Source organism: Callithrix jacchus, chromosome 4 (genome assembly GCF_049354715.1).
Source record: "Callithrix jacchus isolate 240 chromosome 4, calJac240_pri, whole genome shotgun sequence".
Lineage (NCBI taxonomy): Eukaryota > Metazoa > Chordata > Mammalia > Primates > Cebidae > Callithrix > Callithrix jacchus.
This window is the reverse complement of record NC_133505.1, coordinates 34,189,305-34,259,086: the sequence shown is the minus strand read 5'-3', so window position 1 is coordinate 34,259,086 and position 69,782 is coordinate 34,189,305. Positions and strand designations below refer to the sequence as shown.

The 69,782-nt window shown below is 45.0% G+C and overlaps 4 protein-coding genes and 3 pseudogenes across 13 annotated transcripts; 2 read left to right on the top strand and 5 right to left on the bottom strand.

The window, feature by feature from the left end:
- Positions 1–3,383: 3,383 nt before the first annotated feature.
- Positions 3,384–11,116, bottom strand: LOC144582061 (mamu class I histocompatibility antigen, alpha chain F-like). 7 transcript variants are annotated; one of them, XM_078368478.1, is made up of 7 exons: positions 11,023–11,116; positions 10,627–10,893; positions 10,106–10,381; positions 9,294–9,569; positions 9,039–9,152; positions 8,580–8,612; positions 3,384–6,367 (listed from the first exon to the last, which is right to left on the bottom strand). In XM_078368478.1, the coding sequence occupies exons 1-7, from the start codon at positions 11,084–11,086 to the stop codon at positions 6,297–6,299; spliced, it is 1,101 nt and encodes a 366-aa protein (XP_078224604.1). In that variant the 5' UTR covers positions 11,087–11,116; the 3' UTR covers positions 3,384–6,296. The 7 variants fall into 7 exon arrangements, with proteins under 7 accessions (XP_078224604.1, XP_078224605.1, XP_078224610.1 ...); XM_078368479.1 differs by having other exon boundaries at positions 10,106–10,318; XM_078368484.1 differs by having other exon boundaries at positions 10,627–10,775.
- A 4,621-nt stretch (positions 11,117–15,737) lies between these two features.
- On the bottom strand, positions 15,738–25,258 carry LOC144582071 (patr class I histocompatibility antigen, A-126 alpha chain-like). Of its 2 annotated transcripts, XR_013533892.1 has the most exons (6): positions 25,023–25,258; positions 24,794–24,907; positions 24,321–24,356; positions 23,853–24,178; positions 22,643–22,678; positions 15,738–21,572 (listed from the first exon to the last, which is right to left on the bottom strand). XR_013533892.1 is itself a non-coding variant. In XM_078368495.1 (4 exons), exons 1-4 carry the CDS (start codon positions 25,024–25,026, stop codon positions 24,105–24,107), a joined length of 228 nt encoding a protein of 75 aa, XP_078224621.1. In that variant the 5' UTR covers positions 25,027–25,258; the 3' UTR covers positions 15,738–24,104. The 2 variants fall into 2 exon arrangements, 1 of the variants encoding a protein (XP_078224621.1); XM_078368495.1 differs by having other exon boundaries at positions 15,738–24,178.
- LOC144582070 (patr class I histocompatibility antigen, B-2 alpha chain-like) lies at positions 22,813–26,884 on the bottom strand. 2 transcript variants are annotated; one of them, XM_078368491.1, is made up of 3 exons: positions 26,793–26,884; positions 25,874–26,554; positions 22,813–25,294 (listed from the first exon to the last, which is right to left on the bottom strand). In XM_078368491.1, exons 2-3 carry the CDS (start codon positions 26,125–26,127, stop codon positions 25,255–25,257), a joined length of 294 nt encoding a protein of 97 aa, XP_078224617.1. In that variant the 5' UTR covers positions 26,128–26,554; positions 26,793–26,884; the 3' UTR covers positions 22,813–25,254. The 2 variants fall into 2 exon arrangements, with proteins under 2 accessions (XP_078224617.1, XP_078224616.1); XM_078368490.1 differs by having other exon boundaries at positions 25,874–26,884.
- On the bottom strand, positions 26,392–26,884 carry LOC144582069 (uncharacterized). The gene has a single exon (XM_078368489.1). It carries the CDS (start codon positions 26,860–26,862, stop codon positions 26,392–26,394), a length of 471 nt encoding a protein of 156 aa, XP_078224615.1. The 5' UTR covers positions 26,863–26,884.
- Positions 26,885–39,224: 12,340 nt separating this feature from the next.
- Positions 39,225–39,932, top strand: LOC144582263 (dihydrofolate reductase-like; annotated as a pseudogene).
- An 8,132-nt stretch (positions 39,933–48,064) lies between these two features.
- On the top strand, positions 48,065–48,818 carry LOC144582067 (uncharacterized; annotated as a pseudogene).
- Positions 48,819–50,015: 1,197 nt separating this feature from the next.
- On the bottom strand, positions 50,016–55,955 carry LOC100399310 (class I histocompatibility antigen, Gogo-B*0102 alpha chain-like; annotated as a pseudogene). The gene is made up of 7 exons (XR_013534987.1): positions 55,894–55,955; positions 52,471–53,371; positions 51,600–51,872; positions 51,368–51,484; positions 50,809–50,925; positions 50,620–50,667; positions 50,016–50,452 (listed from the first exon to the last, which is right to left on the bottom strand). The product of XR_013534987.1 is annotated as a class I histocompatibility antigen, Gogo-B*0102 alpha chain-like (transcript).
- Positions 55,956–69,782: the final 13,827 nt, after the last annotated feature.

The window sequence follows — 69,782 nt, the reverse complement described above, 5'->3', positions numbered from 1 at the left end:
CTGTATTCTTTTGTCCACCTGATCAGAGCTAACTACAGCTTCAACTCTTGGGCTCAAGTGATGTTCCTGCCTCAGCCTCCTAAAGCACTGGGATGCCAGGCACAAACCACTGAACACTGCCGTCTCTTTTACATTAAGTTGTCCGGTTGTGCCTAAACCATTTGTGGAAAAGACTGTTCTTTTCCCATTGCATTACTTAGGCAACTTTGTTGGAAGTCAACTGAAAAAAATGTAAGAATGTCTTTCTAGATTCTCACTGCTGTTCGTTGACCTTTATGTCTCTCAGTTGTACACTATCTGGATTATTATAGTTTTATATTATGTTTCAATTTTTTCAAATTTGTGTTGGTTCTTCTGCATCTTTTGCACTTTCATAAGCATTTTAGAATTATTTTGTCAGTCCCTAGAAAATGTCTGCTGGGATTTTGATAGACATTGTGTTGAGAGACATTCTGATAGACAGATCGATTTGGGGAGAATTGCCATCTTAACAATAGTATTGAGCTTTCCAACCCACGTCTCTCCATTTATTTAGGCCATTCATTTATCTCAGTAATGTTTGTGTTTTTCAGTGTACAAACACTGCCCTCTTCCTAAATTTATTCATATTTCATGACTTTTGTAAATATTGTAAAAAGAAATTTTAGATTTTCATGGCAGTTCTAGAGAAATAGAATTGATTTTTGTGTATTGGTTTTGTATCCTATGGGCTGGCTCTTCTGCACTCTTTTCATAGTGCTAGCAGGCTTTTATCTGCATGTGAATTCTACAGACAGAATCATGTCATCTGTGAATGGAGTTTTTTTTTTCCTTTTTGATCTGAATGACTTTAATATTTAATTTTCATTTTTTCCTTATTGTATCAGCTAGGATCACTAGTACAATGTTAAATAGAAGTGATGAGAGAGGACATCGTTGCTTTGTTCCCCATCTTAGGGGAAAGCATTCTATCTTTCATCATTTTACATGATTTTAGCTGTGGGTTTTTCACAGATGCCCTTTATCAGAGTGAGGAAGATCCCTCCATTCCTATTTTGTTGAAAGCTGTAAACCTGAGCGGTGTTAAGATTTTTGTCAACTGTTTCTTCTGCAGCTAGTGAAATAATTATGTGGCTCCGGTCCTTTATTCTATTAATATGATGCATTTCATTAATTGATTTCCAAACGTTAAGCCAATCTTGCATTCCTGGGATGAATCCCATTGGTCATGGAGTATAATCCTTTTTATATGGTTTCTTATGTTTGCCAATGTCTGTTAAGGATGTTTGCATTTATGTTCATTGGTGATACTGGTCTGTGGGCTATTCTTTTCTTGTGAGTCTTTGTCTGACTTTGATATTAGGGTAGGCCAGTTCCACAAATGATCTGGAAGACTTCCTTCCTCTCCTGTTGTCTGAGAGTGCTTTTGAATGATTGCCTTATTTAAATATTCGATAGAATTTAACAGTGAAAATATCTGGGCTTGGGCATTTCTTTGTGAGAAGGTTCTGAAATTACTGATTTAGTGTAGAGTTTTATTCAGATTTTCTATTTATTCTGGAGTGGCTGTTGGCAATTGGTATCTTTTATGAATTTATCCATTTTACCTAAGTGGCCTAACTTATTGGCATAAAGTTGCTCAAAGTATTTACTAATGCTTTTTAGTGTCTAAAGGATCATTAGTAATATTCTCTGTTTTGGTCACAATTTTGGTAATTTATGTCTCATTTCTCATAATGCCTGTTTTGACTTCGGAAGTGAATAAAACTGTTTTTCATTTTATTTGGATATTCTTTACAGATTTTCCGGCACTACTGACTTTGCAGTAAAATTTAATCAGAAAGGAACTCAAATTTGTGGCCCCTTCTCTAGGAAGGTGTGGTGGGAGATGGTATCTGTGGCCGTGGTGGTCTCAGGGTGCAGATGGTGGGCAGAGGCAGCCTCAGGTTGAAGGGTCTCAAGAAATGCCCTAGTCCACACGGAAAAGAAGATCCATTGTCAGCTGCCAGGGTGGTGGCCTAGGTGGAATCCCTGCTAGGAACCGGATAGGAAGGCCATACAGCTTCACTACACAGCAGCCCTGGGGTGCAGCTGAGTTTCCCGGGGCGAATGGACAGGTAGGATTGGGGTGGCCCAAGTGTAGGTCAGGGGGTCAGGCGAAACTGGACCTCCTCCAGCTTGGGGCTCCCTAGGGTGAGGTCAGGTGCAGAACCTATAGCAGTCTGGGGTTTGATGCTGGGCCTGCGAACCCCGGGGCTTCCTGATGGGCTTTCCAATTAGGAGCTGCCTGCTTAGGGCTGGGAAGGGAAGAACCCTAAGCAGTACATTGAGGGAGTAAATGTTTTGTTTCTTGGAAAGAGTTGCTGATGTTGGTGAAGTCACAGGAGGAGACTGGTGAGGGTTGGGAAAAGCAGGGTGGGAGAATCAATATGGACATTGTCTTTTCTTCTCTTCTTTCTTTCTTTTTTTTCCCTGAGCGAAGTCATGGCTTGAAATCTGGAGAGCACGAGGAGGAAGTATCCCTAAGAGATACAAAGATTTCCCACCCAAACCTGATTTTTCTTTCCCCGCCCCACCCGGGCCCTCCCAGCCAGCCTCCAGGAGCCTCAGGCCCAGTGCCACCATCAGGTGGCGCCAACAGGACATGCAGGCACTTCGCAGTTGTGATTGTTTTCGTCAGCTCGCGGGTCCCTGACAACGGGGGAGCCTGGACGCTGCAGCCAGGTGACCTGGATTCAAACTGCGGCCCTGATCTCACTGGCGCTTTCCCTCCTGGTGCCTCAGTTTCTTCAACTGTGAAATAGTGAGGACATTCCTGCACTTACCTCCAGGGTGGGTTTCTCAACAGCAGCCCTATTAAGAGTTTGGGCCAGAGAATCCCTTGTGGAGGGCGCTGTCCTGGGCATTGTGGGAGGTATGCGAGAAGCACACCACTGACCCCCTCCTGCCAATCCCCAAGTGACAACCGGAAATGCCCCATGCTTTATCGGGTCTCCTTTGGATCTGGGAGCTGCGCTTAGGCATTTTCCCACCTGAAACTTGAGCTCATCTCTGCTTTGGTCCAAATAAGGCCTCTCTTTTTTTAAAAATGTTTTTCTTTAAATATTGTATCTATCTTTTAAACAATCAATTTTCTTCCTTTATCTTTGCGTTCAGTCAATCCTTCCAGACACTTTCTTACTATATTTTGAAAGGTATCCATTCTGATTCTAGTAATTAGCATATCTAACTTGCATGATAACTGCTACTACCCCAGTGGAGCTCTGATTCCTTGAGTACAGGGAATGGAGTGCGTGTTCCTGACTCTGCTCTGGATGACGTAATTCAATTTATTTTACTTTACTTGTCTATGATGTTGCTCTTCACTTGTAAAATACGAATGTGGATGTGGCTTGAGTCACTGGGTGGTTTTATTTCTTTATTCACCTAATATTTGTCGTGTACCTATGCAAGGCAGATACATGGCATGATATCATTTCATGGATCAAACCACAACAAATAGGAAACTATATTAAGGAAGTTATAGCCAGGTGTGGTGGCGTGTGCCTATAGTCCTAGCTACTTGGGTGGCTGAGGCAGAATTGCTTGAGCCCAGGAGTTTGAGGTTGCAGTCAGCTCAGCTATGATCACCATTGCATTTCAGCCTGGGCAACTGAGCAAGATCCTGTCTCTGAAAAAAAGAAAACAGATGTCATAAGGTGTTTACATGTACTCTATGTCTCAGGAGACTCATGTCCTGTAATTTTTCTAAATGGTGGCTCTATGCGTTTTTTTTACAAATGTTTGTCTGGCATTTCTTTTCTATCCTTTTACTTTCAACTTTTCTGTATCTTCTACCAATAGTATGTCTTTTTGAAATAGTCTATTGTTGTTTATTTATTTATTTTTGCCCCTCTGCATTCTTTGCCTTGTAATTGGGGTGGTTGAGTCCATTATGTTTAATGTGGTTGTCACCTGGGTTGGGTTTAAGTCCACCTTGTCATTTGCTGTTTCTAGCATTACATCTTTTTTGGTCCATTATTTTTCTTTTTTTGCCTTTTTCAGATTAATCAAAATCTTTTCATTATTTTACCCTGCTTAAGAAATGTTCTAATTACCCACTGTCTTATCATTCCCTTAATCATCCAAGAAAGAACAATATTAATCTGTAACTTATTGCAACCAATTGGAAACCATAACTTCCCTTTCATATACCTGTGCAGATAGCCCAGGAGAGAATTGGTGCTCTGGATCTGAGACACAGTGGATGGAAGCAGGAGAGTGATTGAATGGTGAAGCTGTAGCTGCAGAGGCATCTGGGCCCCTCACCTGCACTCCTCATAGATGTTTCCTCCACTGAATGCCTGCAATGCCCTCTCCTCCATATGCTCCTGCCAGAGTCTCCTCATCTCCACTGACAGGAGCTCCTCCCATCTACACTCACAGTCTAAAACTATGGCCGTCCTTGATTCTTCTTTCTCAGATCACAGATATAATTTATTAGCAAATGCTATGATGCAGCCACAATCCCATCACTTCTCATTATTTCCACTGCTGACACCCAGGTCAAGGTAACTGACATCTCTATCCTGAAATGCTACATACCTTTCCCACTGTTTTCTCTACTGCCTTGCTTGTCATTCTGTTCTCAGTAGAGCAGCCAGAGAGAAGCTTTTAAAGAATAAGTCCTACCATGTCCCACTTTTCAAAACTGTCCTCTAACTCTCCATCACACTCAGAGCAAAAGAGAAAACCCTGCCCACACCCTCCAGGCCTGTCTGCTGTGGCCACACCTCAGAACTCATCTCAGTTACTCTGTCCAGCCCTTCTGGCCTCTTCCCATTTCCCAGAACACAGACACCTTCCTGCTCTAGTGCATTTGCATGGGAGCCTCCCTGCCTGGAAAGAACTTTTGTAGAAATCCTCATAGATATCCCTCATGTCCTTCAAATCTTTCATCAAGACCTAGAAGCAGCTTCTCTGCTCCTTCATGCAACTCTGCCTGGCTCAGCACACTTTCCCCACCATGTCCATGAGGGTGACCCAGAAGTACTACAAGGTATTCCATTCTGGCCCCAGGCCTTCAGCAGCTGCTCCTACATGAGTGGGCCTGGTGCCCACATCAGCTCCTCAAGCTTCTCCAAAGTGGGCAGCAGTGGCAGCAGCTTTGGGGGTGGCTTGGGCACGGCAAGGGTCTGGGTGGAGGCTGTGGCAGGGCTTGTGGAATGGGGGCATCATAGCCATCATGTTAAACAAGACCCTGCTGAGCGCCCTTAAGCTAGAGGTGAACCCCAACACCCAGGCCGTGTGCACACAGGAGAAGGAGCAGATCAAGAACCTCAACAACAAATTTGTCTCCTTCATCAATAGGGTTCATGTTGTTCCTGGAGCGGTAGAACAAGATGATGGAGACCAAGTGGAGACTCCTAAATCAGCAGAAGATGACTCAGAGGAACATGGACCACATGATTGAGAGCCACATCACCCTTCAGCAGCAGCTGGACATTCTGGGCCAGGAAAAGCTAAAGCTGGAGGTGGAGTTTGGCAACACACGGGGCTGGTGGAAGACTTCAAGAACAAATATGAGGATGAGATCAATAATCATACAAAGATGGAGAATGAATTTCTCCTCCTAAAGAAGGATGTGGATGAAGCTGACATGAACCAGGTAGAGCTGGAGTCTCACCTGGAAGGGCTGACTGATGAGACCAACTTCCTCTGGCCGCTGTGTGAACGGGAGATCCGGGAGCTGCAATCCCCAATCTGACACATCTGTGATGCTGTCCATGGACAATATCCGCTCCCAGGACTTGAATAGCATCATCACTGAGGTCAAGGCCCAGTAAGAGGAGATTGCCAACCACAGCCAGGCTGAGGCTGAGAGCATCAGATCAAGTAGGAGGAGCGGCAAGCTCTGGCTGGGAAGCATGGGATGACCTTTGTCACATGAAGACAGAGATCTCAGAGATGACCTGGAACCTCAGATGGCTTCAGGCTGAGATGGAGGGCCTCAAAAGCCAGTGGGCCCCTGCAGGCCATCATCATGGATGCCAAGAAGCATGAGGAGCTGGCCATTAATGAAGCCAAACTGTCCATGTTGGAGGCCGCCCAACAGTGGGCAAAGCAGGACATGGTGTGGCAGCTGTGCCAGTACCAGGAGCTGAGGAACATAAGCAGGCCATGCACATCGAGATCGCCACCTACAGGAAGCTGCTGCAGGGCAAGGAGAGCTGGCTGGAATCTGGGATATGGAAGGTGAGTATCCATAGGAGCACCACCAGTGGCTACTCAGTTGAGCTGAGCTTGGCCTACAGGGACCTCACAAGTCCTGGCCTCAGCTACAGCCTGGGCTCCAGCTTTGGCTCTGGTGGGGGCTCCAGCTTCTTCAGCTGCACCAGCACGTCCAGGGCTGTGGTTATGAGGAAAATTAAGACCATTAAAACCCATGGTAGGAAGCTGCTGTCCAAGTCCTCGAATGTGCTGTCCAAGTAAACTGCCACAACAGCCCCTCTCAGTCTACCCCTTCCTGTGACTACCCCAGAGCCTGTGGGGGAGGCCACTGTGCAGGGGAGCATCGGGAACAGGAGACCCACCTGAGGCTCAGCCCTCGCCCTCAGCCCACCTGTGGGGAGTTCACTGCCTGGGGTACCCCCACTTGCACATGCCTTCAGCTACAAAATAACTGTGTGTGTGTCTGTGTGTCTGTGTGTGTGTGTGTGCTTCCAAAATAAAGCCACAATTAGCTCTGCCAAATGTGAAAAAAAAATCCTTCTTTGAAGGTCACATTTGAAAGGAGGCCCACACTGACCACATAGTACAACAGCCACCTCCCTGTCCCCACAGCCCACACTCTGGATCACACCCCACAGCACTTGCCACCTTCTAACACCAGCATTGTTCTTCCTTACTCTGCTCATAGTGTATCTTACGTCTGCCTCTTCTCTCTAGAACATATGCACCACAAGGCCAGACATTTCTGTTTTTACTTTAAAGATGTTTTCCAAATCCAAGAACAGTCATTTACTTAGCAGACAACAAATGTCAGTTCAATGAATGATCACCATAGAGCACCTCCCTATTCTCAAGGCAATATCTTTATTAATGCAGCCTCAGGCCAAATGCTGTTTTGTGGCAGCTACAGCACAACATCCTCTCACATCGACATCAGAGCCACCAGCGGTTTTGTCACCAGTGCTGCTTGTGTGTCCCCCCTCCCCTCATCCCTCCTCCCACACCAACCCTCCTGCACACTGCAGCACACAATCATATGTCTCTCTTCAGGAAAGATAATCCTAGGATTGTAAGTCCAATTTCCAACTGCATATAAATCTAAATTAGACTCTGTTTTACAAATCCATGGGTTTGGATTGGAGTTGGCACTAGGATCACTACAACTCAGGGCAGGAAGAAGAGTAGGAGAGAGAGCAGAAGGAGTTCCAACAGAAAGTTACCTACAATGAGAAACTATGGGAGCCCTCTTTGCAAATTTCAGAATCTGGTTTCTGTAAGAATGCTGGTGAAAAGATGGAAAATACAATCCAGAAAGAGCTCTGGAAAGAGGGCAAGCACTGGACAGGTCTGAAAACTCAGTCTCTTGATACCACAAGGACTTCTGTGTGCAGGGACTGCCCTAAATGACATCTGAGTCCCTGTGATCACAAGTCCTGGTGGGACAAGGTTCTACTGAAGGACCAAGGCCATTGGAGCAGCAAAGATGACCCAGGTGAGCAGTGACCACATAAAGCCCACAGTGGCCTGAGCTCCCACTGGCCACAGCCCCATCTACTCTCCTCCCCTGCAACAGAGCAGTAGAAGAAACATATAGACTCTGGAAGGCTCTCAGGTCTTCCATTTATTTTGTCTCTTAAATTTTAGTAATCTCCTCCTTTAATTAACTCATCAACCTCCCATAGCAAGAATTTGAAGAAGTAAATTCATACTCAGATTCTAATTTTAATAGGGAAGCAGGAAATTGCAGCTTAGTACACCATGAAGTTCAGACAGAGATAAAGACATCCACGTCCCATGTCTCTGGAACAGGAAGCATAATTGTGTAGAAACAACATGGGGCAGTGCGGGGAAAAGGGTCATGGAGGACATGGGGGTGGACTGGTCCCCCACGTTCTCACGTTAAACTAACAGGGATGAAGACACATTTGGACACCTTTGCAGAAAGAGAATTCAGGGTACTCAAAGTCACAAAAGGGAGGCATGAACAAATCTTGCTTCTCAGTCCCACACAAGGCGGCTATCTCACACTATAGAGAAAATATTCATAAACAAATTAATATTAGTCACAGTGAGAGGTGACACTTTGAACCGCCCATCGCATACTCAGGACATCCAAGTCAAAGAAACCCCATAGCAAACCCGCATTCCCTCTGTTCCCCACAATACCCCACTTACATCGGGGCCCCTGCCCCCAAGTGTCACCTTTATAAGTTATGAGAGACACACTAAAGCCCTGGGCAGTGTCAATGACTGGGATAGAACACAAACAGGACCTGGTCAGAGCCCACAGGAGATGCGGCTAGAGGAGGAACTGTGGGCTGGGACAGCTTCTCCTTGAGCTCAACCACAGTATCCCAATGATCTCAGGGTTCAGCCCCCTTTATACTTACTTGCAGCCTGAGAGTATCTCTCTCTGTTTCCATCTGTGGGAAGAAAATGTCCTGTGAGAGGCCAGAAAGGAGGGTTATAAGGTCCTAGAGCAACCCCATAGTCTTTGATCCCAGAGAAGTTCTCAGAAATGTATAACTGCAGATCCAGGGCAGTATCAGAAAATAAGAAGGAAGCAGGTGTGGGTCCTGGACCAACTGTCCTCCTAAGGTCTGTCCTCAGCAGGGACCTTCCCCTGTGGTTTGTGACTGTTGGCAATAAGGTCCCCACCACCACAGTCTTCAAAGGGAAGAATCTGTTGTTCGTTTTGCTTTAAAAACGAGTAAGTGTTGTCACACGGGTACCCAGCTGGGTAGGCCCATGTGTGTGGATGGTGCTTCCCAGTAAGGAGACAGAGCACACTTCTACCTGAGGCTCAAAATCCCCACTAGGACAAGAAAGCTCAGACCCCCACTCCTCACCCCTTCCCAACCAGATCTTCTTGCTCCACATCACAGCTCCAGTGACCACAGCTCCAAGGACAACCAGGCCAGCAACGATGCCCACGATGAGGATGGTGGGCTGGGAAGATGGCTCTGGGAAAGGAGGGGAAGGTGAGGGGCCCTGATCCCCAGGCCTCAGCCCTGACCCTGCTGAAGGGCTCCAGAAGGGCTCCTGCTTCTCTTGAGAAAAGACATCACCTCTCATCCTCCCCTTTATTCCATCTCACTCCTTACCCCATCTCAGGGTGAGGGGCTCTGGCAGCCCCTCGTGCTGCACATGGCAGGTGTATCGCTCCTCCTCCCCAGAAAGCACCACCACAGCTGCCCACTTCTGGAAGGTTCCATCCCCTGCAGGCCTGGTCTCCACAAGCTCTGTGTCCTGGGTCTGATCCTCTCCATCCCTCTGCCAGGTCAGCATGATCTCCACAGGGTAGAAGCCCAAGGCCCAGCACCTCAGGGTGGCCTCATGGTCAGAGATGGGGTGATGGGCAACGTGTGCCTTTGGAGGATCTGAGAAGAGTCAGAAAATTCAGACCCTTTGCCCTCCTCATGGGACACCAAGCAGTGCTCATGTGACCATCCTGAGAATAGACAGGACACCTCGGATAATCTCTTATTCCTTGCAAAGTTCGAGTCTCTGATGGGGCATAGGGACTTCTGGCCCTGACCTAAGTGGAGGCCTAGGGACTTAGAAGAGCTGGAATCAGAGCACCACACACATTGTGTGTGAGGCAGAGAAGAAGGCCTGAGAGCGAAAGTCACAGAGCCCAAGGTTGTTGCAGGGGTCAAAGGGGACCGCTGATCAGTGTTCCAGGGACTGTCCTTCCTTCCATTCCCTCAAAGACTTCATCCCTTAATTGTCCCAGCAAGCAAAGCGGATACTCAGAGTCAATCTCTGGTACAGGATCCGGAAACCAGGAGGATTCTTCCCACTCAGGGAGGGAGGGCGATATTCTAGCATTGGTCCCATTTTCCTCCCCTACTTGTGCGAGGCCAGCCCGGCAGATCTACAGGAGATGGTGAAGGCGCCCCGTGGCCCCTGGTACCCGTGCGCTGCAGCGTCTCCTTCCCGTTCTCCAGGTATCTATGGAGCCACTCCACGCATGCGCCCTTCAGGTAGGTGCTGAACTCCTCTGCATATTTCTCTGCCTCCCACTTGCGCTGGGTGATCTGAGCTGCTGTGTCCGCCGCGGTCCAGGAGCGCAGGTCCTCGTTCAGGGAGATGTAGTCCTTGCCGTCGTAGGCGTGCTGGTGATACCCTCGAAGGAAGCGTCCATCCGGTCCCACATCGCAGCCATTCATTCCCTGGAGCGTGTGAGACCCTGGCCCCGCCCCCATGGTCAGCCCCGCCCACCGAATCCTACCCACTCCCCGACCAACCCGCGGGGATTTTGGCCTAAACTGAAAATGAAACCAGGTAAAGGCGCCTGGAGTTCTCTCGGGTGGAGGATCTGGGCAGGTCCTGCAGTCTCAGGGCGGATCTCAGACCGGAGACTCAGGGAGACCCAGGCCCTCCGTGGGAGATGGGGAGGAGTCGTGACCTGTTCCCCCAGCCTGAGTCCCTCACCGGTCTCGCTCTGGTTGTAGTAGCGGAGCAGGATCCGCAGGTTTACTCTGTCAGTTTGTGCGCTCTCCTTGACCTCCCGGTCCCAATACTCCGGTCTCTCCTGCTCCACCCACGGCGCCCGCGGCTCCATCATCGGACTCTGGGCGTCGCTGTCAAACCGCATGAACTGCGTGTCGTCCACGTAGCCCACTGCGATGTACCTGTATCTGGACTCCCCGCGGCCAGGCCGGGACACGGCGGTGCTCAAATACCTCAAGGAGTGGGAGCCTGGGGACGAGGAGGGGCTGAGACCCTCCCGACCCTCCTCCCAGCCTGGCTCCCTGGGTCCTGCGCCCCTGCCGGGCGGCCTCTCGATCCTCCCCGCAGAGGTCATTTCCCTCCCGACCCCGCACTCACCCGCCTGGGTCTCGGCCAGGGCCAGGGCCCCAGAAAGCAGCAGGAGGAGGGTTCGTGGTGCCATAACCCCATCCTCGGTATTTGGGGAGAATCTGAGTCCCCGTGGGTGCGTGGGGACTTTAGAATCGGGACCACGGCGACGCTGATTGGCTTCTCTAGAAACCCGACACCCAATGGGAGTAGGAACTGGGTACACGTCGTGAGTATCCGCGTCTTGCGTATCCGAAAGAAGGACTCGACACGAGTTGGGAAGGAAAAACGCTGTGGAGATGGGGAATCCCCAAACGCTGAGCCTCCCCACCCCAGACCTGAGCCATTGAGAGCCACGCCTGGGGCGCTGGGACTTCACCCGAACCTCTTCCTGCTGTGCAGGATGTGTCTCAGGGGCTCCCTGAGCCTTCGCCCCAAGGCTGAGAAACCAGGGAGAAAGCCTTCGCATGGAAGCCAATCTCTCTCCCTTCACTTTTCATCCTGGAATCCCTGTCTCTGGACTGAACTTTCTGCCTCCCTCTATAGCTGGACTCCCCTGGAATCTTTTGGAAGAAAACTCACTATAGGAAGCTTGGCGCCAGAGATTGAGCTTGGACTGGAAATGGAGGTGTAGAGACAGTTTCTTCTTCTTTAAATGTGGCAAAGTTGTGCCTGAGCGCATGAGGCAGAATAGAGAACAGTTTCCTTTATATTAGCTGCAATGAACAGTAGAATCTTGGTAAGCTTTGAATGACACGGAATCTTATGTGTAAAATTGTTACTTTGGTCCCTTGATACATAAACGTGTCTAAATAAACTACAACTGATGACTCACAGAGCTCCTAAGTTTTGCTTTCCCAGACTGTGTATCTGTGACTCTTGGCTGTAGTTTAAAATAACCTTCATTCCACAGCCCTGAGTGTGAGTCCAGGACATCTCAGTACAAAGTAGCTCACTGTGTTATGTATGTTGCAACCAGGAGCCAGTACAGACTTCATTCACCTCACAGTCGCAAGTGTTCAGTGCAGTCACAAGGCCCCTCACCAGTGCTCATGCACTGCCTGTTTTTAGGAAGTGTCCACATCTAAGTGTTGTGCATATTTTATTGGAACACTTAGTATGTTTTTAATACCTGAAACAAAAGCATAAAAAGCAGTTAGTTTTGAGGCAGTCCCACATAGGGTGTTAAAGGCCAAATGTAAGGAACACCCTGCTAAGCTCTGTAGACAGATGTATTAAAAATCTATAAAACTATGTGTTTAAACCTAAGAATTCTGTTGCTTTTTAATTATTTCCCTCTGTTCCTTTTACTCGCCTCCTACTCCTGCAGCCCTTCCCTCCATCCCTCTCATCCCTCTTTTCCCTCAGGCCTTCCTCTCCCTTTAGTCCCCACCACCCTGTCACTCCTGAATTGTGTCTCTAGCACTGTCCTATTACCTGCTACATGACTGTTCTCTCCACAATGGTCCTACTACTGTGAGTCAGGGTGTGTCATTTCTTCACCTAAAACACTACAATGACTCCACCTCGATCTTGTGAAGCTTCTAGCATGTCAGGCATGTGAGCATATGAGGGCATACCTGGTTCAGCTTAGAAACTAAATTAATTTTTATTGACTAATTGAATGAAATATGATTGTATTAAAATTTAATTGCATCAGAGAAAATTATAAAATGAAAAATACTGGGAAAAGAGAGTATTCTGTTTTATGCATGTAGTGTGGCATATAAATTCATAAATTCATTCCGTGTGTCTATTGAGCCTGTGTATGAATTTTATATGACTGCATAACAAATTGCCATAACATTGGCTTTAAACAATGCCCTTTTATTGTATTTATTTATTTATGTTTAGAGACAGAGTCTCCCTCTGTCATCCAGGGTGAAGTGCGGTTGCCGGATCATGGCTCACTGCAGCCTCAAACTCCTGGCCTCTAGGGTCCCCCTTACCTCAGTCTCCAGAGTAGCTAAGACTACAGGGAAGTGCCACCATGCCCATCTAAATTCTTTTTAAAAAATTCTTTTTCATAAAGAAGTTGTCCCTGTAGGGCTGAGGGCCCCACAGGGTCATGGGGTGGCCCTTATGCTGTGCTGAGGTGCAGGATCTGAGAAACAAAGAGACAGGTTGCAGAAGTACAAGGAAAATGCAGCTGGGCTCGGGGGGCCATGCCACCTATGAGTGGGGTCAGACGAGGCCCCGAATGTCCAGAAGCGTATTTATTGTGTATAGATTAAGGGGCGGAAGTGAGTGAAATCATCTTTAAGTATAGTGGTAGGGTCCTGAGTAATAAAACAAGGGGCCCGCCCCTGTTAGGTCACTGAGGCATGGAGGTGGGCTGTGCGCAGGGAAGAGGGTGCAGTGTGCAATATCCCTATCTATGGCCAAGCTACTTCTAATATTTATAGGAGGATGATTTAAGTCACACAGCAGTGACAGAGCTGTCAGGGTTACTGCCACCTGCTGGTAGCTTCCAATGAGTTCTGTAGGAAGATGCTCTTTGAGCAGCACAGTAACAAGAGCTGATAAAGTTCAGTCACCAAGGTGCGATTGCTGGTCTGAGGGCAACCTTCCACAAGAACTGGAGCAAGGTCCTACAACCCCTTTATCAGGAGGAGTGGCTCTTGCCCCAAGTCTGCCATACAGCGGGTATGCACGCTTTACGATACTGCACGCTGCCACCTGGGCTATGCGTTCTTGTCCTGATATAACTGTTTTCCCTTAAATCATGCTCTGCACTGTGTCTGCTCCCGAAATTCCTCTGACTATAAGCTGCTGGTTCCCTAATTCATGCTGTGTACTGTATCTACTCTAGATATTCCTCCAATTATGAACTAAGATACAGTTTTATATATATATATGGAAATAACTGAGTGGTAAGATATTCTTTAGGCACTCATTCTATGAACTAACATATAGATTATATATAAAGGATTATACAAAGAGAAATAACTAAGTAGTAACACTATAAACTGAGGTATTCTCCAAGGCCTAATTCTACAAACTAATATGTGATTATATAAAAATTATATAAAAGGAAATAACTGAGTAATAACACCACAGACTGAGATATTCTTCAGGCCTTAATAGTGCCAGGATTCTGCTTAGCTCTCCTTCCTATATGGGGGGTTGCTCACCTCTCCCAAATTGCCCAGGCTAGTCTCAAACTCCTGGTTGCAAGTCATCATCCTCCAATATTCCCATAAACCTTAGGATTACAGGGGTGAGCTACACACCTGACCAAACAACACTTATTTATCTATTTACAGTTCCTTAGTTAGAATTCTGGGCATGATTGGAGGGTTCTCTCTTTAGGGCTTCTCAAAGCTGTGTTTTCATTTTGAGGGCCCCCTTCAGGCTTATTCAGAGGCAACAGAATTGAGTTTCTGGCAGTTGTAGGACTGAGGTTCCTGTTCCTTGCTTGCTGTCAAGGTAGAGAGAGGCTTTTCTCAATTCCCAGTGCCCACCAGCATTCTTTGCCACACAGTGGAGGAAACCCCTCATGCTGAATCCCTCTTGCACTGTAAATCTGTGTGCTTAGGAAGAACCCAGTCCTATCAATGGTTCACCAGATGAGGATGGCCCGACCCAGGATAGTCCCTGTCTTAAAGTCAACTGATTTAGGACCTCAATTATATATGTAAAAATCCCCTCAAGACAGCACCTACACTATTGTTTGTTCAATAACTGAGGCAGGTGAATGGGCAGCGGCACACGTCTATCATGGGGGGCATGAGATAATCCATCTAGCATGGCCTGGGTCTTTCTTTTGACTTTAATTGGGACACAGTTGGAAATTGAAGTTCAAATAAAACAATCATTGTGAATGATAATAAAATACATTATATTTAGCCATGGAAATTCTTCTTACCTCTTAAAGCCAAATGACATGTTTAATATTCTATAATTTATGTAGGCCAGAAGTGGTGGCTCATACCTGCAATCCCAGCACTTTCAGAAGCAGAGTCAGGCAGAGAGCCTTATTTCACGAGTTCAAGATCAGCCTAGGCAGCATGGCAAAACCTTTGTCTCTACCAAAAATATAAAAATTTTAGCCAGGCATGGTGGTGCATGCTTGTACTCCCAGCTACTCAGACAGATCTTCCCAGCTGAGCTGGGAAGATCACTTGAGCCCAGAAGGTCGAGACTGCAGTGAGCTGTCATCCTGCTACAGCACTCCTGCCTGAGTGGCAGAGGAAGACAGTCTCAATAATAATGATGATGATAATAAATTTAGAGCAAATGAAAATTTAAGTGAAATAATTCATCCTCTCTTGTGAAGCTGTATTAGTTATTTACTGTTGTATAACAAATTACTGAAAACTTAACAGCTCCCACATTTTCCAATACTCAGGAACCTAGGAGAGGTTTCCCTGAGTGCTTCTGGCTCAGGGCCTCTCACAAGGCTGCAGTCCAGCTGTCAGCCAAGGGCTGCATCATCTGAGGGTTCAACTGGAGCTGGGAATCCACATGAAACATGGCTCAGTCAAATGGCCATTGCAGAAGGCCTTGTTCCTTGTTTTCCGGTCCCAGGAGGCCTCAGTTCTTAGCCACATGGATCTTCCTGCAGGGCTGCTTATGACACAGCATCTGGCTTCTCCCAGAGACAGAGAGACAGAAGGGGAAAGCCACTGTGAGTTTTATATTCCACACTCAGAGTCAGAAACTCTTATGTCAGCATTACTCTATCTGTTAGAAGCTGTATCAGTCTGTTCTCACACTACTATAAAGAAATAACTGAGACTGGGTAATTTATAAAGGAAAGAAATTTAATTGACTCACAGTTCTGCATGAGGAAGCAGCCTCAGGAAACTTACATTTATGGCAGAAGGGGAAGCAAACATGTCCTTCTTCACATGGTTTCAGGAGAGAGAAATGCAGAGCAAAATGAGGAAAAGCCCCTTATAAAACCATCAGATCTCATGAGAAATCACTATTATGAGAACAGCATGGTGAACCATCCCATGATTCAGTCACCTCCCACAGGTTATCTCCCCAGCACATGGGAATTACAATTCACATGACAATTCAAGATGAGATTTGAGTGGGGACACAGAGCCAGACCATATCAGAAGTGCATCATTAAGTCCAAGCCCCACTCACAGGGAGGGAATTAAGCAGCATCTCTGGAAGGGAGGAGTATCAAATAATTTGTATACATGTTAAAAGCAAAATTAAATTATTGTCTCAAGATTTTATAAATCAAAAGATTCTCTCATTTGATTATTTTTCTTTAATGCTTTAAGCTTCTTATTTTATTTTATTTTATTTAAAGTTTCAGGGTATGTGCACAGGATATGCAGGTTTGTTACATAAGTAAACATGTGTCATGGTAGTTTGCTGCCCCTATCAACTCAGCACCTAGGTATTAAACCTAGCATGAATGAGCTATTTTTCCTAATGCTCTCTTCACCACTGCCCTCCCTCAACAGACCCCAGTATGTCTTGTTCCCTGCCCTGTGCCCATGTGTTCTCATTGCTGAACTCCCACTTATAAGTGAGAACATATGGTGTTTGGTTTTCTGTTTCTGCATTAGTTTGGTGAGGATAATGGCTTCCAGCTTCATCTATGTCCCTGCAAAGGACATGATCTTATTACTTTTCATGGCTGCATAATATTCTATGGTGTCTATGCACAATATGTTCTTTATCCAGTTTATCATTGATGACTTTTTGGATTGATTCCATGTCTTTGCTATCATAAATACTGCTGCAATGAACATACACATGCATGTGTTTTTGTAGCAGAATGATTTATATTCCTTTGGATATATATTCTGTAATGGGATTCCTGGGTCAAATAATATTTCAGTTCTAGACCTTTGAGGAATCTCTATGCTATCTTCCACAGTGGTTGAACTAATTTACATTCCCACCAACAGTATAAAATCGTTCCTATTTCCCCTCAACCTTGCCAGCACCTATTGTTTCTTGACTTTTTTTATAATGACCTTTCTGACTGGCATGAGCTGGTATCTTACTGTGGTTTTGATTTGCGTTTCTCTAATGATCCGTGATGTTGAGCTTTTTTTATATGCTTTTTGGTCACATGTATGTCTTCTTTTGAGAAGTGTGTGTTCATGTCCTTTGTCCACTTTTTAATGTTTTTTTTTTTTTTTTTTCCTGTAAATTTGCTTAAGTTCCTTGTAGATACTGGATATTAGACCTCTGTCAGATGGACAGATTGCAAAATTTTCTCCCATTCTGTAGGTTGTCTGTTCACTCTGATGATCGTTTTTTTGGCTGTGCAGAAGCTCTGTAGTTTAATTAGGTCCCATTTGGCAATCTTCACTTTAGTTCTGGTTGCTTTTGGTAATTTCATCATACAAATCTTTGCCCATGCCTGTATCCTGAATGGTATTGCCTAGGTTTTCTTCCAGGGTTTTAATCGTTTTTGGATGTACATTTAAGTTTTTAATCCCCATTGAGTTTATTTTTGTATAAGGTGTAAGGAAGGGATCCAGTTTCTGTTTTCTGCATACAAATAGCCAGTTCTCCCAGCATCACTTGTTAAATAGGGAATCCTTTCCCCATTGCTTTTCTCAGATTTGTTGAAGATCAGATGGTTGTAGATGTGCAATTTTGTTTCTGAGTTCTCCATTCTCTTCCATTGGTCTATGCGTCTGTTTTCATATCAGTACCATGCTGTTTTGGTTACTGTAGCCTTGTGGTCTAGTTTGAAGTCTGGTAGCCTGATGCCTTCAGCTTTGTTCTTTTCACTTAGGATTGTCCTGGTTACACGAGCTCTTTTTTGATTCCATATACATTTTAAAACAGTTTCTTCTAATTCTCTGAGAAGCTTCTCTTTTTACATTAATGATTAAAAGTTTGAGACATCATGGAGCCTTGGGTACTCAGGGGAAAACAGTTTGAGATAGAAATTAAAGCTGCAACAGTTTCTCTGAGTTTTTCTTATACATGCTTTTAATAACAATGTTCTCTTCAATGAGTTGACACAGTTGAGAACATAGAGTAACCAGATCAAATAGTCCCAAGAGTTCAGTGCCATAAAAATAATGGTTTGAAAATCAGTCTTTGTTTCATCTAAGATGTCTCAAATTCATTGGAGGTATGCCCAGAGTGAAAATTTTGTTACTGAAATAACATCTTCAAAAAATATTAATCTACACTTTAAAAAGGCTACTCTGTCTATGGAATAGCTGTTCTTTTGTTTATTTACTTCTCTAATGAAGTTGCTTTCACTTAAAAAAATGCTGAAAATGAAAAGATTGCTTTTCATTTACAAAATATGACTCTTATACCTGGGTCAACACATGTAGCTTAGCATAATGTCAATAACTTTGGTTCCATGCAGTAGCCTGAAGTAGATTAGCTCTTTTGGCAATTTGTATCTTTCTATAAACTTATCTGTTTTATCTAAGTGTTCTAACTAACTGGCATAAAGTTGTTCAATGTGTTTACTTATATTTATTTCTATTGAATTCTAAAGAGTCAGTAATATCCCGTTTTGTTCACAATTTTGGTGATTTATATTTCATTTCTCATATCCTTGTTTTGACTTTGAAATTGAATAAAACTATTTATCATTTTATTTGGATATTCTTTATAGATTTACCTGCATTGCTGACCTTGTAGTAAAATTTAATTAGAAAGGAACTCAAATTTGGAGCTCCCTCTCCAGGGGGTCTGATGAGAAATGGTGTCTGTGACATTGGTGACCTGAGGGTACAGAGGGTGGATAGAGGCAGCCTCAGGCTGAAAGGTCTCAAGAAACCCCCTAATTCACATGAAGAAGAAGATCCACTGTTGGCTGCCAGGGCAGTGGCCTGGGTGGAATCCCTGCTGGGAATGGGGAAGGACTTGCAACCTCACCACACAGCAGCCCTAGGGTGGAAATGAGTTTCCAGCGGTGAATGAACCAGGCAGGAGCAGGGGTGGCCCAAGTGCAGGTCATGGGACTGGGTGGGCTCAGGGAGTCATGGGAGGGCAGTCCTCCCCAGCATGGGTCTCCCCAGGATTAGGTCAGGTGCAGATTTGTAGCAGCCATCTGATGTGATGCTGGGCCTGTGAGCCCCAGGGCTTCCTGATGGGCTGACTTGATCTGACTCACGTGATACTGCTATTACCCCAGTAGAGCTCTGATTCCTTGAGGACAGAGAATGGAATGTGTGTTCCTGATTCTGCTCTGGATGACCTAATTCAATTTTACTTTACTTGTCTGGGATGTTGCTTTTCATCTGTAAAATGTAATTGTGGATGCGGCTTGAATTAATGGGGGTGGGTTATTTCTTCATTAGCCTAATATTTGTTGTGTACCTACTGCAGGTCAAATACGTGACAAGATATTGTTTCATGGATAACACCATGAATAAGAAACTACATCAAGGACGTTATAGCCAAGTGTGGTGGTGAGTGCGTATAGTCCTAGCTACTTAAGAGGCAGAGGCAGAACAATTGTTTGAGCCCAGGAGTTTGAGGTTGCAGTCAGCTCAGCTATGATCACCATTGCATTTCAGCCTGGGCAACTGAGCAAGAGTCTGTCTCTGAAAAAAAGAAAACAGATGTCGTAAGGTGTCTACATGTACTCTACGTCTCAGGACGTAGAGTGTCTCTAAGCAGTTTTTTATGAATGTTTGCCTGGCATTTCTTTTCTAACTTTTTACTTTCAATTTTCTGGATCTTCTACCAATAGTATCTTTTGTAAATAACCTTTGTTTACTTATTAATTTATTTTTACCCCTCTGCACTATTTGTCTTGTAATCATAGTGTTTGGGTCCATTATGTTTAATGTCATTGTTACCCTGTTTGGGTTTAAGTCCACCTTGTCATTCGCTCTTTTTCCGTATTGCCTCATTGTTGCTCCATTATTTTTTCTTTCTTAGCCTTCTTTAAATTAATCAAAAACTTTTCACTGTTGCAGTCTTCTGAATAAGCGTTCTAGGTACACATTGTCTTATCCCTTACTTATCCGAGAAAGCACAATATTAATCTGAGACTTATAACCAACTGGAAACCATAACTTCCCTGAATTTCATCTGCCTGTGCGGACAGCCCAGGGGAGAATCAGTGCTCTGGCTCTGAGACACAGTGGGTGGAAGCAGGAGAGTGATTGGATGATGAAGCTGTAGCTGCAGAGGCATCCAGGCCCCTCACCTGCACTCCTCGTACATGTCTCCTCCACTGAATGCCTGCGATGCCCTCTCCTCCATATGCTCCTGCCAGTCTCCCCATCTCCACTGACAGCAGCTCCACCCTTCTACAGTCATAGTCTGAAACTATGGCTGTCCTGGATTCTTGTTTCTCATAATACAGGTACTATCCATAAGCAAATGCTGTGATGCATCCAGATCCCGTTACTTCCCACTATTTCCACTGTTCACACCCCAGTCAAGTTAATGCACATCTGTATCCTGGAAAACTACATGCCTTTCCCACTGGATTCTCTACTGCCTCGTTTGCCCCAACTTTTAAATTCTGTTCTCAGTAGGGTGGCCAGAGAGAAGCTTTTAAAGAATAAATCCTACTACATTCCACTTTTCGAAACTGTAATTTAACTCCCCTTCTCACTCAGAGAAAAAGTCAAAACCTTGGCCACACCTTACCTGCTGTGGCCACACCTCTGACTTCATCTCAGTTACTCTCTGTCCAGCCCTTCTGGCCTCTTCCCACTTCCCAAAATACAGACACCTTCCTGCCCTAGTGCATTTGCACAGGAGCCTCCCTCCCTGGAAAGAACTTTCTAGATCCTCATAGATAGCTCCTCATGTCCTTCAAATCATTCTTTGAACCTAGAAGCAACTTCTCTGCTCCTTCTTGCATATCTGCCTGGCTCAGCACACTTGCCCCCACCATGTTCATCAGGGTGACCCAGAAGTACTACAAGGTATTCCACTCTGGCCCCAGGCCTTCAGCAGCTGCTCCTACATGAGTGGGCCTGGCACCCACATCAGCTACTTGAGCTTCTCCTAACTGGGCAACAGTGGTGGCAGCTCTTCGGGTAGTTGGGCACAGCAAGGGACTGGGTGGAGGCTGTGGTGGGGCTCATGGTATGGGGGGCATCAAAGCCATCATGGTCGACCAGAGCCTGCTGAGCCCCCTTAAGCTAGAGGTAGACCTCAACATCCAGGCCATGTGCACACAGGAGAAGGAGCAGATCAAGACTCTCAAAACAAATGTGCCTCCTTCATCAACAGGGTACAGTTCCTGGAGCAATAGAATAAGATGCTGGAGATGAAGTGAAGCCTCCTAAAGCAGCAGAAGATGACTTGGAGGAACATGGACCACATGATCAAGAGCTACATCAACCTTTGGCAGCAGCTGGACATTCTGGGCCAGGAAAAGCTAAAGCTGGAGGCAAGTTTGGCAACACACAGGGGCTGGTGGAAAACTTCAAAAACTAGTATGAGGATGAGATATTCATATAGAGATGGAGGATGAATTTGTCCTCATCAAGAAGGACGTGGGTGAAGCTGACATGAACCAGGTAGAGCTGGAGTCTTGCCTGGAAGGGCTGACAGATGAGATCAGCTTCCTCTGGCAGCTGTGTGAACAGGAGATCCTGGAACTGCAGTCCCCGATCTCAGACACATCTGTGGTGCTGTCCATGGACAATATCCACTCCCTGGACATGGACAACATCATCACTGAGGTCCAGGCCCAGTAAGAGATCACCAACGGAAGGTGGGCTGTTGCTGAGAGCCTGCACCAGATCAAGTAGGAGGAACGGCATGCTCTGGCTGGGAAGCACCAGACACACAGAGACGGAGATCTGAGATGACCTGGAACCTCAGCTGGCTCCAGGCTGAGACTGAGAGCCTCAAAAGCCAGTGGGCCCCCTGTAGGGTATCATCTAGGCTGCTGGGAAGTGTGGGGAGCGGGCCATTAAGGAAGCCAAGCTGTCCGTGCTGGAGGCCGTTCAGCAGTGGGTGAAGCAGGACATGGCACAGCAGCTGTGCCACCACCAGCAGCTGATGAACATAAAGCAGGCTCTTTACATCGAGATTGCCACCTACAGGAAGCTGCTGCAGGGCAAGGAGAGCTGGCTGGAATCTGGGCTATGGAACATGAGCATCCATAGGAACACCACCAGTGGCTACTCATTTAAGGTGAGCTTGGCCTACAGGGGCCTCACAAGCCCTGGCCTCAGCTATAGCCTGGGCTCCAGCTTTGGCTCTGGTGGGGGCTCCAGCTCCTTCAGCTGCACCAGCACCTCCAGAGCCATGGTTATGAGGAAAATTGAGACTGTGGTAGAAAGCTGGTGTCCACATTCTTGAATGTACTGCCCAAGTGAACTGGCATAGCAGACCCTCCCAGCCTACCCTCTCCTGTAACTGCCCCACAGCCGGCGGGGGAAGCTGCTGTGCAGGGGAGCATAGGGAACAGGAAACGCACCTGAGGCTCAGCCCTCGCCCTAAGCCCACCCATGGCAGCCTGGAGTACTCCCAGTGGCACATGCCTTCAGCTACAAGATAATTGTTTTCCTGTTTTTTTTTTTTTTTTTCAAAATAAAGCCACAATTAGCTCTGCCAACTGTCAAAAAATAAAATAAAATATTTCCTCGAAGGTCACATTTGCAACAAGGCTTACGTTGGCCACATAGTACAACAGCCACCTCCCTGTCCCCACGGCCCACACTCTGGATCACCCCCAAAGCACTTGCCACCTTCTAACACAGGCATTTTCCTTCCTTACTCTGCTCATAGTGTATCTTGCGTCTGCCTCTTCTCTCTGGAACACATGCACCACAAGGACAGAAATTATTCTGTTTTTAATTTAAAGATATTTTCCAAATGCAAAAACATTCATTTACTTAGCAGAAAACAAATGTCACTTCAATGAAAGATGACCGTAGAGCACCTCCGTATCGGAAAGGCAATATCTTTATTAATGCAGCCTCAGGCCAAATGCTGTTTCGTGGCAGCTACAGCACGACATCATCTCATGCCAACATCATTGCCACCAGTGCTGCTTGTGTGCCCCCCTCCCCTCATCCCTCCTCCCACACCAACCCTCCTGCACACTGCAGCACACAATCATATGTCTCTCTTCAGGAAAGATAATCCTAGAATTTTAAGTCAAATTTTCCAACTGCGTATAAATCTAAATTAGACTGTTTACAAATCCACGGGTTTGGATTGGAGCCCGCACTAGGATCACTACAACTCAGGGCAGGAAGAAGAGTAGGAGAGAGAGCAGAAGAGGCGTTCCAACAGAAAGTTACCTATGACGAGAAATTACCAAATCCCTCCTCTTTGCAAATTCCAGAATCTTATTCCTTTAAGAGGGCTCGGGAAAGGATGAAAAATACAATCCAGGAAAGAGTCCTGGAAAGCAGGCAAGAACTAGGCAGATCTGAAAATCATTCTCTTGATAGCACAAGAACTTCTGTGTGCAGGGACTGCCCTAAATGACATCTCAGTCCCTGTGATCACAGGTCCTGATGGGACAAGGTTCTATTGAAGGACCAAGGCCACTGGAGCAGCAAAGATGACCCAGCCAAGTAGTGACCACATAAAGCCCACAGTGGCCACAACACCATCTACTCTCCTCCCCTGCAAAAGATCAGCAGAAGAAGCACATACACTCTGGAAGGTTCTCAGGTCTTCTATTCATTTTGTCCCTTAAATTTTAGTTATCTTCTGCTTTAATTAACTCATCAACCTCCCATGGCAAGAATTTGAAGAAATTTATATCCAGATTCTAATTTTAATAGGGAAGCAAGAATTTGCAGCTCAGTGCACCATGAAGTTGAGAAACGAAAAGACATCCAAGCCCCAGATCTCTGGAGCAGGGAAGATAACAGTAGAAAAACGGGGCAGTGCAGTGAAGGGGGTCACGATGGACATGGGGTGGGCAATTCTCCCCACCTCGTCACATTATGCTAACAGGGGTGAAGACATACCTGAACACACTTCTCTTTACAGAAAGATAAGTCAGGGGTCTTGAAGTCACAAAGGGGAGGTGTGAACAAATCTTGCCTCTCAGTTCCACACAAGGCAGTTGTCTCACACCATAGAGAAAACATTCATGAACAAACTCATATTAGTCACAGTAGGAGGTGACAAACAGCCCATCGCATGCTCAAGGTATTCAAGTCAAAGAAACCCCATAGCACAGCTACGTCCCCTCTGCTCCCCCTAACACCCTGCTTACATCAGGGCTCCTGTGTCAGGGTGTCACCTTTACAAGCCATGAGAGACACACCAGAACTCTGGGCACTATCATTGCCTGGGGTAAAACAAAAATAGAACGCTGTCAGAGCCCACAGGAGATGTGGCCAGAGGAGGAACTGTGGGCTGGGTGAGCTCCCCCATGGGCTCCCGACCACAACATCCCAAGGATCTCAGGGATGAGTGTCCTTCGTACTTACTATCAGCAGGCTGATAGTAGCTCACTCGGCTTCTATCTGTGGGAAGAAAATGTTCTATGACAGGCCAGAAGGGAGTCGGGACCATAAGGTCCCAGAGCAACTCCCTTAGTCTTTGATCCCTGAGAAGTTGCCAGAAAAGCATAACTGCAGCTCCGGGACAGGATCAGGAAATATAAAGAAAGCGGGAGTGGGTCTTGTATCAACTGGCCTCCTGAGGTCTGTCCTCAGCAGGGATCTTCCCCTGTGATTTGTGACTGCTGGGATCAGGTCCCCACCACAGTCACTGAAGTGAAGAATCTGTCATTCATTTTCACAAGTGCTTTACAGATAATTGTTGCCACACGGCACCAGGCTGGGTCGGCCCATGTGTGGATGGTGCTTACCAGTAGCAAAGCAAGGCACATTTCTAACTAGGACATAAAGTCCTCAGTGAGAAAAGAAAACTCAGACCCCATCCCTTAACCCTTTCCTACCTGAGCTCTTCCTCCACATCACAGCAGTGACCACAGCTCCAGTGACCACAGCTCCAAAGACAACCAGGTCAACAATTATGCACACAATGAGGATGGTGGCCTGGGAAGATGGCTCTGGGAAAGGAGGGGAAGGTGAGGGACCCTGACTCCAGGCCTCAGCCCCAACCCTGCTGAAGGGCTCTAGAAGGGCTCCTGCTTTCCCGAAGAAAAGATGTGACCCCCTTGTTACCCATCTCAGGGTGAGGGATTCCAGCAGCCCCTTCTGCTGCACATGGTACGTGTATCGCTGCTTTTCCCCAGAAAGCACCACCACAGCTGCCCACTTCTGGAAGGTTCCACCCCCTGCAGTCCTGGTCTCCAAAAGCTCTGTGTCCTGGGTCTGGTCCTCATCCCACTGCCAGGTCAGTGTGAACTCCGCAGGGTAGAAGCCCAGGGCCCAGCACCTCAGGGTGGCCTCATGGTCAGAGATGGGGTGGTGGGTCACATGTGTCTTGGGAGCGTCTGAAAGGAAGAGTCAGAAAATTCAGGCACTTTGCACTCCTCATGGGACACCCCAGCAGCACCCATGTGACAATCCTGAGAATGAACAGGACACCTGGTGTGGGCAAGGGAGCACCAGCCTGGACACAGGCACCTGGAATAATCTCCTATTCATTAGAAAGTTCTAGTCTCTGAGTGGGAACAGCGACTTCTGGTCCTGACCTAAGTGAAGGCCGAGGGAATCAAAAGAGCTGGAGTCAGAGCCCCACAAACATTGAGTGTGAGGCAGAGAAGGCCTGAGAGGAAAAGTCCTGGTGCCCAAGGCTGCTGTGGGGTCAAAGGGAACTCCTGATCAGTATTCCAGGGATTGTCTTCCCCTCCACTCCCTCAGAGACTTCATCCCTTAATTGCCCCAGAGAGCAGAGCGGACCCTCAGAGACACTCTCTGGTACAGAATCCGGAAACTCAGGAGGATTCTTCCCACTCAGGATTAGAGGAGGGCGATATTCTAGCGTTGGTCCCATTTTCCTCCCCTCCTGGCGGGAAGCCAGCCAGGGAGATCTACAGGAGATGGGGAAGGTGCCCCATGGCCCTGGATACCTGCGCCGCAGCGTCTCCTTCCAGTTCTTCAGGTATCTGAGGAGCCACTCCACACACTTGCCCTCCAGGTAGTCCCTGACCTGCTCTGAGTATTTGTTCGCCTCCCACTTGCGGTGAGTGATCTGAGCCGCCATGTACGCGGCGGCCCAGGAGCGCAGGTCCTCATTCAGGGCGTTGTAATTCTCGAGGTGATAGACGAACTGTTCATACCCTCGGAGGAGGGGCCTGTCTGACCCCAGGTCGCAGCCAATCATCCTTTGGAAGGTGTGAGACGCTGGCCCTGCCCCCGCAGTCAGCTCCGCCTACCGAACCCCGGCCCCGCCCCCGTCCCGCCAACCCTTGGGGACCTTGGCCAAAACTAAAAATGAAACCGGGTTAAGGCGCCTGGGGGCGCTCCCGGGTCGAGGGTCTGAGCGGGTCCCGCAGCCTCAGGGTGGATCTCGGACCCGTTGACTCGGGAGGACCCGGACCATCCGTAGGCGATGGGGAGGGGTCGTGATCTGCGCCCCGGGCCGGGGTCACTCACAGGCTTCGCTCTGGTTGTAGTAGCCGAGCAGGGTCCGCAGGTTCACTCGGAAAGTCTGTGCTGCGCTTTGATGTCCCGTCTCCTCCTCCCAATACTCCCGTCCCTCCTGCTCCACCCACGGTGCCCGAGGCTCCATTCTGGGATTCGCGGCGTCGCTGTGGAACCGCAGGAACTGCGTGTCGTCCACGTAGCCCACGGAGATGAAGCGGGGCTCCCCGCAGCCGAGCAGGACACGGAGGTGCTGAAATGCCTCAGGGAGTGGGAGCCTCGGGGCGAGGAGGGGCTGAGACCCGCCGACCCTCCTCCCTCCCGGCTCCCCGAGTCCTACGCCCTGGCAGGCTGGCCCCTCGCTCCTCCCCGCAGAGGCCGTTTCCTTCCCGACGCCGCACTCACCCGCCCAGGTCTTGGTCAGAGCCAGGACCCCGAGAGCAGCAGGAGGAGGATTGGGGAGCCCTGACCCCATCCTCGACACGTGAAGAGAATCTGAGTCCGAGGGAGTCCGCGGGGACTTTTGAACCGGGACCACAGCGACACTGATTGGCTTCTCTAGAAACCCGGCACCCAATGAAAGTGGGAACTGGGGACGCGTCATGAGTATCCAGGAAGAAGGACGTGACTTACATGGCGAGAGGGAGAAGTGAAACTGCAGGGATGTGGGGAATCCCCAATGCTGCACCTACCCAATGCAGACACCCGCTAAGAGCTATGCCTGGGGCCCTGGCACTTTTCCCAGACCCCGCTCCTCCTGCACCAAACGCTCTGTCTCAATATCTCCCTGAGTCTTTGACCAGCGGCTAAGAAACCAAGGAGAAATCCTGGGCATGGACCTAGTCACACCCCCTTCACTTTTCATCCTGGAATCCCTGTCCCTGAACTGGACTTTCTGCCTCCCACCCCACATCTGGACTCCCCTGGGCTTTTTAAAAAGAAAACTCACCCCAGGGAGCTTGGTGCCAGTGAGCTTGTCCTGGGAATGGAGGTATAGAGACAGGTTTTTTGTTTTTGTTTTTTTAATCTGGAAAAGTTGTGCCTGAGCGCCTGAGATAGAATAGAGACCAGTTTCCTTTGTATTAGCTTCAGTGAATAGTAGAATTTTGGTAACCCCTGAATAATCAGGAATCTTATCTGTAAAAAATGTTACTTTGGCCCCTTGGTATATAAACGTGTCTAAATGCATTACAACTGACAACTCACAGAGCTCCTAAGTTTTGCTTTCCCAGACTATGTATCTGTGACTCTTGTAGTTTAAAATTACCTTCATTCCATAGCCCTGAGTTTCTGTGTGAGTCCAGGACACCTCCTCAATACACAGTAGCTCACTGTGTTGTGTATGTTGCAACCAGGAGCCAGTACAGACTTCATTCACCTCACAGTTGAAATGTTCAATGCGGTAACAATGCTCCTCACCAGCGATCATGCACTGCCTTTTTTTTTTAACAAAGTATCCACATCTAACTGGTGTACATATTTTATTAAAACAATTAGTGTAAATTAGTTCAACCATTGTGGAAGACAGTGTGGCGATTCCTCAAGGCCTTAGAAATAGAAATTCCATTTGACCCAGCAATCCCATTACTGCGTATATACCCAAAAGACTATAAATCGTTCTACTATAAGGACACATGTACACGAATGTTCATTGCAACACTGTTTACAATAGCAAAGACCTGGAATCAACCCAAATGCCCATTGATAATAGACTGGATTGGAAAAATGTGGCACATATACACCATGGAATATTATGCAGCAATCAGAAATGATGAGTTTGTGTCGTTTGTAGGGACATGGATGAATCTGGAGAACATCATCCTCAGCAAACTGACACAAGAACAGAAAATGAAACACCACATACTCTCACTCATAGGCGGGTGATGAAAAATGAGAACACATGGACACAGAAAGGGGAGTACTAAACACTGGGGTCTATTGGGGGGGAAAGGGGAGGGCCAGTGGGAGGGGGAGGTGGGGAGGGATAGCCTGGGGAGAAATGCCAAATGTGGGTGAAGGGGAAAAGGGAAGCAAAGCACACTGCCATGAGTGTACCTACGCAACTGTCTTGCATGCTCTGCTCATGTACCCCAAAACCTAAAATCCAATAAAAAATTAAAAATAAATAAAAATAAGTAAATAAATAAAACTACTAGAAGAAGAAGAAAAAAAAAACCAATTAGTACTTTTTTAAACTTAAATAAAACATAAAAAGTGGGCCGGGCGCGGTAGCTCAAGCCTGTAATCCCAGCACTTTGGGAGGCCAAGACGGGTGGATCACGAGGTCGAGAGATGGAGACCATCCTGGTCAACATGCTGAAACCCCGTCTCTACTAAAAATACAAAAAATTAGCTGGGCATGGTGGTGCGTGCCTGTAATCCCAGCTAGTCTTGAGGCTGAGGCAGGAGAATTGCCTGAACCCAGGAGGCGGAGGTTGCGGTGAGCCGAGGTCGCGCCATTGCACTCCAGCCTGGGTAACAAGAGCAAATCTCCGTCTCAAAAAAAAAGCAATTTGTTTTTAGGCATTTCCACCTACAATGTTAAAGGCAAAATGTAAGGAACACCATCCTAGGCTTTATAGATGGATATACTAAAAATCTGTAAAACAATGTGTTTAAATGTAACAATTCTGCTGCTTTTGAATTATTTCCCTCTGCTCCTCCTCACCTCGTGCTTCTCCAGCCCTTCCCTCTCATTCCTCTCAACCTCATGCCTTCCTCTCCCTTTAGTCCCCACCACTGTGTCACTCCTGAATTGTGGCTCTAGCACTGTCCCCTTACCTGCTACCTGACTGTTCTCTCCATAGTGGTCCTTCTACTGTGAGAGTGTCATTTCTCCACCTAAAACACTTCAGTGGCTCTACCTCAGTCTTGTGAAGTTTCTAGAATGTCAGGCAGGTGAGCATTATGAGGGCATACCTAGTTCAGTTTAGGGACTAAATTTTTGTTGGCTGGTTGAATGAAATGTGATTGTATTAAAATTTAATTGTATCACAGAACATTATAAAATGAAAAATACCAGAAAAAGGAAATATTTAACTTTAAGCATATAAGGTGCATTTCGATTCATAAACTCATTCCATGTGTCTGTTGAGCCTGTGTATGAATTTTATATGACTGCATAACAAAAAAACCACAAACATTGACTTTAAGCAACACACATTTATCGAGTTTATCTATTTATTTTTAGAGACAGAGTCTCCCTCTGTCATCCAGAGTGAAGTGCAATTGCATGATCATTGTTCCCTGCAGCCTGAAACTTCTGACCTCAAGGGGCCCCCCACCTCAGTCTCCAGACTAGCTAGGACTACAGGGAAGTGCCACCATGCCCAACTAAATTTAAAATATATATATATATATTTTTTTTTTTTTTTTTGTAGCGGGGAGGGTGTCCCAAAATGCCCAGGCTAGCCTCAAACTCCTGGTTGCAAGTCATCCTCCTCCCTCATTCCTACAAACGTTAGGATTACAGATGTGAGCTACCACACCTGACCAAACAACACTTATTTATCTAACTGCACTTTCTTAGTCAGAAATCTGGGCATGATTGGAGGTTCCTCTCTTTAGGGCTTCCTAAAGCTGTGTTTTCATTTTGAGGGCCTCCTTCAGGCTTATTCAGAGGTGACAGAATTGAGTTTCTGGCAGTTGTAGGACTGAGGTTCCTGTTCCTTGCCGCTGTCAAGGTAGAGACAGGCTTCTCTCAATTCCGGTGCCCACCAGCGTTCTTTGCCATGCAGTAGAGGAAACCCTTCACACTGAATCCCTCTCACACTGTAAATCTCTATGCTCAGGAAGAACCCAGTCCTTTCAAGGGCTCGCCGATGAGGATGGCCCAACCCAGGATAGTCCCTGTCTTAAAGTCAACTGATTTAGGATCTCAATTATATATGTAAAAACCCCTTCAAGGCACCACCTATATTACTGTTGGTTGAATAACTGGGGACAGGTGAATGACCAGGGACACACGTCTATCATGGGGGCCATGACAGAATCAGCCTAGCATGGCCTGGGTCTTTCTTTTGACTTTAATTAGGACACAGTTAAAAATTGAAGTTCAAATAAAGCAATCATTGAGAATGACAATAAAATGCATCATATTTAGCCGTGGAAATTCTTCTTACCTCTTAAAACCAAATGACATGTTTATTATAATTAATTTAGACTGGGTGTGGTGGCTCATATCTGTAATTCTAGCACTTTTAGAGGCAGAGTCAGGCAAAGAGGTTGATTTCACAAGTTCAAGATCAGCCTAGGCAGCATGACAAAACCTTTGTCTCTACCACAGATATAAAAATTTTAGCCAGACATGGTGGTGTATGCCTGCACTCCTGTCACAGCACTCCTGCCTGAGTGACTAGCAAGACCCTGTCTCAATAATAATGATGATGATGATAATACTAATGCATTTAGAGCAAATGAAAATTAAAGTGCAAAAATTCGTCCTCTCTTGTGAAGCTGAATTAATTTTTTTACTGCTACATAATAAATTACTTAAACTTTACAGCTCAAAGCAACAAATATTTATTATCTCTCACAATTTCCAGAAGAGAATTTCCTGGATTCTGGGAATCCAGGAGAGGTTTCCCTGAGTGCTTCTGGCTCAGGGCCTCTCACAAGGTTGCAGTCCCGTTGTCAGACAGGGCTGCATCATCTGAGGGCTCACCTGGGGCTGGGGATTTGCATGAAAAATGGCTCATATACATGGCTATTGGAAAAGGCCTCTGTTCCTTGTTGTCTGGTCCCAGGATGACTCAGTTCCTAGCCACATGGACCTTTTCACTGGTCTGCTTATGACACAGCAGCTGACTTCCCCCAGAGTTCATGATCCCAGAGACAGAGAGATCAAAGTTGGAAGCTATGGTGAGCTTTTTATTCTACACCAAGAGCCATAAAGTGTTATGTTAATGCTACTCTATCAGATACAAGTGAATCATTAAGTACAGGCCTCATGGACATCCTTGTACAGATATTCGAGGACATACTCTTCATTCCTCTTGAGTGAATACCTAGGAATAGAAATGCTAGCCATGGAGTACTAGTCTGTTTAACTTTATTACATGATACAAAACTGATTTTCAGAGTAGTTAGTTGCTTTATATTCCTATAGATATTAGATGAGAGTACAGAGTATTCTGCATCCTTGCCAACATATAGTTATTAAGAGTTTTAATTCTAGCCATTCTAATAGATGCTTAGTGGTTTCTCACTATGGTTTTATTGATCATTTTCCCCTGAAAACTATTGGTCATTTATACATCTTCTTTTGTTCTGTTTCAGAAGATTTCTCTAAAGATTGTGGAAGAAGCCAAATAAATATGACTTTTCTTTCTCTAAGTACTGGATCTAAAGCAAAGTGTTCAGAACCCAACCGCACCTCCCAGTCTGGCCCACCCCACCCCACATTTACCCCTTGGAGTCCCCACTCCTTCATCCTTCTATCCACTTCTTCTGTCTTCACTCGCACTCCTCCAGGAAATCTGTTACTGTGAAGGTCACTAACACGCTCAGTATTATCATCTCTCCATCTGTCTTTACCTCTCTGGAGCTTTCCTCACACTCAATAACTCCTTTTATATTTTGTTCAATTCCCATGGATTTACTTCACAAAGTATATTTTGAAGTAATCTAGTTGGAAGAAAGAGTAGAGAATCATAAGAAATGTTTGTGAAGCCACCACCCAGGTTTGTCAATTTGTGACATTTTAATATTATTGGCTATATGTAGCATACAAAAAAATTATAGCAATATATGTAGATAGCCCTGATTTTCCACAGTTCCAATATGCCTGTGTTTCATCTAATACTGTACTGAGCAAAGCAAGAGCCTCTAGTGGATGTATATCTTGAATTTGCTGTATGCCTCTATATTTTTAATAAGTTTAGACAATCTTTTTGTTTAACATGTTTTTAGACTTTCATTGACATAGCATCTTGCTCTATCACCAAGGCTGGAGTGCAGTGTCACTGAGGCTGGAGTGCAGTGGTGCTGTCTCTGCTTACTGCAGCCTTGACTTTTCAGGCTTAAGCAATCCTCCCATCTCAGCCTCCCAAGTAGCTGGGACTCTAGGTGAGCACCAGCATAATGAGCTAATTTTTGCAGTTTTTGGAGAGATGGAGTTTTGTCATGTTTCCCAGGCTGGTCTCAAACTCCTGGACTTGAGCAATCTGTCCACTTTGGCTTCTCAAAGTACTAGGATTACAAGTGCAAGCCACTGCTCCTGGCCTTGCATTAGACTTTGTATAAACTGTTTCTTGGTGATTTTATCATTTGTTTGCCTGCAGGAAACATGGTCTATAAGATGAATCCATGTTCATGCAAACAGTTCATTTGATTTCATTGCTCCATAGTATTGAATGGGAGAAATCTTCCACAATTTATCTCTTTCCTCTTCACTGACCTTTTGGTTGTCTCTATTACAGACATTGCTGCAGTGAACATGCTGGGACCTTGCTCTCTGGTCCCAGGAATATGTGAGCTCCCCTAGAATACCCATGTAGGAGTGGAATCACTCCACCCTTCCCATGTGATGCTACATGATGTTAAATTGTTCTCTGAAAGAAATAATCTAAATGTTTATCAGGAGGGGCTAGTTAAAAAGCAATGCAATCACAAGTAGTAATCTCTATTAAAAGAAACAGAGTATCTAAACAACGCAGTACCACAAAAATTTAAAACAAAGAAAGATGTAGTGAAGTTCTTTATATTGCTTCATGGGATAGTCTCCATGATACATTGTGAAGAGTAAAAGTAAAGTGCAGAAAAGCATATGTAATTTGCTAAAATTTGTGTGAAAATGTAGAAAGAATATATACGTGTATGTTTATATTTGTTTGCATATGGGTAAAACGTCTTTAAAAGAATAAGCAAGAGACTGATATCAGTGGCTGCCTGTAAGAGGTGGGATGGGTTGAGAGACTTTTAACCTTTTGAAATTTGAGCTGAGTCAAGACATAAAATAAAAGATAATTCCAAAGGAGACAAAACAAACAAAACCAGATGCCTCAAATGAAAAACTTTAAAAGACTCTAATAGAAATAATTATTTTACCTTCCTTAAGATAAAAAGGTCTAAACATTATATCACTGCTTCAACACGGATGTTTACTAGTACTTTAATTCGGTAAGCTGTTTTCTTTTTAATTGCACTATCTCTCATTACATGTCTGACTTTCATTCACTAAAAGGCAAAATGACAGCATGATTAATTAACAAATGCAATTGGTTCAGTGAAGGAAATTTTGGCCAAATCTTGGTGTAAATGATGAAACCCAATCTACAATGGATTCTAGGGGGTGGAGCATGACAATTCTGGCCTCAGTGGGCTCAGAACGCCCTCTACTATCCATGTGCTCTCAAGGATATGATACTCGGAAAAGAGAACACTGATAATACTTCCGAAGGGCACACGACTGACTCCATCTGCCAAATTTTCAAGTTCCTCATTACCAGCACATTATAAATACTTGTCACACTAGATCACCATGTATTTGGATCAGGAGGTACCACTTAGAGCTCCTAGGGTCATATCCCAAGTCGAAACAGCCAAATGCAGTAGCACAAGCCTGCTCAGTGTGTGAGGGGTGGGAAGGACTAAGGCTGTGGGGGCCAGTTGTGGAGTGGCAGGAGCCCCAAGTACTGTGTGAAGCCGAGCCTCTGGATGGCCTCTTGCCTCATATTCAGTCCCTTCCTGGGTGTCTGCCATTCCCAGGATGCCAAGGAAGTCAAATGCTGCAGCTTTGGGGTGGGGAGCTCTCCAGGATGGGCCAGACATGAACTCATTTCTACTACACCTCTGCCTCCCAGCCCTCTTCTCATACTAGAAATCAAACTAGATTGCCTTCAGGTGGTGGTTCTTAAAGCGGGGTCCTGGTACAAGCAGCGTTGGAATTACCTGGGAGCTTGTTAGAAATGCAGTTTTCAAGTCCTGCCCTAGGCCTACTGAATCAGAAATTTAACAAGCCCCTTAGCAGAATTCTGCTTTTCAAACCATACCCACACTCCCCTCTCCCTTCCTCAAAACTCAATACTGAGCAGCTGTGACTTCTGGATAGTCAGATGGGTGACACATTTCCTTGCCAGGAAGCACCTATATCCTCAGTCAGCTTCATCTGAGTCCTCGCCTGGCCCAGGGAAAAAAATTCATGTCTTGGATTCTGAGCAATGCTCTCCTGTTCTGGATGCCTGCCTTGGCTGGCAGCCTGTAGTGGGCAGGTGCAGCTGGCACAGGGCACTGCCAGTCCAACAACTCAGAACTCAGAACACTCTGGGCTCAGAAGTCTGAGCTACCGGGGCTCGAGTGTGGCTCCAGTCACTGGCTGTGGGCCCATTCCTAAGAACTGTCCAGGCTTGAATCCTTCCCTCAACTACAGAAATGCAAACCCAACACTGTCCTCATGGAGAGGTTCAGAAGATTAAGGAGGCGAAACATGAAAAGTGCCTGGTAGACACTAGGGACACCAGTGTGGGCTGGGTGACAATGATAAGGCTCAGGAAAGCTAGGGGAGAGGGTCAGGTCCCCCTCCTGGGTCCATCTCCTCAGGCCCTGTGAGGGTGGTGGAGGTTCTCTCCAGGCCCTGGTCTGGTCCCAACTCAGCATGTCTCCAGGTTTCTCTCAGCCCTGGTTCCTTTTGACCCTGCAGTCACAGTGGGCAACACTGCGACGGACCCTGTCCTGTGTCACAGTGTTGCCCACTCAGGCTCACGTTGTCCCTAGGACACTTGCCAGCTGAGAGATGTGGCCACATTTTGTGCCTCTGCACCTCAGCCTCGCTTTCAAGTGCAGGTGACGATGGTGCCCACGTAGAGCAAATGAGATCTCCTCCCTTCATCCAGCCTAATTATCCAATTTTCCACCCTCAATGGGCAAAGAAGAGTGTGGTTTCCTCCAGAAGGCATGATGTCCGCAGTCATGGGGCAACCACCGGGCAAAAACACTTGAAAATAGAACAAGCAGGGAAGCCCAGGTGTCCAGTGAGGGTGGGAACCCTGCAGATTTAACCGCCTTTAAGCACATTAGAGAGATTACCATTACTAACAACTTAGCTAGAAAGCTTTATTAGCTATTTGGAAAAAGCATAAAATTGTGTAATATATATATATATTAATATATGTATATTGAGACATTGTTTTTTTCTTGTCACCCAGGCTGGAGTGCAATGGTGCAATCTCAGCTCACTGCAATCTCTGCTTCCTGGGATCAAATGATTCTTCTGCCTTAGCCTCCTGAGTAGCTGGGATTACAGGTATGCACTGCCGTATCCGGCTAATTTTGTATTTTTAATAGAGACGGGATTTCTCCATGTTAGTTGTGGGTAACCCCCCATATAAGCTCCGAGGAAGGAGAGCTAAGCAGAATCCTGGCACAATTAGTGCCTGAAGAATATCTCAGCTTATAGTGTTACTACTCAGTTATTTCCTTTTATATAATCCTTTATATATAATCATATGTTGGTTCATAGAATGAGTGCCTAAAGAATATCTTACCACTCAGTTATTTCCCTATATATATAGATAACTATATCTTAGTTCATAGTCAGTGGAATGCCTAGAGCAGACACGGTACAGAGGATGAATTAAGGAATAAGCAGCTTATAATCAGAGGAATGTCTAGAGCAGACCTGGTGCAGAGCATGATTTAAGGGAAAAACAGTTATACCAGAACAAGCATTCATGGCCCAGGCTGCAGTGTTCAGTATTGTAAAAATACCCACTGTATCTTGTGAAAGGCTGTCCTCAGACCAGCAATCCCTCCATCATCCCAAGGCTCCAAACCCCTCCTGATAATCATGCCTTGGTGACTGTGAACTTTATCTGCTCTTGTTACTGTGCTGCCTCAAAAGCATCCTCCTCTAGAATTCATTGGAAGCTGCCAGCAGTTGGCAGCAGACCCTGACAGCTCTGTCACTGCTGTGTGAGTTAAAGGATCCTCCTATAGATATTCTTGGAATTAGCATGCCCATAGATAAGGGATATTGCACACTGAAGCCTCTTCACTGTGCACAGCCCACATCCATGCCTTGGTGACCTAATGAGGGTGGACCCCTTACTGCACGTGGCCCACCTCCTTGCCTCAATGACCTAATGGGGGTGGACCCCTTGCTACGCACTGTCCACCTTCTAGCCTAGGTGACATAATGGGGGTGGACCCCTTGTTTATTGCTCATGACCCTATCACTATCCTTAAAGATGAATTCACTCGCTACCCTGCCCTCTAACCTATACCCAATAAATACACACGCTTCTGGACATTTGGGGACTTGCACGTCTCTGCTTATAGGTGGCATAGCCCCCTGAGTGCAGCTGTGCTTTCTTTGTGCTTCTGTGTCCTGTCTCTTTATGTCTCGGATCCTGCTCCTCAGCACAGCTTAATGGACACTGCACAACCCTGAGGGGCCCTTAGCCCTACAGTTAGTCAGGTTGGTCTCAAACTCCACACCTCAGATGATTCTCCCACCTTGGCCTCCCAAAGTGCTGCGATTACAGGCATGAGCCACCTGGCCTAATATAATACTTTTAAAAATTGCGATCAAAACAAAACTCTGGGCATTGCAACTTCCAGTGAGCAACTGGAACAGATGGCATCATCATGAAGGCAGGCTCTGCCATGCCCCAACGTGTCAGTGCCCCAAATGGTGGCAGCCTTGCCAGAAGCACCTTGTACCTCACCTTCACAGGCCCAGGGTCCCAGCTCCCCATACACCTTCTCCTGCTTTTCCTTTTCTGTCCTTTTCTTTTTTTGGTAAGCTACCTGCACTCTGAGAACTAGAAACATCTCAATGAGAAATCCACGGTGTAGAAGCCAGAGTGTAGAAGGCCCTGCTCATTGACATTGAAAAGCTCAGGTATTTCTGTTACAGTCTCTCCTTTTACTTTGGAATGCTGACTCTGTGTGCATCTCAACGCAGGCATTGTGCCACCACCTTCAGGAGGAGGAGAACTAAGTAGTGCTTTGCAAAGGGGCAGTGGCATTTTTCATTTCTCACTGTGTCAGGCACACAGCCATGTACATGAGCAGATGAGGGACATGGGTGAGGCCCTAGACCTGCTCTCCTCAGTACATTCTTGAGTATTTTTAAAGAGTTGTGAAAATGCCGCAGACACTAGCACCTGTGGGCCACCCTCATGGGGACCATTGCACAAGGCAGTGCCACTCATTCCCAGAACCTCCTACCATGGGCTACACTTAGTGACCCAAGGCCAAGCTGAGGAGGACACCAGCCACAGCACACCGTCCTCAGTTCCTAGGGGCATGCTGCTGGCAGGGGCAAAGTTATCCTTAGCAACAAGATACAGAAAGAAAGGGAAAAGGAAGGAAGTGTTGCCAGTGGGCCGGTTCCAGCTCTTGACTTTGCCACACAAAGAATTTGACAGGAAGTGCAAAGTAAAAGTAAGCAAGCTAGTTTATTGCAAAATGAAAGTAAACCCTGACAGCTGATCAGGGCAGGCTGCTCAAAAGTGAGACAGCACCACCGGGCGTGGTGGTGCGTGCCTGTAGTCCCAGCTACTCAGGAGTCTGAGGTGGGAGGATCACTTGAGCCCAGGAGTTCTGGGCTGTAGTGAGCTATGCCGATTGGGTGTCCCCACTAAGTTTGGCATCAATATGGTGACCTCCAGGGAGCAGGAAAACACAAGATTGCCTAAGGAGGGGTGAACCGGCCCAGGTCAGAAACGAGCAAGTCAAAACTCCTGTGCTGATCAGTAGGGGGATAGCACCTGTGAATAGCCACTGCACTCCAGCCTGGGCAACATGGCGAGACCCAGTCTCTAAAAAAACAAAAAAACAAACCAAAAAAATGAGACAGTACATTCCCCTCATGGGAGTCTTACATGATTATTCATGAAGAGGTGGGAAGGGGTGTTGTTTTAAGCATGTCTGTGGTCTCCTGGGCGTGTGTGCACTGTGGTTGTACACTCTAGCACAAACATCTCATGTCTCATTAGCATCTTAACTTGGCAGTTGGGGCTGTGTTTCTACTATTATAATGAGCACAGGTCAGCCCAAGAACACTAGTCGTGAGTTTCTTTACTTGCACAGATTTGGAGATATTTTCCTTCTATTCTTCCACCTCCTCGCTGCAGGATGTTCTAACCACAAGCTTAGGACATGGTGTGTGCACTGTGGAACAGCTTGTTCTCTCCATCAACCTGACAAGTCTCTTGTTTCCTTTCAAGGGAGGCTGTGAACACCCCATTTCACCTACCTCAGAAGGACAATGAAGCAGCAGCCACCACGACCAAGAGAGTTGATTCCAGAAGTGCAGGACAAGTCCCCAGATGCTGTGACTGTGCAGTTACACACAAGAGGTGAGTCCAGCTGGCTCTCAGGGTGCTCACTACCTTATGGGGGCCTGGAGGACATCAAGTCTTGAGAACGCCACATTCTAGAGGAGTAGAATGAACTGACAGATACACAGCAAAGCTCCGCATACTCTTCCTTTTCTCAGTGCCCGCCGTGTTCTTCATCAGTGTCCTCTCTCTTTTCAGCTACTACTGTTGACTGGCTGGAATAAATAGAACAATAGTAAAAATTGGAGACAAGTCTTTGGTGATGAAGAGAAACACTGACTACTTCCAGGATTTTCTAGCTTTGGCTATGATTGCAGTTTTCCAATTCACTTTATGCGGATGGATTCAGAGAAAACTTCTGTTACAAATCAAAATGAACATGCCGGAAGTATTGGCTCAAATCAACTTTGTCTTATTAAGCCACTTAGTGAATCAAAAGACCACAGGCCTGGCACAGTGGCTCATACTGCGCTAGAACTTCAGATGTTAAAGAGAAACGGCGATCTTAAATGTAGCCAAGTGAGTGGGCTCGGAGGTGCTCACCGCTGCTGTCATGGTTCATTTGCTAAACTGCATTGTCGCTGTGTCCCAGAACATGGGCATCGGCAAGATCGGGGGCTGCCCTGGCTACTGCTCAAGAATGAATTCAGATATTTCCAGAGAATGACCACAACCTCCTCAGTAGAAAGTCAACAGACTCTGGTGATTATGGGTAGGAAGGTGCTTATGACTCAGGAAGTTGATTCCTGAGAAGAATCAACTTTAAAATATAGAATAAATTTAGTTCTCAGCAGAGAATTCAAGGAACCTCCACAAGGAGCTCTTTTTCTTGCCAGAAGTCTGGCTGATACGTTAAAATTTACTGAACAACCAGAATTAGCAAATAAAGTCGATGTGATATGGATAGTTGGTTGCAGTTCTGTTTGTCAGGAAGCCATGAATCACCCAGGACATCTTAAACTATATGGGACAAAGATTATGCAGGACTTTGAAAGTGACACTTTTTTTCAGAAATTGATTTGGAGAAATACAAGCTTCTGCCAGAACACCCTGTGTTCCATCTAATGACCAGAAGGGGAAAGGCATTAAGAACAAATTTGAAGTAATGAGAAGAATAATCATATGAAGGTGTTTCTGGTGTATTTTAAGCTGTTCCCTCTGTCCCAGAAAAAAAGTGTGTATTTTCCATTTGAAAAAAAATACTTCTGTTGACTTTAGATCTATGGAGAATTATTTCTAAGCAATGTATTATTATTCCCCATGAATCTTGACTCTATCATATACCATTTATGAAACGTTCTTGCTAAAACCAAGTGCCTCTCCAAGACCCCAGCTTAGTCCCCAGCACCTGCTCCAGTGAGCTGCCATTCCACACCCATCACATGTGGCACTCTTGACAGTCCTTGACATTGTCGGGCTTTTCACATGTTGATGGTATCCATTAAAGATGAAGATGCACATACCCTTCAACTGAGCAGTTTCACTCTTGGGAAATACTGAAAGCTTCCTTCATGTGTATCCAGAGGTTTGTGGAGACATGTTGCAGCCTTGATTGTATACAGTGAAAAACTGGAAACAACCTGGAAGTCCAGTGATGGGAAAATGAATATCTTTCTGTCTTTGATTGGGGAACCCAAAGCAGGTTCCAAGGCTGACATTTCAGTGAAAGCAGTTTACTTGCTAGATCATACCAGAAACCATCAATTGAGGTATGGAGCAATGGAGCTGAGAAGGTAAGAAAACCAGTTTAAAGTCAGTGAGTAGGTTCTCATTGGTAACAAGCTCCACACTGCTGAGATACAAGGACTCCTACAGGAGAAAGCTGGAGTACTGATCCCCACTCCTTGGTTTTCAGCTCCCTGTACTGTGTGTGGGTGGAACATACTCCAGCTACTCCATAGCAAGTCCCAGGTGTTTGCAGTAAGAAGATGCTGGCATACATGGGAACAGTAAAAGTGAATGTCAAACACTTAAAGCAATTCCACGCTTAAGTATGGAAGCTCTCCATACTTTTGTTTTTCTTTTTTAGACAGAGTTTTGTTCTTTTTGCGCAGACAGAGTGCAATGGTGTGACTTCAGCTCTCTGAAACCTTCCCCTTTCTTGCCTCAGGCTCCCAAGTGGCTGGGCCTACAGGCATGCGCCAGCATGCCCCGCTAATTTGGTGTTTTTGGTGGAGACAGGATTTCACAGTGTTGCTCAGGTTGGTCTTGAACTTCTGACCTCAAGTGATTCAACCCCCTCAGACTCCCAAGGTGCTGGGATTATAGGCATGAGCCACTGTACCCAGCAGATCTTCATTCTTTTTATGTAATAAAAAGTATAAAGCAACACATGGTTTATTTGAAATACTTTATGAATTAAGAAAATACAGAAGGAGGAAAACCAATTCTAAGTTCAAGTGAGGGATGTTGGTAGTGTGAACCAAAGGGTTGCATGTAGTAAGTGATTGTGATTTAAGATACACTTTAAAGTGGGAAGTAGCAGGATATTCTGATGGAGTTTGACTTTGCTTTAGGGCCCACGGAGTTTGAGATGCTTTTGAGAAATGAAGGAAGTAGAGAGAGTAAAAGGAAAACTGGCTGGGCACAGTGGCTCGCATCTGTGGTTCCTTCACTTTGAGATGCCGAGGCAGGTGAATCACTTGAGACCAGTTTGGGCAACATGGTGAGGCCCCATCTCTACAAAAAATACAAAAATTGTCTGGTCATTGTGGTGCACACCTGTAGTCTCATCTGCTCAGGGGGCTGAGATGGAAGAATCAATTGAGCCTGCAGTTCAAGGCCGCAGTGAGACATGATTGTGTTACTGCACTCCAGCCTGGGTGACAGAAGAGACCCTGTCTCAAAAAAGAATCTGAAAACAATGGAACCGTGTCTTCAGAATTCTAGAAATAATGTTATTTTCAACTGATAAATCTACATTCAGCCAAATAATCAAGGATGACGGTAAAATAATACATCTGTAGACAAGCAAAGACTCAGGGGCTACCTCCATGTACCCTTTCTTGGGAAGTTAATAGAAAAAATACTCCAGAAAAATGAAGGAGTACACAAACCAGAGAATGACATGGATCCAGCAAATCGGATCCAGCACAAACAATATTCTAGCTATGGAGCTGTCTCTAAAAAGAAACAGTAAATATATTAATAGGTTAGCTGGGTGGAATGGTCCAGGCCTGTTGTCCCAACTACTCAGGAGGCTAAGTGAGAGGATGGCTTGAGCCCAAGAGTTCCAGACTGGCCTGGCCACCACAGCAAGATCCCTTCTCTTAAAAATAATAATAGGTTATTTACGGATTTGGGGTATTTGGAAATAAGTTCATTGAAGAAAAAGCAAAAGTATAAAAAAGGGGGGAATGGGTTGGTTAGGCAATCATTAATTCTAGGGCAGAAAGAAGTACAGGATGGGAAGTAAGAGCATCATATGCTGTTTTTCTCAACAATGAGCAATATGTGCATAGTCATAATGACGTGGTGACTGCTTAGCCCCTGAATCTGGTAACTACTTTGGGACAATATGGGAGGAAAAATGAGGATAGTGATGCTGTAAGAGCTAAATCCTCACCTGTCATATCAGGAAATTACTATATAATGTATAAAATAATTAAGAAATGACTACGTAGTGATATGAGAAACGACAGAAGACATTGTTAAAAGAGTTAAAAGCCATTGCTCTGGACAATTAGGAGGGACGGGGCAGGGGATTGTTAGGATGCATTATGAACTGAAGAGGCTTTCTAACATTACACCTAATAATATATGCATTCACTTGAAAAACTAAAAATAATAATGTGGAAGAACCCATGAAGGTAACTACCCAAAGGAAAAACTGAGAGGATGGAAAGTGCTTGCCTCTGGAAAGAGCAACTGGCAGGACTGCTGTTTTCACTTGAAGAATTTTGGTGCCATGTGATTATACTTAGCCTTTCCATATAATTTTTTAATAAAAAAAATTCTATCCTAATAAAAAGTTACACTCATTCATTAAAAAAAAAGGTAGCCACAGAAGAAATACAAATCATTTAAGAAGCAACTGGGTTAAGAGTTAAGATGTGACTGATTATTCCCCGTCAGCCACAGCAGCCAGGAGAGACATAATCATTAAAGAGCTGAGAGAAAGCCCGTGTCAAACTAGAAATCCGAGGCTGGCAAATCCATCTTTCATGAATAAGAGTAAAACAAAACATCATCGTATGAATGAAACTGTTGAACTATCCAAAATGCCCACTCTAAAAATAATTACAAAGACAGAGAAATATATAAGAAAGAAATAAGAAAGAAAGCAGAAATTTTAAATTGGTACATGTAAGTACAGTCATTATAAAATTAATCATGTAGCATTCAAAGAAAAAAGTCATATAAAATACTTTGACATGTTGTGTTATAATTTCCTTACCCATTTTCCAACCCCTCACTTGTGCCATCTATGAGGTCCAGTGAAGTTTGATTCTTTTTTCTGAGATCAGTTCCATAGAGTATAGCACCAAGTATAAGTTGCTTGATGAATTTTTTCATATGAATAGTTTTCCTGAAAGTACTTGGCAGATCGGGAATTGTGATGCATAAACACAATTTGAAAGTGGCTAAGTAGTGACACCAAAGAACATGGTGGTATAAGAACTCCAAGGAACCCCTCCACAACAGGAATGTGCTTGTTGAAACACCAGCATAAACAAATCTCGATGACAGTAGTGATTGGATTTAGCGTTGATATGTATTTTTCAACTGTGGTAAAACACATACCACATAATTTACCTTCTAACCATTTTTTTCAGTGTACAATTTGGTGGCTAATATTAAGCACATTTACCTTGTTGTGTAACCAGCACGAATATCCATTTCCAGAACATTTTCATCATCCCAAACAGAAACTGTATGCATTGAATCATAACTGCCCACCCTCCCTACCCCCAGCCCCTGGTAACCTCTATTCTACTTTCTATTTTTAAGAATTTGCTTATTGTAGCTACCTCATTGTACTTAGCCTCCTGAGTAGTTGGGACAACAGGCCTGGACCATTTTACCCAGCTAACCTATTAATATTTTTACTCTTTCTTTTTAGAGCCAGCTCCATAGCTGGAATATTGTTTGTGCTGGATTCTATTTGCTGGATCCATGTCATTCTCTGGTTTGTGTACTCCTTCATTTTTCTGGAGTCATATTTATTTTTCATTTCTGACTTACTTCATTTATAGTGGTTTTAAGGTTCATCCCATCAGAATTTTACTCCCTTTTAAGGCTGAATAATATTCCCTATGCATGCGCACGATGGGTTATTTACCCAGTCATCCGCTGATGGGCACTTGGTTGCTTCCACCTTTTGGCTATTGGGAATCGTGCTGCTATGGGCCTGAGGGTACAAATATCTGTGTGAGTTCCTGTTTTCAGTTCTTTTGGGTACATGCCCACGAGTGGAGTTGTTGGCTCATAGAGTAATTCTATTTTGACTTTCCTGAGGAACCACTATACTGTTTCCATGGTGACTGCACCACTGTTCACTCTCACCAGCAGTGCACAAGTGTTCCAATTTCTTCATATCTTCACCAACACTTGGCCTAGAGAAGTTCAGCATATTTTATGTTCTTATTGGAATTCCTTATTTTTATGTCCTTATTTTATATCTGCTTTGGAGAATTGTCTATTTATGTCTTTTACTCATTTTTGAATGAGATTGGTTTGCTATTGTTGAATTGTAGTTCTTTACATATTCTGGATATTAATTCTTGATCAGATATGTGATTGTCAAATATTTCCTCCTATTCTGTGCATTTTCTTTTGGCTCTGTTAAAAGTGTTCTTTCATGCCAAAAAGTTTTTAAATTTTGATGCAGTCCAATTTGTCATTTTTCTTACATTACTTTTGCTTTTGGTTACCTGCCAAGAAACCACTACCAATTCTAATGTCCATAAGATTTTCATCAGTATTTTCTTACAGTTTGTTTGTTTGTTTTTGTTTTTTTACAGAGTCTCACTCTTGTCACCCCAGCTGGCATAATCTTGGCTCAATGCAATCTCCACCTCCTGGGTTCTATCACTTCTTCTGCCCCAGCCTCCTGAGTAACCGGGATTACAGGCGCCTGCCACCATGCCAGGCTAATTTTTTTGTCTTCTTAGTAGAGATGAGGTTTTACCATGTTGGCTAGGATGGTGTCAAACTCCTGACCTCTGGTGATCAGCCCAAGACCCACAAATTGCTGGGATTACAGGCATGAGCCACTGAGCCCAGCCTTTCTTAAGGGGTTTACAGGTTCAACTCTAAAGGTTAGTTCTTTGAGTCATGCTGATTTAATTTTTGAAAAGGGTATAATGGGAGGGTATGAATTTTGTCCAGCATTATTCTTTTGTACGTGGATATCCAGGTTTCCAGCACCATTTGAGATGCACCATGTGTTGGAGGGGGCTGATTCATTTGTAAGATGCAGTGAGCCCTGACACATGGGAGGAACACCATGCATTTATTTACCTGTGTTTACTCCATAGTTGTTTTGAGAAGGCTTTCATTTACAAACCCAACAGAAATTAATATATGTGACATCTCATAAAATCAAAATGGAGTATAATTATAAATTTCAAAATGTTAAGACTGGGGCAAGACTGGAACAGACAAGCTGAAACACAGGCTGAAATGGAGGGTTTATGTTTACCTTGCTACAAATTCTGTTGGCCCACAATCTCTTATACTTGTAGCGTAGAAGCCAGAGTGGGGTGAGAGCTCACATAATCACTACCTGGTTTTCTGCTTCAGAAACATTTTCAAATTCTCTGCTTAGATTAAGAAAATTAACTTAAAGATGTCGAATATGAAGTTGGCATCTACAAAGTCAAAGATTGAGTAGTGTCAACATCAGGAATCCAAGGAGATTCTATCTTTTTACACAGAAATTGCCTCACTCTGCACTGCAGAAGGGAGCTGGTCCCTTCAGGGGAACTTCATGATAGAGAAAAACTCTATATGATGTAGGGGTTTTCCACTGCAGCCCCAAATTGAATTGTCCTTCTCTCTAACTACAGGTCTCACAAGGTTTTATAGCTTCAGTGATTTCAATGGGGCCAAGATATTGGTTTTTCTGATGTTATCTGTTTTAAGCTGCTGCCTAGGGCTTAGAAAAATGACTTGGATATTTTGCCAAAGTGGTATTTTTTATGGAATTTGAAATCCATGAACACTCTACTTTCCTGCTGTATCCCAGAGCAGGTTGAGTACCTCGCACTTCTTGTCAGAACTTCACTAGCAGTGGTAGAAGATTTGGAGTTAGGGCCTCCCTCAATCTCTACCCTTTCTTTAATTCAGTGGATCACAAGCTGTTGGGGGAGGAGTTGTGTCTTGGGCCCCAACTGACTTGATGAATATTAATAGCCAATATCTTGTAAGGAAGTCATGTGTGCACGTAACACCACTTCTGCGTGCAGTGTCATGGGAGAGTGGGTTCCTGGGCCCCAGGTTAAGAGCCTAAGCACTACAGGCATAGAGTTAGAGCTCTCGGAGGGGAGGGATGGCTGGGATGGAACCTAGTCTTGTCCTTTAGTCCTGGGGCCTTTTCACTCCTCACATGGTGGGTGGTGGGTGTCTGGCAGGTGACGATGTTGATGGAGTCGAGGGAGGACACTGGTCGGGGCTGGGAAAAGCAAGATCGGAGAGATAATTAAGGTGGACATTATTTTCTTGTGAACGTAAGTCATGGCTTGAAATCTGGAGAGCCTGAAGGAGTATCCCCTACCCAAACCTGTTTTTTCCTTTTCCCGTAAGCCTTGTTTAGCCACAGGCCCAGTGCCAACACCAGGGGGCGCTCAAAATCAGTGAAGGCACCGCAGAGCTGAGATTCTTTGTGGTCGACTCGTGGGTGCCTGACTTAACCAGGGGAGCCAAGACTCTTCAGCCAGGTGGCCTGGATTTAACCTGAAGCTCTGATCCTACTGACACTTTCCCTTCTGGTGCCTCAGTTTCTTCATCTGTAAAATGGTGGGGACATTGCAGCATTTACCTGTGGGGCGAGTTTGTCAACAGCAGCACTATTAACAATTCGGGACAGAGAGTCCCTTGTGGCGAGGGCTGTCCTGTGCACTGTGGGAGGTTTGCCAGGAGCGCCTCACTCACCCCCTCCCAGCAATCCCCATTAGACAAACAAAAATATCCCAGGATTTTGAGGTCTCCTTTGGGTCTGGAAGCTGCACTTAGTCAGACACTTTCCCACCTGACACTTCATCTCATCTATGAGACGGTCTGTGGGCTTTATGCTTTGGTCCACATAAGGCCACTTTAAAAGAAGGATTCTGTCCATCTTTAAACAAGTCAGTTCTCTTCCTTTATCTCTGCATTCAGTTATTCCTTGCACACCGTTGTTTAGTATATCTGGAAATGTATCAGTTCCAATTCTAGCAGCAATTCATGATACCTGCTATGACCTCAGTACAGCTCTGATTCCTTTAGCACAGATAATGTGTTCTCAGTTCTGCCCTGGATGATGTAAATCCATTTATTTGGGTTTACTTGTTTGAGATGTTGTTCCTCATCTGTCAAATGTAAATGCAGACATGGCTTGAACTACTAAGTGGTTTTATTTCTTCATTCCCCCGATATTTGTTGTATTCTTACTACAAGTCAAATACATGGCATGACATTGCTTCCTTGATCACAGCACATAAGGTGAGCACTATAGCCAGCTGTGGGGGCACGCATCTGTAGTCCTAGCTACTCGGAGGGCTGAGACAGAAGAATTGCTTGAGCCCAGGAGTTTGAGGTTAGAGTGAGGTATGATATCACCAATGCATTTCAGCCTGGGCAACAGACCCTGTCTGAAAAAAAAGTAGAGACTTGGTGAGCTGTCTACATGGACACTGTGTCTCACAAGATCATGTCTTGTAATTTTTCTGAATGGCATCTCTGTGTGGTTTCCATGAATGTCTGTCTGGTATCTCTTTTCTATGCTTTTACTTTCAGTTTTTCTCTACCTTCTACTGAAATTATGGCTTTTATAAACAGCCTATGGTTATTTATGTATTGACTTATTTTCCCTCTCTGCACTATTTGTCTTGTCATTGGAGTGTGTGAGTCCATCATGTTTAATGTTATTGTTGATCTCATTGGGTTTAAGTCTGTACATTGTCATTTGCTGTCTTCTAATATTATGTCTTTTTGGCTCAACTATTTTTCTTCTGTTGCCCTCTTTAGATGAATAAAAAAGTTTTCATTATTGTAGTCTTGTAAATAAGTGTTCAAGTTACAACTTCTCTTATCATTTACTTAATTATCTGAGAAAGCACAATAATCTGTGACTTACTATAACCGACAGTAGACCATAACTTCCCTGACCTTCACCTACCTGTGCAGACAGCCCAGGGGAGAATCAGTGCTCTGGCTCTGAGACATGGTGGGGTGGAAGCAGGAGAGAAACTGGATGATGAAGCTGTAGCTGCAGAGGCAGCCGGGCCCCTCACCTGCACTCCTCGTACATGTCTCCTCCACTGAATGCCTGCGATGGCCTCTCCTCCATATGCTCCTGCGGGAGTCTCCCCATCTCCACTGACAGCAGCTCCACCCTTCTACTCACTCAGTCCAACACTGTGGGTGTCCTTGATTCTTCTTTCTCACACCACAGATGCAATCCATTAGCAAGTGCTGTGAAGTCCATCTTCAAATTCATCCAGAATCCCATCACTTCCCACCATTTCCCCTGCTCACACCACAGTCAAGGTAACCAGCGTCTCCATCCTGGAATACTGCACTCCTTTGCCACCATTTCCCTACTGCCTCACTTGTCCTCCACCTCTCAATTCTGTTCTCAGCATAGCAGCCAGAGAGCAGCTTTCAAAGTGTAAGTCCCACCATGTCTCACTTTTCAAAACTATCGTCTAACTCCCCATGTGATTCAAAGTAAAGATCAAAACCCTTCCTACACCTTCCGGGCCTATCTCCTCTGGCCACACCTCTGACCTCATTTCAGTTTCTCTCTGTCCAGCCCTTCTCGCCTCTTCTTCCTTCCAGGAACACAGACACTTTCCTGCCCTGGTGCATCTGCACTGAAGGTTCCTGCCTGAAAAGAGCTTTCCCATCATCCTTGTGGACAGCTCCTCACATCCCTCAAGTCTTCACTCAAAGGTCACATTTGCAAGGAGGCCCATGCTGACCACCCAGCACAATAGCTACCTCCCTGTCCCCACAGCCCACACTCTAGACCACCTGTCCCACAGCACTTGCCACCTTCTAACTCAAACATTTTCTGCTCTTACTCTGCTTATACTGTATCAACTGCTTACAGAGGTATCCAATCTTCTGGCTTCCCTGGACCACATGGGAAGAAGAATTATCTTGAGCCACACATAAAATACACTAATGACACCTGATGAGTAGAAAAAAAATAGAAAAAAGGGGAATAACGTATGTGCTTAATTTTCATGATATCTACCACCACAGATAAGCAAAAATGTCCTCACATTCGACGCTATCCTGAGCCACATGCAGCCTGTGAGCCGTGGGTTGGACCAGCTTGCATCCAGAACATATGTACCACAAGGCCAGAAATTTTCTAAAGATGTTTTCTAAATGCGAAAACAGTCATATATTTAGCAGACAACAAATGTCAGTTGAATGAATGATCACTGAAGGGCACCTCCCTATTCTAAAGGCAATATCTTTATTACTGTAGCCTCAGGCCAAATGCTGTTTTGTGGCAGCTACAGAACAACATCATCTCACACTGACATCAGTGCTGCCAGAGCTTTTCTCACCAGGGCTGCCTGTGTGTCCTCCCTCCCTCCTCCCACACCAACCCTCCTGCACGCTGCAGCACATAACCATATTTTTCTCTTCAGGAAAGATAACCTGAGGTTTATGGCTCCGATTTTCAAACCACATAGGAATCTAAATTAGAGTGTGCTTTATAAATCCATGAGTTTGGATTGGCGCCAGTACTAGGATTACTACAACTCAGGGCAGGAAGAAGAACAGGAGAGAGAGCACAAGGAGTTCCAACAGAAAGTTACCCACGATGAGAAACTACGGGAGCCCTCCTGTCTGCCAGTTTCTGAATCTGCTTTAAAAAGATTAAGGAAGGGATGGAAAATGCAATTCAGGAAAGAGATCTGGAAGGAGGATGAGAGGAACACGGGTCTGAAAATTTGTCTCCTGTTACCACAAGGACTTCTATGTGTAGAGATCACCATAGGTGACATCCAAGCCTCTGTGATCACAGGTCATGATGGGACAAGGTTCTACTGAAGGGCCAAGGACAACAGACAGCAAAGATGACTCAGCTGACCAGTGACTACATAAAGCCCACGGTGGCCTGCGCATCCACTGGGCACAGCCCCATCTACTGTCCACCCCTGCAACAAATCAGCACAAGAAATACATGGACTGTGGAAGGTTCTCAGGTCTTCCATTTACTTGGTTGCTCACATTTCAGGAATCTTCTCCTTTAATTAACCTGTCAATCTCTCATGGAAATAAATTGAAGAAGTAAATTATATTCAGATTCTAATTTTAATAGGAAAGTAAGAAGTTAGAGCTCAGTGCACTGTAAAGTTGAGACACAGATGGAGACATCCCAGCCCCACATCTATGGAACAGGAAAGGTGATCAGGGAAGGAATGCAGGTCAGCATGTGGAAGGGGTCATGGTGGACACAGGGCTGGGCTGTTCTCCCCATCTTCTCACATTACGCCTATAGGGACACAGACACATTCAGATGCCTTTGCAGTAAGAGAAGTCAGGGTTCTTGAAGTTACAAATGGAAGGTGTGGATAAATCTTGACTCTCAGTCCCACACAAGGCAGCTGTCTCACACTATAAAAAAAAATTCATTAACAAATTTACATCAGTCACACTTTAAACAACCCATCACCAGCTCAATACATCCAAGTCAAAGAAACCCCATAACACAGCTGTGCCCACTGTCCCCCCCGCCCCCCGCAACAACCTACACACATCAGCCTCCTCCCCCAGGGTCTCACCTCTACAAGCTATGAGAGACACATCAGAGCCCTGGGGACTGTCGCTGCCTGGGGTACAACAAAAACAGGACCTTGTTAGAGCCCACAGGAGATGTCCTAGAGGAGGAATTGTGGACTGGGTGAGCTCCTCCATGGGCTTCCAACCACAATATCCCAACAGTTTCAGGGGTCAGCCTCCTTCACACTTACCTGCAGCCTGAGAGTAGCTCCCTCTTTTACTATCTGTGGGAAGAAAATATCTTGTGCAATCTCAGAGATCAGCTTCCTTCACACTTGCAGCTGGTTGGTAGCTCCCACCTTTGCTATCTGTGGAAAGAAAATGTCCTATGAGAGGCCAGAAAGAAGGCAGGGCCATGAGATCCTAGAGGAACCTCCTACTCTTGGACCGTAGAGAAGTTTCCAGAAATGTGACTACAGACCCAGGGCAGGTTCAGGAAACATGAAGAAAGTATATGTGGGTCCTAGACCTACTGCCCTCCTGAGGTCTGTCCTCAGAAGGGACCTTGCTCTGTGACCTGTGACTGCTGGGATTAGGTCCCCATCGCCACAATCATCAAGGTGATGCATTTGTCCTTCATTGTCACAGGTGTTTTACAAGAGTAAGTGCTGGCACACTGGGCCCATGCTGGGTCGGCCCATGAGTGTGGATGTTGCTTCCCAGTAACCAGGAAGGGCACACTTCTACCTGGGGCTTGGAACCCTCAGTAGGACAAGAAAACTCAGACCCCACCCCTAACCCCTTCCTCACCTGAGCTCTTCTTCCTCCACATCACAGCAGTGACCACAGCTCCAGTGACTACAGCTCCAAGGACAGCCAGGGCAGAAATGATGCCCATGATGGGAATGGTGGGCTGGGAGGACGGCTCTGGGAAAAGACGTAAAGGTGAGGGTCCCTGACCCCCACGCCCCAGCCCCAACCCTGCTGAAGGTCTCCAGACGGGCTCCTGCTTTCCCTAGGAGACATGACACCTCCTCCTTACCCCATCTCAGGGTGGTGAGCTTGGGCAGCCCCTCGTGCTACACATGGCATGTGTCTCTCTGCTCCTCTCCGGAAGGCACCACCACACCCGCCCACTTCTGGAAGGTTCCGTTCCCTGCTGGCCTGGCTTCCACAAGCTGCATGTCCTGGGTCTGGTCGTCCCCATCCCTCTGCCAGGTCAATGTGATCTCCACAGGATAGAAGCCCAGGGCCCAGCACCTCAGTGTGGCCTCATGGTCAGAGACAGGGCGGTGGGTCATGTGTGTCTTGGGGGCTCTGAAGGGAGTAGTCAGAAAATTCAGGCACTTTGCATCTCTCATGGGGCACCCCAGGAGCATCCACTTGACCACCCTGACAATGGACAGAACACCTGGGGTGGGGAAGGGAGCACAGAACCCAGACACCAGCACTTGGAGTAATCTCCTATTTCTTGGAAAGTTCTAGTCTCTGAGTGGGGGAGCAGGGACTTCTAGTCCTGACCTGAATGGAGGCCAAGGAACTCAGAGGAGCTGGAGTCAGACCCCCACATACATTGAATGTGAGGCAGAGGACAAGGCCTGAGATATAAAGTCACAGTGTCCAAGGCTGCTGTGGGGGGTCAAAGGTAACCCCTGATCAGTACTTCAGGGATTATCCTCCCCTCCTTTCCCTCAAAGACTTTATCCCTTAATTGCATCAGAGAGCAGGGCAGGCCCTCAGAGTCACTCTCTGGTACAGGATCTGGAAACCCAGGAGGATTCCTCTCTCTCACAACCGGAAGGACGGCGATATTCTAGTGTTGCTCCCATTTCCTCCCCTCGTTGTGTGAGGCCAGCCTGGGAGGTCTACAGGAGATGAGGGAGGTGCCCCATAGCCCCTGTGGCCCCTGGCGCCCGCGCGCTGCAGCGTCTCCTTCCCGTTCTCCAGGTATCTGAGGAGAGACTCCAGGCACCTGCCCTCCAGGTAGGCTTTCATCCTCTCAGCCTCATTAGCCGCCTCCCACTTGCGCTGGGTGATCTGAGCCGCCACGTCCGCGGCCGTCCCGGAGCGCAGGTCCTCGTTCAGGGCGATGTAGTCCTTGCCATCAAAGGCGTACTGGTTATACCCACGGAGGAGGCGTCAGGCAGGCCCCAGGTCGCAGCCATACATCCTCTGGTAGGTGTGAGACCCTGGCCCCGCCCCCGCGGTCGGCCCCTCCCACCGAACCCCGCCCCAGCCCAACTCGGGGGGTTTTGGCCTAAACTGAAAATGAAACCGGGTAAAGGCGCCTGGGGCTCTCCTGGATTGCGGGTTTGGGCGGGTGCCGCAGCCTCGGGGTGGATCTTGGACTTGGAGACTCAGGGCAACCTGGGCCCTCCGTTGGGGATGGGGAGGGGTCACTCACCTGCCTCGCTTGGTTGTAGTAGCCGCGCAGGGTCCGCAGGTTCGATCGCTGAGTCTGTGCGGGGGCCTTGGAGATCTGTGTCTGCAGGTCCCAATACTCCGGCCCCTCCTGCCCAACCCATGGCGCCCGCGGCTCCTCTCTCGGACTCGCGGGGTCACTGTCGAACCGTACGAACTGCGTGTCGTCCACGTAGCCCTCGGAGATGAAGCGGGGCTCCCCACGGCCGGGCCGGGACACGGAAGTGTCGAAATACCTCAAGGAGTGGGAGCCTGGGGGCGAGAAGGGCCTGAGACCCGCTCGGCCCTCTTCCCGACTCGGCTCCCCGGGTCCTGTGCTCTCGCCTGGCGAGCGCCCGGCCCCTCTCCTGGCAGAGGCCGTCTATCTCTTGACCCCGCATTCACTCCCCAGGTCTCGGTTAGGAGCAGGGCCCCCGAGAGAAGCAGGAGGAGGGTTCGGGGCGTCATGGGTGGTTCGGGGCGTCATGGGAGACTCGGGACTTTAGAACCGGGACCGCGGTGAGCTGATTGGCTTCTCAAGGAACGCGGCACCCAATGGGAGTGGGAACTGGGTTCAAGTCGTGAGTATCCAGGAAGAAGGTCCCGACACAAGTGAGGAGAGGAAGAGAAACTGCGGAGATGGGGAATCTCCAACGCTGCTCCTCCCCAGTCAATACACCTCTTTTGGGGCCTGAGACTCTGAGAGTCAGGTCTGGGGCCCTGGGACTTAGCCGTGCCCCCGCTCCTCCTGTGTCAAGCGCTCTGTCTCAGTGTCTCTGAGACAGGAGCCTTGGCCCAGGAGCTGCTGAGAAACCAGAGAGAAACCCTCAGCATGTGCCCCGTCCCTCTCCCTTCATTTTTCATCCCGGAATCCCTGTGCCTGAACTGGACTCCCTGCCTCCCTCCCACTCCTTACCTGTCCCCATGGACTCTTCTAGAAGAAAACTCACCCCAGGGAGCTCGGTGCCAGAGACTGAGCTCGCCCTGGGAATGGTGTAGAGACACGGGTTTTTTTTGTTTTTTTTTTTTCCTTCAAATGTAGAAAGATTTTACCTGAGAGCATGAAATAGCACAGAGACCAGTTTGCTTTTTGTTTATTAACTACAGTGGGCAGCAGAATCTTGCTAACGCCGAAATGATTAGGAACCTAATCGATAAAAAAATTATGACTTTGGCCCCTTGATATGTAAATGTGTATAAGCATTACAACAAGACTCAGAAGTCTCCTAGGTTTCACTTTCCCAGACAATGTATCTGTGACTCCAGCTTGTGGTATTCTAAAATTGCCTTCATTCCACAGCCCTGAGTTTCTGTGTGGGTCCAGGACATCTCAGTACAGAGTAGCTCACTGTGTTACGTATGTTACAACCAGGAGCCAGTACAGACTTCATTCACCTCACAGTCACAAGTGTTCAGTGCAGTCACAATGCCCCTCACCAGTGCTCATGCACTGCCTGTTTTTAGGAAGTGTCCACATCTGAGTAGTGTGCATATTATATAGAAACATTTAGTATTTTTTAAACCTGATTAACATAAGAAACAATTAGTTTTTAGGCAGACTTACATATGGTATTAAAGGCCAACTGCAAAGAACAGCCTGCTAGGATCTGTAATTGTATTTAAAAAATCTGTAAAACAATGTGTTTAAACCTATGAATTCTGCCGTTTTTGAATTCTTTCCACCTGCTCCTTTTCCTTACCTCCTGTTTCTTCAGCCCTTCCCTCCATCCCTCTCGTCCCTAAGGCCATCCTCTCTGACACCACCCTGACACTCCTGAATTGTGACATAGCAGGTAATTATCCCATTACCTGCTATGTGACTGTTCTCTCCACAGTGATCCTGCTACTGTGAGTCTGAGTATGTCGTTTCTCCACCTAAAACACTCCAGTGGCTCCACCTCGGTCTTGTGAAGCTTCTAGAATGTCAAGTACATGAGCATATGAGGGCATACCTGGTTCATCGTAGGGACAAAATTAATTTTTGTTGACTGAATATGAGTGTGTTAAATTGCATCACAGAAAATCATAAAATATAAAACAATAAAAAAGTTAAGAAAGATTTTATTTAATTTAAATAGTGTGCATATCAATTCATCAATTCATTCCATGAATCTGTTGAGCCTGTACATGAATTTTATGACTATATAACACATTACCTCAACATTGGCTTTAAACAGCACCCATTTATTGTATTCATTTATTTATTTTTAGAGACAGACTCTCCCTCTTTCAATCAGGGTGAAGTGAAGTCACATGATCATAGCTCACTGCAGCCTTAAACTCCTGGGCTCAAGGGATCTTCCTGCCTTAGTCTTCAGAGTAGGTAGGACTACAGGCAAGTGCCACCACACCCAGCTAATTCAGAAAGAAATGTAGAGACGAGTATCCTACTATATTATCCTGCCTGGTCTGAAATTCCTGGCTGCAAGTGATCCCCCTGTGTAAGCTCCTCAAATATTAGAATTAAAGATGTGCGCTGCTTTGCCTGGCCTAACAACACCCATTGATGTGTTTACAGTCCCTTAGTCAGAAATCTGGGCATGGTGTGGATTGAATCTCTGTTCTGGGCTTCCCAAAGCTGGGTTTTTAGAATCCATTCAGGCTTATGCAGAGGTGACAGAATGCAGTTTCTGGCAGTTGTAAGACTGAGGTCCCTGTTCCTTGCTGGCTGTCAATGTAGAGATCAGGGAGATCTGTGCTCAATTCCCAATGCCCACCAGCGTTCTTTCCTACACAGCCCCTTCACTTTCAAAGGCGGTGGAGAAAACCCCTCATGCTGAATCCCTCTCACACATAGAACCTCTATGCTCAGGAAGGACCCAGTCCTTTCAAGGGCTCACCTGATTAGGACAGTCCGAGCAGGATAAACCCAGCCTAAAGTCAACTAATTGGGGCCCTTAATTATATCTGCTAAATCCCTTCACAGCAGGGCCTACATTAGAGTTGGTTGAACAACTGGGGGTAGGTGAGTGACCAGGAGGTGGTTGTTGGGGGCCATCATAGAATCAGCCTAGCAAAGGTTGGATCTTCCTTTTGTGTTTAATTGGGACAAAGTTGGAAATTGAAGTTCAAGTAAAGTGATCATTGTGAATGTAACAAAATACATCTTCTTCAGCCATGGAAATTTTCCTTACATTTTAAAACTAAGTTACATGTTTAATATCTTGTAATTAATTTAGGCCAAGTGTGGTGGCTCACACCTGCAATCCTAGCACTGTGGAAGGCAAAGGAAGGCAGATTTGTTGACTCCAGAAGTTCGAGATCAGCCTGGGCAACGTGGTGAAACCTCCATCTCAACAAAAACTTAGAAAATTAGCCAGGCGTGGTAGTTCATGCCTGTCATCACAGCTACTCAGGAGGCTGAGGTCAGAGGATTCCTTGAGCCTAGGAGGTCGACACTGCAGTGCATGTTGTCATGCCACTGCACTCCAGCCTGGGTGGCAGAGTGAGATCCTGTTTCATAAATAATAATGATGGTGATAAATGTAAAGCAAATGCAAATTAACATGTAATAATACATCCTCTCTGATGAAAAAGTGTTAGTTATTTACTATTGCATAAAAAATTATGTAAAATTTAGCAGCTCCAAACAACAAATATTCATCATCTCCTGCTGTTTCCAATGGTCAGGAATCCAGGAGAGGTTTCCCTGAGTGATTCTGGCTCAGGTCCTCTCACAAGGCTCCAGTCCAGTTGTCAGCCAAGGGCTGCATCATCTGAGTGCTTCACTGGGGCTGGGGATTCACATGAAACATGGCTCAGTCACATGGCTGTTGGAAAAACCAAGCTCCTTGGTGGCTGGCCCCAGAAGGTCTCAGTTCTTTGCCACATGGAGCATCCTGCAGGGCTGCTTGTGGCACAGCAGCTGGCTTCCCCCAGAGCGCATGATCCCAGAGACAGAGAGAAAGAAGGTGGAAGATGCAGTGAGTTTTAGGTTCTACACCCAGAGTTGTCGGGGTCCGGCACGTCTGCCGGGGGACTAGCGACCTGCGGGAGTCCCCGAGACCACCAACGCAGATGTCTCGTTCAACCTGAGAGAGAGAGTGCGCGGAAGAGAAAGAATATAGAAAAGTAGAGTCTGCGTGAAAATTATGGTCAAAACACAGCAAATTTATTTTTGTGGGTTACAGCTTTTATACCTTTTTTCTTGTTTACATTTACCTTATCTCAGCAGAACGAAAGACAGGGGTAGACAGAAAGGAAATAGAAACTTCATAAAAAGTAGTTATCAGGGGCTTGTGATATCCACTCAGAAAGCAGTTTAAGGGGGCTAGTGATAGTACTTTACATTTCAAAGATTTTACATTTCAAAGATACAGTGGCGCCCTTAAGGTGGCTGGTTAAACCTGTTTTTCACCAGGAGCTAAAACAAAGGCTTGGCTCCAGGGAAAATATGGGCAGAGGTCTCTGCTCCTCTTAGGCATGTCAATTGCAGCAAGTTTATTGCTTACACAGAGACTGAAAGGGGACATGGAAGCAGACAGCACAATGTCCTCATAAACTGCAGGCCTTTGCTTTGCATTCTGTTGTTGCTTTTAGTGAGTCAGCTCACGGCCCTTTGTCTCACTCGACAGCCCTCGAGTGGGGAAATGCAGACAGGTCCAGCAGCCAAACTGGGGCGAGTCAACTAGCTGTCTCGAGCCCTTGGCGCGAACACCACAGAGTCACAAACTGTTATGTCAGCATTACTCTAGCAGTTAGAAGTTGTATTATTTGGTTCTTCCACTGCTACAAAGAAATACCTGAGACAGGGTAATTTATAAAGGAAACAGGTTTAATTGACTCACAGTTCTGCATGGCTGAGGAGGCTGCCCTGGGAAACTTACAATCATGGCAGAAATGGAAGCAAACACATCCTTCACATGGTGGCAGAAAAGGGAAATGCAGAGCGAAGTGGGGAAAAGCCCCTTATACAACCATCAGATCTCATGAGAATTCACTCACTGTCACTAGAACAGCAATGGGGGAACTGTCTCCATGATCCAATCACCTCCCATGAGGTCCCTCCCCCAATATAAGGATTATACTTCACATGATAATTCAAGATGAGATTCAGGCGGGAACACAGAGCCAGGCCTATCAAAAGTGTATCGTTAAGTCCAAGCCACACTAAAGAGAGGGAATTAAGCTGCACCTCTGGAAGGGAGCAGTATTAAACAATTTGCATATATGTTGAAAGCAAAATTAAAAGTATTGTTTCAGGACTTTGTAAATCAAAGACTACTTTTATCCAATTATTTTTCTTTAATGCTTTATCTTTTAATTTCATTTTATTATTTTAAGTTCCAGGGTACATGTGTACAATGTGTAGGTTTGTTACACAGGTAAAGATGTGACATTGTGGTTTGCTGCACCTAGGTATTAACCCCGGCATGCATTTTTTTATTTTTCCTAATGCTCCCTGAACCACCACCCATCCCCCAACATGCCCTAGTGTGTGTTGTTTCTCTCCATGTATACATGTGTTCTCATTGCTCAGCTCCCAATTATAAGTAAGAACATGTGGTGTTTGGTTTTCTGTTTCTGTGTTACTTTGCTGAGGATAATGGTTTTCAGCTTCATCCATATTTTTGCAAAAAACTTAATCTGATTTCTTTTTATTGCTGTGCAATATTCCATGATGTATATCAACTTTATTTTCTTTAACTAGTCCATCATTGATGGGGATTTGGGTTGATTCCATGTCTTTGCTATTGTAAATAGTGCTGCAATGAGCATACACATGCATGTATCTTCATAATAGAATGATTTATATTTCTTTGGGTATATAACCAGTAATGGGATTGCCAGGCCAAGTGGTACTTCTTGTTCTATATCTTTGAGGAACTGTCACACTGTCTTCCACAATTCTGACTTGCATGAGAAGATGGTGTGTCTCATTGTGGTTTTGATTTTCATTTCTCTAATTATCAGTAATGTTGACTTTTTTTTCATGTTTTTTGGTTGTATGTATGTCTTCTTTTGAGAAGTGTCTGTTCATGTCCTTTGCCCACATTTTAATATTTTCCTTTTCTTATAAATTTCCTTAAGTTCCTTGCAGATTCTGGATATTAGACATTTGTCAGAGGGATAGATTTCAAAATTCTTCTCCTATTCTGTAGGTTGTCTGTCTACCTGATGACAGTTTCTTTGATGTGTAGAAGCTCTATAGCTTAATTAGATCCAATTTGTCAATTTTGCTTTTTCTTGAGGCTACTTTTGACAATTTTGTCATAAAATATTTGCCAATGCCTATGTCCTGAATGGTATTGCCTAGATTTTTTCCAGGGTTTTTATAGTTATGGCTATTACATTTAAGTCTCTAATCCATCTTGAGTTAATTTTTGTGTAAGGTTTATGGAAAGGGGTCTAGTTTCAATGTTCTGGATGTGGCTAGCAAGTTTTCCCAACATCATCTATTAAGTGGGGAATCCTTTGCCCAATGCTTGTTTTTGTCAGTTTTTTCCAAGATCAAATGATTGTTGGTGTGTGGTTTGATTTCTGAGTTCTCTGTTCTGTTCCAGGGGTCTATGTGCCTGTTTTTGTACCAGTATCATGCTGTTTTGGGTATTGTAGCCTTGTAGTATAGTTTGAAGTCGAGTAGCCTGATGTCTCCAGCTTTGTTCTTTTTGCTTAGGATTGTCCGGTCTATACAAGCTCTTTTTTGGATCCATATAAATTTAAAATAGTTTATTCTAATTCTGTGATAAGCTTCAATTTTTAAATTAATATTTAAGTGTTTCAGACATCACAGAGCCTTGGGTCCCAAGGGGAAAGCATTCTGAGACAGAGAAAAGAGATACAACAGTATCTCTGAGTTTTTCTTGCAAATACCTATAATAACAATGTTCTCTTCAATAAGTTAACACAGTTGAGAACATAGAGTAATGTGGTCAGAAAGTTCCAAGAGTTCAGTCACATAACAATAGTGCCTTGAAAATAAGTGTTTGTTTTGTCTAAGATGTCTCAGATTTAGTTGAAGTATGCCTGAAGTACCAATTTTCTTATTGAAATATCATCTTTAAAAAATATGTGTCTACACTTGAAAGCAGGAGACTGCTCTATGGAGTAACCATGGTTTTATTTCATTACTTCTTTAATAAACTTGCTTTCTCTTACAAAAAATTGCCTAATCAGATTGCTTTTCATTTACAAAAATATCAATCTCATACCTCAGTCAAGATATCTCACTTAGCATGATGTCAGTAACTTTGGTTTGATGCAGTAGCCCAAAATGTTTAGCTCCAACTGAGAAGCGTTATTTTTTTTCAAAAACTGCTATTTGGTGAACTTTCTATAATAAATTTAACATCTTTTGTTCTGTTATTGAAGGACAGGAGAGTTACAACACACCTGATGTGGACACCACTATGATTCTAAATAACAGTGCTACTATGTGCTTCTAAAGACTTTTTATTTAGCAGTCCTATTTTGTTTACCATTCATGTTTGCTATTCCAACACTGGTTATTCCTTTCTACTTTTTTTCTTGTTTCATTTATTTTGATTAATCATGTGCATTTCCAAATCTGTAAAAGTTTAATTGATTTGTATATGTGGCAAAAGCAGCACATCAAATACTTTGCCAGGTGGAATTGCTTTGCACACCAGATTGAACACTGTATGCCTGAAAATCTAGAGAGATGCCAGTGAGCCAAAGATCAAATGACCTATTTCTAGCCAAGACCATTTTCATGGCATCCACGTGCTCTCTGTCACATGGCTTTTGACAATTGTCTGTGCATTTTCTCAAATGTAAGTAGTTCTTGTTAAGGATCCTTGCAACAAACTTTGGTATTTTTTCTCTTTCACTTTTTCTGAAAAATATGTATATTTTAGTTTGAAAAACTCTATTTAAAGAGTTATAAGCAAGTAACTACCTAGGTGCCTCGCACTGGTGTAAGACACAGAACCTGGAAAGCCATCATGGGCTGCTGCCAAATCACATCCCCCAGAATGCACCTCCATCCTGAGTCTTGTGATTATTATTCCTTTGTATTTCTTTAAAGACTTGTGCAATAAGAATATATATTCCTAAACCAAATATTAGTTTTTTTTTCTGGTTTTTAAGCTTCCTGTACAGCAAATTTCTACTGCATTTATTTTTCTTTCTTTCTTTCTTTTTTTCTTTTTGAGACGGAGTTTCACTCTTGTTACCCAGGCTGGAGTGCAATGGTGCAATCTCGGCTCACTGCAACCTCTGCCTCCTGGGTTCAGGCAATTCTCCTGCCTCAGCCTCCTGAGTAGCTGGGATTACAGGCACGTGCCACCAAATGATGCCCATTATGTGTAGGAGTTATCTGTGGTGTTAGAGGCTGTCATTTATTCATTTTTACTGCTGAAGATTTACATGTTATGGTTACACCACAGTTTCACTAGTTTCCTATTGATGTATATGTGGCTGATTCCAGTTTTTACAATAAACATTAGTGTGCATGTCTCCTGGGCACATCGGCAAGAAAGTCCCCAGAGTGTTGACTAGGAGTGGGGTGGTTGGATGATGTGTTGTACGGACTTTAACTTTAGCAGATAATGATAATATGATTTCCAAAGTGATTGTGCCAACTTAAATGTTTACAATAAATGTGTAATATTTGATATTCATGATGTGTCCTGAAAACACTGAGTTGAAGGAATTGAGTTAAAAGCCACTGTCTTAGCTGCAGAATTACAGTGGGTATTTTTAGTCAGACTCACTCCAGTATTTTTCCCCACAACTGGCATCACCAGACCAGGGGGACTGAGGGATAGTGGCTACTTGCACCAAGGCCTGGATCTGCTTCAGGGGCCTTTTCTGTGTAAGGCCCACTTGAAGCTGGCGTCCTCTCATGTCACCTAAAGTGTGGGACAAAGCAACATGTCTAGATGTGGAATGTGGTGTTGTCAGAACTCCAAGAGATTAAACAGGCAGTGTGCTTCCTCCCTTGCAGTAAGAATGCAAAACGCAACAGTTAGTCTTTTACCTTGAAGGGGACACCCCTGTATTCTGCTAAACAATGGACCTGTAAATCTTCACTTCAGTGGCCCCTCCTGAAGCTCTGTAAGGTTTATCTCCACCTTCTAGAGTGCATGCATCTTGCCAAGGACTACAGCCCACCCTCTACCTGCTGCTCATCTTCCAGTCAACATGAAGTTGTCAATGAAATGAGCAGATTTAATATCCTATAGGATATCAGTATGTCTAGTACAGTCTTATGACTACTATAGAGGACAGGAGAGTTACAACAGCCCTGAGGCAAACTATAAATAAATGTGTTGTGGATCCCACCTGAACGTGATTTACTTCATATCCACTTTCTAATTGAAATGAAAAGGAATGCACTAACCACATCCACAGCTGCACGCTGTGTGCCCAAGGCTTTATTTATTTATTTATTTATTTATTTATTTATTTATTTATTTATTTTTTGAGATGGAGTTTCGCTCTTGTTACCCAGGCTGGAGTGCAATGGCGCAATCTCGGCTCACCGCAACCTCTGCCTCCTGGGCTCAGGCAATTCTCCTGCCTCAGCCTCCCGAGTAGCTGGGATTACAGGCACGCGCCACCATGCCCAGCTAATTTTTTGTATTTTTAGTAGAGACGGGGTTTCACCATGTTGACCTGGATGGTCTCAATCTCTTGACCTTGTGATCCACCCGTCTCGGCCTCCCAAAGTGCTGGGATTACAGGCGTGAGCCACCGCGCCCGGCCGCCCAAGGCTTTATTAATCTGCTCTACCAGTGATATCTAGATAGCACAAAAGCTGCAATTATAACTCCTACTTAGCCATAGCTGGAGTAATCTCATTCATTCTTTAGCACTCATCAGGCTTCCTCAGGGACAAGTTGCTGGATTACATAGAGACACAGAGTCCCACCATCACCCCACATCCTTCAGCGCTGTAATGATGATGTGACCCCCACAGTACCTTCAGTATCTTCCACAAGACCCACCCTGGGACACACTATGATTTTTGATTTGGCCAGGATGGGGGTAATGTCAGAGGTTTCCCTTTGTCCTTTGGCACAATGTACGCTTTTACTCCACAGATTAGGGACCCAGTGTGTGGGTGACTCCACTTACCAGTCCATCCATGTCAGTTATGCACTCAGGAAATTGGGAGATAATGAGGGCTGGGTCTATGGATCCAGTGGTCCCACTGTGGACCATACTGTGTTCAGGTTTACTCCCTGGTCTCTGTAAGTCCCACTACTGTGATGGGAGACAAGATAGTGCTGCGGGCATCTGGGCATCAATGTGAGCTCACACCCAGTGTCAGTAATCTCCCCAGTTCTGCCTCTTTCACTTCTCTAGTGTACAGAGTCCTGAGTAAATAACTACGTTCCTTTGCAGAAGGTCTGAGGGAATTGTCCCAGCATGTACTCCCATGGTGTTCCAGGGTCCTTTCTCCTAGGGATATGGACTCCTCCTCTGTCACTGAGATCTGAGTCTGAATCTTGGTTGAGGTTTAGGCATTGAGAATGGGGTCATGACTTTGTATTGGGTCAAACACCCTCAACTTCCTTCTCTTCAATTCTTGCTTTGGTATCATACATATCAAGCAGGGCTCTTCCTGGCTGTCTGTTCTCACCCAGGACACCACCTTCCATTAACCTTCCCCACATTGCCAGCAGTTCGAGTCCTCTTGGTTGCTCCTCTCAGGTTGACATGCTGCCATGTCACTGCCACCACTTGTTCTCTGTTTCTTCAGGGAAGAATTGTCCCAGGGAGATGAATATGCACCTTTACTCCCATCACCCCCAGCCTGCAGAGGACAACACTCTGACACTTCTTAGTGGTGCAGGTCCCTCTCACCATCCACTCTTATCCAGGCCACCTTTGCCCAGAGACCTGTGGCTATGCCTTCCAGTCACAACAGAACAACCTTTCAGAACACCCTACAGGAAGCCGAGATCTCTACAAAGAAAGATTCACATGAATGGTGTGTGCACAGAGCTTTCATTCTAGTGCAGGAGGTGTGGAGGGAGACTCACTAATACAACAGAGCTTAAGGCTGATAGTAGTACCACATGCCAGAAGCCAACGTTACAAGGGATACAAAGTTCCCAGACCTACCAGAGAAATCAAAACCCTGCAGCATGTAGCTAAACAGGGACAAGAACCAAGGTCATTCTGGGCCAGCAAGAAGAGGGAAAGGGAAATTACTGACATATCTCAGAGATATTGCAAATTTGGTTTCATAACATACCAACAAAACAAGTCACACAAGCTTTTGTGGTTTTGCAGGGCATATAAAAGTTATATTTATACTCTGCTGTAGCCTATTAAGTGTATAATAGCATTATGTATAAAATAGATAGTACACACCTTAATTTAAAATTACACTACTGCTAAAAGGTACTGCTAACAGTCATCTGAAGCTTCAGCTCAAACTCATCTTTTTGCTGGGAGAGGGTCTTGCCTCAATGTTGATGACTGTAGACTGATCACATGGGGATTGCCGAAGGCTGATGTGGCAACTTCTTAGGATAAGACAATAATGTTGGTGGCATACATTGCAAAGTGGGAATCAATACTTAAGTAAGGTCAGTATGAGTTTTCAAGTCAGGTGGACCTGAATATGACCTCCAGGCCCTTCCACCAGCTAGCTATAGAGCCCTGGGCATATCTGGCCCACACTGGCTCTGATAGACACTTGCCCAGTGAGTGAGTGCTGAATAAACCCATATTAGTCACTTTCCTCATTTGCAAACTGGTGATGGAATTCCTGCCTTGCCGATTCAGAATAATAAGTGAGAAGAGACACTGCCAAGAAAAACAGACACAAGGCCTGTGGAAGGCTGGGCACGAGTGCCCTAAAGCAAGATCTGCCTAAAATGGCAGAACTGATTTTTTAATATCACCATTCTAACTGGTGAAAGCTGGTATTTTATTGTGGTTTTTATTTGCATTTCTCTAATGACCAGTGATGAGCTTTTTTCCCCATATGTTTGTTGGTTGTGTATATGTCTTCTTTTGCGAAGTGTCTCTTCATATCCTTGCCCACCTTTTGATAGGGTTCTTTGTTTTTTTCTTGTAAATTTGTTTGAATTCTTTGTAAATTCTGGATACTAGCCCTTTGTCAGATGGGTAAATTGCAAAAATTTTCTCCCTTCTGTACGTTGCCTGTTCACTCTAATGATAGTTTCTTTTGATGTGCAGAAGCTCTTTAGTACAATTAGAAACACATTCGTCAGTTTTGGATTTTGTTGCCACTGCTTTTGGTGTTTTAGTCATTAAGTTTCTGCCCATGCCTATATCCTGTATGGTATTGCATAGGTTTTCTTCTAGGGTTTTGATGGTTTTAGGCCTCACTTTTAAATCTTTAATCCACCTTAAGTTAATTTTTGTATAAGGTGTAAGTAAGGGGTCCAGGTTCAGCTTTCTGCATATGGCTAGCCAGTTTTACCGACACCATTTATTCAATAGAAAATCTTTTCCCCATTGCTTGTTTTTGTCAGGTTTGTTGAACATCAGATGATTGTAGATATATGGTATTATTTCTGAGGCCTCTATTCTGTTCCATTTGTTTATATCTCTGTTTTGGTACCAGTACCATGCTGTTTTGATTGTTGTAGCCTTGTAGCATTGTTTAAAATCAGGTAGCAGGATGCCTCCAGCTTTGGGTTTTTTTGTTTGTTTTTGCTTAAGATTGTCTTGGCTATGTGGGCTCTTTTGGTTTCATATGAAATTTAAGGTGTTGTTTTTTTTTTCCAATTCCGTGAAGAAAGTCAATGGTAACTTGATGGGAATAACATTGAATCTATAAATTACTTTGGGCAGTATGGCCATTTTCAAAATATTGATTCTTCCTATCCATAAGTATGGAATGTTTTTCCATTTGTTTGTGTCTTCTCTTATTTCCATGAGCAGTGATATATAGTTTTCCTTGAACAGGTCCTTCATATCCCTTGTAAGTTGTACTTCTAGGTATTTAATTCTCTTTGTGGCAATTGTGAATAGGAGTTCACTCATGAATTGGCTCTCTGTTTGTCTGTTACTGGTGTATAGGAATGCTTGTGATTTTGCACATTGATTTTGTATCCTGAGATTTTGCTGAAGTTGCTTATCAGCTTAAGGAGATTTGGGGCTGAGATGAAGTTTTCTTCTAAATATACAATCATGTCGTCTGTGAAAAGAGACAATTTGACTTTCTCTTTTCCTTACTGAATATAGTTTATTTCTTTTTCTTGCCTGATTGCCCTGGCCAGAACTTCCAATACTATGTTGAATAGGAATGGTGACAGAGGGCATTTTTGTCTTGTGCCAGTTTTCAAAGGTAAAACTTCCAGTCTTTGCCCATTCAGTATGATATTGGCTGTGGATGTGTCATAAATAGCTCTTATTTTGAGATACGTTTCATCAGTACCTAGTTTGTTTAGAATTTTTAGCCTGAAGGGCTGTTGAATTCTGTTGAAGGTCTTCTCTGCATTCATTGAGATAATGAGGTGTTTTTTGTCTTTGGTTCTGTTTATGAGGTAGATTACATTTATTGATTTGCATATTTTGAACTAGGCTTGCATCCCAGGAATAAAGCCAACTTGATCATAATGGATAAGCTTTTTGATATGCTGTTAGATTCAGTTTGCCAGTATTTTATTGAGGATTTTCACATTGATGTTCATCATGGATATTGGCCTGAAACTTTCTTTAGTTGAGTCTCTGCCAGGTTTTGGTATTAGGATGATGTTTGTGGCATAAAATGAGTTAGGGAAGATTCCCTCTTTTTGTGGGATAGTTTCAGAAGGAATGGTACCAGCTCCTCTTTGTACCTCTGGTAGAATTCAGCTGTGAATCTGTCTGGTCCAGGAAGTTTTTTTTATTGGCAGCCTATTAATTTCTTCCTCAATTTCAGAGCTTGTTATTGGTCTATTTAGGAATTTTACTTCTTCCTGGTTTAGTCTTGGAGGCTGTATGTTTCCAGGATTTTATTTATTTTTCTAGATATTGTAGTTAATTTGCATAGATTTGTTTATAGTATTCTCTGATGGAAGTTTGTATTTCTGTGGGATGGGTGGTGATATCTTATCATTTTTTTATTGCATCTATTTGATTCTTCTCTTTTCTTCTTTATTAGTCTGGCTGGTGTTCTATCTATTTTGTTAATTTTTTCAAAAAAACAACTCCTGGATTCTTTGGGTTTTTTTTTGAAGGGGTTTTCATGTTTCTATTTTCTTCAGTTCTGCCCAGATCTTAGTTATTTCTTGTCTTCTACTAGCTTTTGAATTTGTTTGCTATTGCTCCTTTAGTTCTTTTAATTGTGATATTAGGGTGTAAATTTTAGGTCTTTCTTCCATTCTCTTGTGGGCACTCAGTGCTATAAATATCCCCCTACACACTGCTTTGAATGTGTCCCAGAAGTTCTGATATATTGTGTCTTCATTCTCATTGATTTCGAATAACATTGTTTTTTAACTTCATTTCATTATTTACCCAGTAGTCTTTCAGGAGGAGGTTGTTCGGTTTCCATGTAGTTGTGAATTTTTGAGTAAGTTTCTTAATCCTGAGTTCTAATTTAATTACATTGTGGTCTGAGAGACTGTTTGTTATGATTTCCATTATTTTGCATTTGCTGAGAAGTATTTTACTTCCAATTATGTGGTGAATTTTAGAATAAGTGAGATGCGGTGCTAAGAAGAATGTATATTCCGTTGATTTGGGGTGGAGAGTTCTGTAGCTGTCTATTAACTCTGCTCGGTCCAGAGCTGAGTTCAAGTCCCAGATTTCCTTGTTCATTTTCTGTCTTGTTGATCACTCTAATATTGACAGTGGGGTGTTAAATTTTCCCATTATTGTGTGGGAGTCTAATCTCTTTGTAGGTCTCCAAAAACTTGCTTTTTGAAGCTGGGTGCTCCTGTATTGGGTGCATATATATTTAGGATAATTAACTCTTCTTGTTGCATCAATCCCTTTAGCATTATGTAATGTCCTTCTTTGCCTCATTTGATCTTTGTTGGTTTAAAGTCTGTTTTATCAGAAACTAGGATTGCAACCTCTGCTTTTTTTTTTTTTTTTTTTTTTTTTTTTTTTTTTTTTTGCTTTCAATTTGCTTAGTAAATCTTCCTTCATCTCTTTATTTTGAGCCTATGTGTGTCTTTGCACATCAGGTGGGTCTCCCGAATATAGCACACTGATGGGTCTTGACTCTATTCAATTTGCCAGTCTGTGTCTTTTAATTGGGGCATTTAGACCACTTACAATTTACATTGAAGGTTAATATTGTTATGCGTTTTGTCATTATGATGCTTGCTGGTTATTTTGCCCATTAGTTGATGCAGATTTTTCACAGCATCAATGGTCTCTATAGTTTGGTATGTTTTTATGGTGGTTGATACCAGTAGTTCCTTTTCATGTTTAGTGCTTCCTTCAGGAACTCCTGTAAGGAAGGTCTGGTGGCGACAAAATCTCAGCATTTGCTTGTCCATAAATTTCTCCTTTCCTATGAAGCTTGTTTGGCTGGATATGAAATTCTGGGTTGAAAATTCTTTAAGAATGTTGAATATTGACCCCCACTCTCTTCTGGCTTGTAGGGTTTCTGCACTGATGGGCTTACCTTTTTGGGTAACCCAACCTTTCTCTTTGGCCCCTTTTCCCAAGTGCTCTGTCCCAGGAAGATGGGGGCTTTATTTATAAGTTCCTGATGGGCTTCTGCCTTTTTTTCAGAGATGTTCTGCCCAGCGAGGAGGGAGTCTAGTGACAGTCTGCCTGCAGAGGCCTTGCTGAGCTGCCATGGGCTCCACCCAGTTCAAACTTCCTGGCTGTGATGTTAAAACTGCCTACTAGAGACTCAGCAATGGTGGATGCCCATCTCCTCACTGAGCTCAAATGTCCCAGGTCAAGCTCAGACTGCTGTGCTGGCTGCAAGAATTTCAACCCAGTGATCTTAGTTTGCTGCTTTTCATGGGGGAAGGAGGGGACCCAACAAGCCAAATTACTTGGCTCCCTGGCTTCAGTCCCCTTTACAGGGGAGTGAACAGTTCTGTCTCAGTGACATTCTAGGCTCCACTGGGGTATGAGAATAAAAAAAAACAACTGCTGCAGCTAGCTCAGTGTCTTCCCAAATGGCCAAGCAGTTTTGTGCTGGAAACCCACAGCACTGGCATTGTAGGTACCAGAGGGAATCTCCTGCTCTGTTCTTTGTAAAGACCATGGGAAAAGCACAGTATCTGGGCTGGAGTGCAGAGGACAGTCCTAATGGGTTCCCCCGGCTGAAACAGGGAGTTTCCTGGCCCCTTGCACTTCCCAGGTGAGGTGATGCCCCAACCTGCTTTGGCTTGCTGTCCTTCGGCTGCACCCATTGTCCAACCAGTCCTGATGAGATGAACCAGGTACCTCAGTTGGAAATGCAGAGATCACCCACCTTCTGTGGAGATCTCACTGGGAGCAACACACCGGAGTTGTTCCTATTCAGCCATCTTGCTGGCAAAAATTGCTTCTTCAATATCATAAGTGAATTAAACACCATTTTTGATTCTACGTCAGTTTAGGTCTACAACTTTTGCTTTGTGTGAAACTAGAAAAGAATGGGGACACATCCATGTCTGTGTGGTGGCCAGAAGATCCACAGAGGCTTGGAACTGACCCGATAGTATCCATTTTCTACTGACTCTCTCTATGCTTTGGAATCCCAGGTAATTCATACTCTTAAAAAATCTCATGTTCATACATAGGACAGGATAGGAAGGGTAATATTTCTGTTTCAATTTGCTAGTAGGACTTCCATAACAAAGTACCACAGGCTGGGTGAGTTACATAATAAATATGTATTACCTCACAGTTCTGGAGGCTACAGGTCCAAGGTCAAGGTGCTGCAGGGTGGATTTCTTCTGAGGGCTCTCTTCTTGTCTTGTAGATGGCCACTTCTGTC

Coding starts and splice junctions, on each gene's coding strand:
- LOC144582061 (XM_078368483.1), bottom strand. CDS start 11,086: ATGGCACCACGAACCCTCCTCCTGCTGCTTTCTGGGGCCCTGGCCCTG. Junction 10,382..10,626: donor CTACAACCAGAGCGAGACCG/GTGAGGGACTCA, acceptor GGGCGGGGCCAG/GGTCTCACACGCTCCAGGGA. Junction 9,570..10,105: donor GGAGACGCTGCAGCGCACGG/GTACCAGGGGCC, acceptor GACTCTTCTCAG/ATCCTCCAAAGGCACACGTT.
- LOC144582071 (XM_078368495.1), bottom strand. Junction 24,357..24,793: donor GATGTGGAGGAAGAGCTCAG/GTAGGAAAGGGT, acceptor TTCTTCCCACAG/ATAGAAGCCGAGTGAGCTAC. Junction 24,179..24,320: donor CTACTATCAGCCTGCTGATA/GTAAGTACGAAG, acceptor GTTTTACCCCAG/GCAATGATAGTGCCCAGAGT.
- LOC144582070 (XM_078368490.1), bottom strand. CDS start 26,127: ATGATTGGCTGCGACCTGGGGTCAGACAGGCCCCTCCTCCGAGGGTAT. Junction 25,295..25,873: donor AAGGAGACGCTGCGGCGCAG/GTATCCAGGGCC, acceptor TCTTCCTTTCAG/ACGCTCCCAAGACACATGTG.
- LOC144582069 (XM_078368489.1), bottom strand. CDS start 26,862: ATGGGGTCAGGGCTCCCCAATCCTCCTCCTGCTGCTCTCGGGGTCCTG.